This window comes from Glandiceps talaboti, chromosome 6 (assembly GCF_964340395.1).
Source record: "Glandiceps talaboti chromosome 6, keGlaTala1.1, whole genome shotgun sequence".
Taxonomy (NCBI): domain Eukaryota; kingdom Metazoa; phylum Hemichordata; class Enteropneusta; family Spengelidae; genus Glandiceps; species Glandiceps talaboti.
Window position 1 is genome coordinate 7,577,799 of NC_135554.1, and position 72,089 is coordinate 7,649,887.

General features: G+C 36.0%; 3 protein-coding genes across 4 annotated transcripts in view; all 3 read right to left on the bottom strand.

Moving 5' to 3' along the window:
* LOC144436673 (phosphatidylinositol phosphatase PTPRQ-like) overlaps window positions 1–118 on the bottom strand; it is a 5,876-nt gene extending 5,758 nt beyond the window's left edge. For both annotated transcript variants that reach the window (XM_078125517.1, XM_078125515.1), the window contains exon 1: window positions 1–118. This exon is cut by the window's left edge and continues 166 nt beyond it. In XM_078125517.1, coding sequence (XP_077981643.1) covers window positions 1–102 — 102 coding nt within the window. In that variant the 5' untranslated portion in view covers window positions 103–118.
* A 1,006-nt stretch (window positions 119–1,124) lies between these two features.
* Window positions 1,125–35,258, bottom strand: LOC144436784 (receptor-type tyrosine-protein phosphatase kappa-like). The gene is made up of 14 exons (XM_078125645.1): window positions 35,005–35,258; window positions 32,470–32,561; window positions 28,271–28,448; window positions 27,848–28,003; window positions 25,844–25,988; window positions 25,275–25,418; window positions 24,809–24,946; window positions 24,177–24,305; window positions 21,050–21,181; window positions 19,205–19,489; window positions 17,699–18,010; window positions 17,453–17,523; window positions 1,767–2,007; window positions 1,125–1,135 (listed from the first exon to the last, which is right to left on the bottom strand). The coding sequence occupies exons 5-14, from the start codon at window positions 25,932–25,934 to the stop codon at window positions 1,125–1,127; spliced, it is 1,554 nt and encodes a 517-aa protein (XP_077981771.1). The 5' UTR covers window positions 25,935–25,988; window positions 27,848–28,003; window positions 28,271–28,448; window positions 32,470–32,561; window positions 35,005–35,258.
* Window positions 35,259–38,501: 3,243 nt separating this feature from the next.
* Window positions 38,502–60,313, bottom strand: LOC144436785 (receptor-type tyrosine-protein phosphatase T-like). Its single transcript, XM_078125646.1, has 29 exons — window positions 60,241–60,313; window positions 59,626–59,766; window positions 57,497–57,625; window positions 55,879–56,073; window positions 54,515–54,805; window positions 53,316–53,630; window positions 52,991–53,061; window positions 52,374–52,617; window positions 51,021–51,326; window positions 50,399–50,649; window positions 50,173–50,236; window positions 49,639–49,753; window positions 48,783–48,868; window positions 48,327–48,607; window positions 46,968–47,055; window positions 46,447–46,523; window positions 46,191–46,227; window positions 45,184–45,281; window positions 44,871–44,996; window positions 44,302–44,456; window positions 43,763–43,898; window positions 43,345–43,494; window positions 42,759–42,858; window positions 42,419–42,498; window positions 41,771–41,905; window positions 41,272–41,400; window positions 40,584–40,747; window positions 39,375–39,510; window positions 38,502–38,576 (listed from the first exon to the last, which is right to left on the bottom strand). Exons 1-29 carry the CDS (start codon window positions 60,311–60,313, stop codon window positions 38,502–38,504), a joined length of 4,248 nt encoding a protein of 1,415 aa, XP_077981772.1.
* Between the last annotated feature and the right edge of the window lie 11,776 nt (window positions 60,314–72,089).

Here is a 72,089-nt window from a genome sequence, read left to right on the forward strand (position 1 = left end):
TTTATAATCAGATATCTGTTTGTATACCAATTCAAATCTTTCCACTTGACAATACACGTATGTAGGTTGAGACCATGACGAATGAATGGTAGATGGTGACATGGCTTTCGCCACAAGGTCTTTTACGATTTCAGTGGCTATAGTGCAAAAACAAACATACAAACTAACAAATAAGCAAGTAAACAAACAGACAGACAGGTAAATACGTAAAATACGAAGTTCGGATAAGGCTGCTGGTTGACGTAGTCGAAAGATTCATCATTGCTAACACTTATGTAGCTGGTGATTACATAAGCAGTTCTTCCAGTATACTGTAATACACTATTTGTACAGGTACAAGCTCTAAACGGAGTATTATTTTTATGGATCAGACAACCACCAATGTATTCACATTCACTCAAAATGGTAGAAATACCAAAGACAAGACACTGCGCATGTGTATAACCCTTAGAATGCGCGCTTATTGGAAGAGGGGAATATAGAGTACTCTCCCATTGTGGGGGATATATTATGCATATATCATGCCAAACGCTGTATGTCCCTTGTTTTGACAGTTCTTGTTCCAGTAACTGGTTGGGAACATACGCCCATCCTACATCAATAATACTGAATATTGTATAGCCCTGGTTTGAGTTGCAACATATATGCAAGGAAAGTAAACTACAGTGTCCAATTATACGTTTCAAGAGATGTGACTATGTGTAGCTAGGAATTTCAGTTTATGAACCTCAGTAGCTTGTATTTTGGAATTCTTTTGATTTCCGTAACCATTCACTTACTTCGTTTGCAGATTATCAAACATTTGTGTTATTAATTTATTGAATGTTTTTGTGAGCCAAATATGGTATGTAGATGAACTATAAATAAGACATTATTTTACGTTTTGAGTCTGATTCTGAATCAAGAGTACATCACAAATGTATTAACGCTGTATATATAATTAAAACATATCTTGCAGACTTAGTGTACTTAAAAAAATGTATATCGTATGAAAACTAATGATGTAATCGACGTGCAATATGATTATTTTTTTTTTTTAATTAAAGGGAGTCTAGAAATCAGTGTAAATATACACGTTTTACACGACTCAAAACCTAAAATATATTTTGCTATAACCTAAACCTTCATTTTTGGTCTGCAAAGTACAAATTCAAAAATGAAAAATCGTTGATTTACGTGCTTCTTTTCACTCCCAATTCAAATATCTAGTTTCAGTGTCATTTTGAAGGAAGCCATCTACAACCGGGCACTTCAACCATCATTAAACAGATACGGAGGACGATACAAACTTTCAGGCACCTATTATCCCTTATTAGGCTCACGTGTCCATGAGGTCATTTGTATTGAATAGTGGGTCAATCTGTTAACAAAGACTGAAAGTGTGCAATCGAAAATGTCAGGTAAAATTTTCAAGCTGTGCTTGGAACAAAAGTGAAATTGAAAACAATCAATACAATTGTATAGAGCCAAAATGCAACACGACGTAAAATTCTATGGTACTGAACAGAAACAGTAGTAGATCGGATATGTCAGTCTATTACTTTGAATACAAATGTCGTCTGAACACAGTTAATCCCCCCTCCCCCTCTTCACATATAGTAATTCACAATACTCCATTTTTCTCGTTAATATTGTTTTATTGAGTCGTCGTATTATTTTCTGACATGCCACTTCATGTATCATTCAACAAAATGCAAATTAAAGTATGGAAACGTGTTTGTAATTAGGGCAACTGTTAATCCATGTCAATAGAAGGATATACTTACGTGGTAATGTTTTGCTGATTACTAGGTTACTATAAGGACCACCTCCTGCTTCATTATTCATGGTAACTGTTACTTCATAGTTTGTGCAAGGATTGAGTTGTGTGATTATCTCACCTGTGACGTCAGAGTCAGCCTTTATAGTGTTGTACTCTTTATTACTTCCATTCACTCTGTAGTGGACTGTGTATGACATCACTCCACCACATCGGAGTCTGTGGGGTTCGAGATCAACCTCGTTTAACTGAATATAATATATAGCATATTACACTTCAGGTTTTGCGATTTTTTTTAGAAACAACAATAGAAAATTCCCAGCAATTAAACATAAAATGCACAATATATGCAATCATGACATACATGTAGGTACATTGTATTTGTACACACACAGACTTGTCATCACCCCAAAACCAATCACTTTCATTTGCAAATCGATTACCAATTTAAATTCATTTTGACTTGCATGTGCAAATCAATTTTTATTTAAAACTTACATTTGCATATCGATTTTCATCTTAAGTTCATTTTCATTGTCACTTGCATTTTTAAATCGATTCTCAATTTAAATTAATTTTCACTTGCATCTGCAAATCGATTTTGTTTTATTTCAAAGTCATTGTCAATTTTTAATTTCAAATTCATTTTCATTTTCACCTGCTTTGCAAATCGATTTCCAATGCAAGATTTAATTAAATCGGAAATGCTAAATGAAAATGATTTTAAGTGGGTAATTGTTTACAAATGCAAATTGATATCGACAAATTTTTTTTTCGTTTTCTTTTTTAATAAAAGAGTACATGAAATATACTTTTTTAAAAATCAAATTGACTTGTGATATCATGAGCCTTCTCGGTTGGCGTACTACAGTACACTAGTAGAAAAAATAGTACAGTTTACGACATTTTCCGTACTATAGTTCAGATTGAGTTCAATTCTGTACTTTTATGCTGATGAGGTGGACGTTTCTGTACTTTCCCATTATCGCCTGTCTAATCGGATTATACTCGATCTGAAAAATAGTTCAGATTGCGAGTCGGAAGTGATTTGAATACATTTGCATTTAGTTCAGAATATATTCATGAGTTCACCCCCATAACCGGGCAGTAAACAAATGAATATTCAAATCTATCTCGCCTGCATGTGATTCAAGGCGTGTACACTAATTGTTTGACCCACAGAAAACTAACAGTAACACTATTTAGTTAGTTAGTTGTCTGTGTTTGACCACATGAAGGCGGAGGGGGAGGGTGCAAAAGAAAAGGGTTACACACATGTACAGTGTATGATATGATGAGAGCTACATTTAATGTACATGTACATACGAACTGACATGTATACGTACATGTACAACTACGCTAGCATGTAAACGTTAGCAAAAACTCTTACTACTACCTCAGACCACTAAAATACTAGAGTGGTCTGAGCTACTACTACTTGCAAAAAGTATTTACAAGCATTTCCATGTAGGTCAATGAAATATCACCTATGTGGGTTATACTTCAATAGTCGGTCAAACAGCGTAAAGGTCTACATTCTACAATGACAGACATGATTGTTCAACTCGGTGCGATCTAAGATGAATTCACGGTGTATATTTGGTTACGTCGCCTTTGAATTGATGATGACGACTCGTCCGACCTAGACTGTTCTGGTCCAGTTTCAAGTGAAAGTCAGAATTATCACGGTGCCATTGATTATACTAACTGTGATGAAACTCGCCCACTCTAGTCTCTATGACTTCATTAGCCCCAAAATGCAAGAACTTAATAATGGTATTGTAAATCGAAGTTCATGCATGCTCTGACTGTCGCCTGTTTTTTGTTTTCTTACATTTTATACAATTTTGAATTGTTAGCTTTGTATTTCCTGCATTAATGTTGAAAACTGGTCTTTTTACTGTGCGTCTTCAATGCGCAGGTAAAATAGTGTGTTAATCTAGCATCGTGAGTACGCGCTCGCTTATGGTTTCGCATACCTTGGACTGCCTGTCATTCAGTATTGTTTTAGCCTATTTATTTCTAAAGAAAAATGGTCTGTAAAGGGACTGCTTTAGTTGTCACAGTGCCTTTGTGGATTTATAAATCGATTTATGACAAGTGAGTCTACCTATTTTTTTTCCGACCCACTCAGTCAAGGAGTGCGATACACCAATCACCGTGTATTTAGCTTTGTATACAGTGTATGGATAATAGCAAGTTTCGGGACTGAAAAATCATAAATTGTTTGTTAGACTTATTTTTTATTCAATGTAATCTGGGTTGATTGGGAATTTTCAGATATCAGGATTTAAACCTCGGATTTCAACTCAGAAAGGCTATATTTTTTGCCTCAGTCTGAATTATATTAGTAGAACTCTCACCAACGTTCCCAATGTGAAGTGATCTGAAAGTTGGTGAGAGGTCCTCACGTTGGATTGCAGCACTGCATGTTCTTGCCGAGAAGATAAAGAGGTGTAGTAATTATGGTTTAAAACTGACTTTTACAAACGCCAGTCGTGTAGGGTCTATGATTTTTTATGTTGTGGATGAATGCGGCACTTTGATCTGAACCTCAGACCACTATAATAGGAACAGACTAGAATCGCTTTTTGTTTTAGGTGTGAATGGGGCTCTAAACCCATCTTATCTGTCGTGCATGGTTACCCTTCAAACCTGCTTCAAGCCGAACGTTGTGCAAAACGATACTTCGTGTCTTTACGGTTTTTTTTTGCAATTGTGTTTTAGTGGCCTGAGTCTGAACAAGTGTTCATACAGTACAGCAAAGTCCCACCAACAAAATCCATAGCAATAGATGCAGGAAAACCTCAGTATGGGCGACGGTGAAATCATGGTGTTAATTCTAAAACTTTTGAAAGCAAGAACATATGTTTGTGCAACTTTTGTATTAAAAGCATACCATTCCAATTCAAGGACAACGATTTTGTTCAGAAATGGTGGTAGGACTATAATCCTTCCTACCTCCTTCCTTCCTACCTCCATAGTTCAAAACCGCTGATCGTAACTGCATGGTACAGCGCATCTACATTTATTTCTGAGTTCCGGAGGGCATTATTTGATAAGTACCCCATTCGTCCCTGTATTAGATCTTGTATAGTCATAACATTACAAAGATATGTGATTGTTGTGATCATTTCATTTGCTCATTATGTATTCAAGTGTAGTCAAATTTTCTTAGGTGTATGAGCAACTTTACTTCACCAATAAATTCTACTTTCTCACGAGTATTGTAAAATAACATGGCTATAATATGATACTACACAGCACGTTTTAGACGTATTTGCATATCAATGTCATCTTCAAATTTTCTTGAAGAATTCTTCATCCAGATACTCTAACATACCTGCACACCAAATGTCAGCCCATTCAATCGATTAGTTTTGCGGCTGTCATTCATTTTTACTTTGAATTCTTTTATTTACAAAACAAATGACAGTTTTTGACCCCAAAAATGACCAAAAACAGAAAATTGAAAATATCTTGCTGTCATAAACAAATATGAATAGACTTCTCGATAAAATTCCATTTACTCATTGGGAACATCGAACGTACAATGTCAAAAAGTCGCACTGGCGCAAAGTATCATGGGAAAACTTTCTTTGGCACACCTCACTTAGGAAATATAGCCGCAACAAAAAAGTTAATACTGGGATCATATCTTTTTAAATTTAGCCTTTACCTTATAGAATAGAAGTATCAAAAGTGTATGCACTAACAAGTATCTGTGGTTTGTGCAAACATGCCAAATCGCTGATGACTGTTAAACAACAAAACTTTGCATACCATTGTCATTAATAATTCTACGTTTTACTTCTGAATCAGTTCTAAACACTTACGATTGAAATGATCGTCAACGATACGCTGATTTGTAGTTGAGGGTAATTAAAAATATTTTACAATGACGATTTCGACCATTAGCCGATGGAGGTGACCCCAACCAAACCTGTCACAAGATGTAAACTTGCACACTTTTTTTGTGTCAATATGTCTGTTCTGGTCAGTCTGTTTTGGGAATTTATGGTACACTCACTGTCGCAGTTTTCAGCCAGGGTCACGTTATTCGACGATTACTATTTGGATAAACACTGCAAAAAAGTAACACCCGTCATTGTTGCTTAGACATTTTCCTAGGGTCTTTTTCAACATGATTTATAGTAAGAAGTAACTTTGTTGATGGTGTAGTCACTGAATTTATAACCCTACATCGATGACTTAGTAATTGAACACGCAAATGAATTATCATGAACACTGATCTACAACCGATCCGACCCTGGGATTCGATCACAATTCATGGCGTCGCTTGCCAGTCTATGTCTATGTCTTGGTCACGCAAACGTGAACACTCTGATATCTGAAACACTTCTTTGCTCCAGATACGCGCCTTTTTTTCATGGAAAATGTCATATAGTTTGAAGTAAGCTGGGAGAAAATATTAATGAGATATTTGTAGATTTAAATAAGAGTGAAATGATAGTCAAGTGATTTTGAACCATCTCCGTGTATTTTGCTTTAGCGAAAACACTGACAACTACTAGTATGTGATCGCCCGGTCGTCAAATTGCAAAGAACAATGAAGAACAGCTGAACACCTTCCTGTGGTCATCTGTTCCTTTCCGTACCGACTCTCAATTGTTTTGCTGCGTTTACTTGTATATCTTTAATAACAATAGTTTTTTAACTAACACCAATGTTCTTCCACTTTCTTTGCTTTCAAAATCAGTCACTTACTGTTGTAGCCAGTCAAAGACAGCCATCCTCAACTGGAAACACACCATGACAACAAAGATATACCAGAAAGTCATGACGTTTTGAATCATATCATTCGGCCCCCAACCCTGTTTTTGACAATTAAAAAATGCTCTACTACCCATCACAGCCAGTATCAATCAGACTTTTTCCATATATTATATTCCACCCTAACTTAACCCATATGACCGCCCCATTTATAACTCGTATGTCCGGACATGAACATGATTGGCTTTTCGCTGACCAAGGGGTATGAGACCATATGTGGAAGTGGGGGATAAGCTTATCAAATATGACCGTAGTTCCATGTAAATTAAAACTTATAGTTATGCTTATAGTCGTTACGTTTTCAGTTTATTGTGGTACCCGCTTGATGCTTTCTCTGAAGATGCCGACGGGATCAGTCTAAAATTCAGTTCTGGTGTATAAACTACAATGTATCACACATATCATGACTCTCACTATCCAATCCATCGGCTATACACTGGAGAACACAAGGACTATACTGACTGTTTTCTATCCAGCACGAAATAAATTGAGAATACGTGGAACTTATATGTACATGAACAGTAGCTCCGACAACTCTGACAAGTCTCTATATACCCCACCAGGCCTCTTTGCTGGAGTTCGCGGAGCGTGTGTTGTCAGTGCTAATCTCGTCTAGTTCCTATCACCGTGTTCCTAAACAGTATCGTTACCATTTACACCTCCACTCACTAAACTTGGTTTAGTCATAGAAAATAGAGAGGACCCTCTCTATTGTCTATGGTTTAGTTAGATACCAATTGGCATCTGGACTAGAGCTAATCACGAGTCCATCACAACGTGCATGCATCATTTTCTGATGTCCGCATTTTGGACATTGAAGTAAATGATTTTACATTTCTGAGTCTCATTCTGTATTTTTCCACTGTTCTATATGTGGTAGCTACTACTTTTGGCACAATTAAAAAAAAAGATGTTACGAAGACGAAAAAAAATATAATCGAGATGCACGATAAACATTTTTGGAAAAAAAGTCACATAAATGACTGCAGTATCCATATTTTTAATTGGCATGATTGAAGACTTTAAAAAATGAATGATGATAAAAGTGAGATTTTGCCTCAGTGATGGTTTTTCTATACAAGCGATAACATCACGATACCGGGTACTTCACAAACATTATCTCACTGACTTCAAAACCATAGTGACTAAATCGTTTCGTACAATTAGACGGCATGATGTTTTTTACGTCTCGCACACGCATATACAATGGTACACTTTACCAAATTGTAATAGACCATGTAAATATTACATTGACCGATGCAGATCTTGCTCGCGCAGGTTGGGTAGATTTATATGCTACGTTATGCCTTAGGCCTAAAAAATAACTGTTTGGTTTCTGTTACCCGACCCGACTAGTTTTTCACTGCCGACCCTTAACTTTTTTTTACGTGTTCTTGAAAAACTAACAAAATCGCAACAATTGTGAAGTCTCACGAGACATAGTGGATGCAGAAACTGACATCAACTTAAAAAGACAATATAAAACTGTTCCTCCAATCTGTAATGGTTGTACATCTAATGGAAAGAAGCCAATAACACAGAGATCATTTGGAAAAAATGGAAAACCAGAATTAGACACTCGCACATGAATAAAAATAAATCTACCTACCCCACCTATTTATTTATTTTGCCTAATCGGAACAACACAATTTTTTTAATAGGCCTATTTCCTAACTCAAGCTTAAATTATTGGACCCTTGTGAACCAAAAATGTGCGAAAATACAACGCCAAAATAGTAACGCTTTGCACGGTTTTCACACTGAGCAATACGATTAGATCATAGACAGTGAAGTTCTCCAGTGTCTCTGGTTAGACCGACAACAATGAAACCGTTAGCGGGATCTCAGAGTCATACTCATTCACATACAATTTTTAATGGCTGTTCACGTTGGTTAGCAACATCTCTGTCTTTGAGTTTGAATGAAATCGCTGCCATTCCCTACAGGAAACTGTTCTATGGAATTACATGCCAGGAGCGCTTTCAATATCATAGAATGTTTTGTTGATCTTTTTTTTTCTTTTTTTCTTTTCTTTTTTTTTTTTTTTTTTTTGGGGGGGGGGTCGACAACTTTTACCAAGACAACCATTATATTAATCATTATAGTAACTACCTAGCATGGCTAATAGCCATACTGAGGTAGAACTGTAGATTGCTAAAATGTTATGGGTTGCTGGTTGTACACAACCTCAGCATATGCCACTTGACTTTCAGGCATTAGTAGGTGGCAGAAATAGTCCGCACCAGGGCCGCTCTGTAGTCCGCATAAAAGGGTGACTAAGCCCAGACAATATTGTCCAGACCAGATTTGGAGGTGTGAACGCATTTAAAGCTGACTCGGTTCTAAATCTTGGTGCATATTCATGAGGTCGACACCTAGAAAATGAACCATGTGTACATTTCTTTTGTCTTTTGTTAGTTAATTTATGCGGGTAAACTGTGTCTTCACTAACATTTTCCACTAAAAGTTTCAAAATTGTCTTGTTTTTTGAAGGACTACTATAATAATATTTCACCGCCCTTGCTTTATTGTCATATCAGGAAAGTCAAGAACTTGACAAAAGCTATTCAAAACAAAGTAATCAAAGTTGCAAAACCAAAATGGTGCCGTGGAGAGTTGTGTCTGGTCATGTTCTGATCATGGAAGTATAACCCACGGTCTGATCTAGTAGCAGTATATCAACGACGAATCTACATTACAAACAAACAAACAAACAACACACACACACACACACACACACACGCACACACACACACACACACACACACACACACACACACACACACACACACACACACGGTGATATTAAAAAGCACGCAACACAAAGGTTGGTTCACATCCCTCGCATCAGTACCGGTACCCATTCTACTGAGTTATAAATATAAATCACATTCTCAGCTACAACATTGAACTTGTATGATACAAAAATCTTCAGAATGTGCGGGCCATATTTTCACTACCGGCATTGGCAGTCACCATCACTGCCTTTAAAAAAAATTAATACAGATAAATGGAAGCAAAAACAATCCTCTTGACGGTAGTTTAGTAGTCAGTTATGAATTATGTAACGTTAAATAACGCTATTCAAATATTTCCCTCTATGCCTCCCATATACCGATAGTAAATCTTCAAACATCCATACAGACATGCGGACTTTGCTCCCTACTAGATACATCCATGTTTTACGTTACTTTCGTATTGCAAATTTAGCTGATGATGTCATGTCAAAGCCACGTGGTCTAAAAACCTGAATCTCCGTACATACATTTCGATATGAAATTATTTATCCGTGATGTTTAGAATTTTGGTCGGTCAATATAGTTTCAATGACCAAGTGTGACCCCCACTGATGTCTAAAGTACTAATATCAGTACCTGACCGGCCATGGCCATGGCCTTGTTTTTGTTTTTGATTTTCTTCAATATTCAAATCTACGTAATGTCTGGTTTGTTAGGCCATAAATTCCAAGCATATTTACCATGATATCACAAATATAGACCAGTTACAGAAAGTAATAAGTGTCAGCAAAATACTGTAATATCGACACTGTTTCACGGATTTTAGGGACGCTGGTGCTTGGATTATTTTACGGTTGACATTACCTAGCCAGTAATATAAGGAGTAATACATGGGTATTTTATCCCTGGACTCTGTTTATATCGAAATGGAATAAGCTGAAACAGTTCTTCTTTGAGCAGGAAATATGTTGTGATTATGGATATTATATATATACATGTATATAATTGCCAACACATCGGCAACGAGAGTAATGACATTGACTATACGTAATATGTAAAGATGTAGTGTAAAATTGGAATACGGTCGTCAGGAACTAGATTAGGGTAGGGGGAGGCTCAGGAGAAAAATTGTTGTCACGGGAAAAAAACGAATTGGGACGTGCGTGAAAATTCGGATTGTCTGAAAGGGGCCCGGAGTCACGTACAAATATTTTGCTCATGAGTTGAACCAAATTTAACTCCAGGAGCAGACGTTTAACAAGCGTATTTTTAAAAGGGTGACTGGCAGAGAATGTGTGTCTCTTGAAGGGTAGACAATATACTCGCGATAGACTGTGGGTTTCAGGCCACTGTGTCAGACGTGGTCTTGGAGGAGTCAGTACAATTCCTCCAAGAGTGGTAAGAGGCCAAGCCTGAAATAGACGGGTTTGCAAGTAGAAGTTTACATGCCTTGTCTGTGGTTTACATTGTGCACGCAAAACATCTCACAAAACCGGCCATAACTAAAGCGGCATATCAGTAAATATGAAAAACGTGATCTTGGTAATTTGGATACCAGTTCTGAAAATATTCTCTGGGAAAATAGGTTAAAATGAACATCGAGATAGCTGCCTATTTCCCATTGTTTATAAATCGTCAAGAGGTTAAGCTATCCACTCAGATGAACCACTCTTTGTCACTTTATAATCTGGCATTATACATGGGATAAATTCCAAAATGTACATGTTTTATCGTTTCATTTTGGACTTTATAGAAGTTGATGACTAAAATTACCTTACCCTCGATGAAAGTTATGAATGCGACTAGGTTTTACCATAGACAGGGTGGAGGGTCTATGGTTTTACCTACTAGAATTAGTTGCGACAAGATTGTAAATGCACATGGGCGAGTTTTGCCAGATTGCTTTATTTCAAGTGATTTGAAAATTGTGAATGGCGGACTTGGCCGTGGTCCATCGAATTGTCGAGTACTACCGTGGTGGCACTAGTCGTTCCTCACTGGAACGGCAAGTGCCACCTTCCGGCGATATTTATTGTCTTTGAACCTTTCTCAACAAATAAATCACACATAACTCCCCAAACGCTTCCATTCTAGAAATCCGGTGCCGACCCTAAACCTTTTTAATAAAGAAGAAAAATCAGTAAAATCGAGAAAATTGTGAGTGAAGTCTTGCCAGAAATGGTCATCAACTTAAAAAAGACAATAAAAAAACGCGGTTCTTCCAATCTGGAATGCAGAGCAGATGTCTTTGAAATAGAATTATTTAGTTTGGTTTAAAATTTAGTTGAAGTGGGCACAAAACTTGATTTGGTTCTGACTGTTCTGAATTTAGGGACACGAAATCGTCTCCCTGATGGCAGGAGTTCAAAGTGTTGGGACATAATGTGGCCTTTGTCATTTACCATTTTCCCAGCTTTGTTTTGTACACGAGATGTAAACATTTCATTCAAATTAGTCTACTTTTCACTCAATACTTTACTAAACACATTTACAATTTTGTTCAAGACACTCTTGTAGCTAGTCCCTAGACTACCAAACCAGCACAAAAAAGAAAATGTTAAACCGACTCAAAACTCCGATAGAATGTCTGTAATACCTTGGCATTTACAAAATTTTAGGCCCCTCAATTGTTGTAGACAGTAAACTCTAGATTGACATTTCTTGTTAATGAAATCTGTGTTGGCCTTAACATTTGATTTATTATCCAAGACTGTTCCTATATATATATATATATATATATATATATATATATATATATATATATATATATATATATATATATATATATATATATATATATATATATATATATTTTATATTTAGTCACCTGTTCAACTTTAACATTGTCAATAAAAAGGTCGGGCACTACTTTAGGGTTCTTCCTAAAGTCGACCTTTCGTCCAAGTAGTTTTCTTTACACCAAGTAACAAACCTATCAACTTCATCGAAATAAGTACGGTCAGAATTTGACAGGTCAACTAATGCAGAGTTATCAGAATATTTGATAAGTGGATTTGTATCGGTACCTGATGAGCAGTCATTTGTGTAAAGTGTAAATAGTTTGTGTGAGAGTATCGTGCTCTGTGAGGCACCCCTAAATGTTGAATGGAAGGCTGAACGTGTTCAAAGTAAATTTCAGTGTTATATTTTGAGTCGTATATAAACATATATGTAGTCTTTGAGTATGGGAGCTACAAAAATGCTTGACAAGTGTTCATTACGGGAAGTAGGCTGAAATGTTTTGAGATTGCTGAACGAGAGCTGCAAAACTTTAACCTCAGACCACTTCTCCTCAGCCCTGGTTCAAATTCTTAGGTCATAGTGGTGTAAACTACATCTCAGACCACAATGTAGTGACCTGAGACTACATGTACATGTAGGCCCTACCTACTGGTATATTATGTAACTGCACTTGACGCCAGTGTGATTTCTAACTAAACTGTGTTATTGAAAGAACCGATGTGACGTCATCTGTTTTCTTTGTACCTGACACAATCCTAGCTGCTGTATTTTGGGCATGTTCAAGAGGGACAATGTTTTTAGCTGGCAGCCCATACAGAAGGGCCATTCAGTAGTCAGGTATCGATGATATAAGTGCATGACCAAGGTTCTGACAAACTCCGTTTGTAAGATACTGGCGTATGCGACCATAGACAGTGGAGGGGCCCCCTCCACTGTCAATGATGCGACCTATTGTTCGGGGGTGAAAAAGAACTGATCTACATGTCAACGAGATGTGCTTCTTGAGGTTATAACGGTCATCAATTGTTACACAAATGGTACATGCTGAATCCACTAACTGCACAGAAGACGATCCCATGTTGATGTGGTTCATGAGACGAGGAAGCCTGTTGAACTGAGACGTGATAAGGAGGACCTCGGTTTTGCCATCATTAAACTAGCTTATTTTGGGTCGTTTAATATCATGTGCAACAGTTTCCATCTTAGTTACTGTAGTTGACGTATGTGATTGGGGAAATATATTGGTAAATCTGGTTGTCGTCTGCATGTTGTTGCATATTGAGATTTTGATGTCGGATTAGCTTTCCAAGTGGTGATGTGTATAGACAGCATACGCGTGTAAGAGTGGACCAAGCACAGGGTTTTGTGACACTCCACACTGCAAATGTTTGGTTTCTGATATGCCTTGTACAGAAATGGACTGTTGTATATTTTTGAGGTATAAAGACTCTAGTCGAATGCCTGTAATACCGAGCTCGGAATAAACTTGAAATTATGCTGGAGTCAGAATTTACGGGGGGGGCATGAACAAAATTGAGGTTCAAAGGGAGGGGGGCATGACAATTGTGATGGTCTGAAAGGGCCCCCGAATATTCTGCTCATGATTCGAACCAAAATTAAACCTCAGGAGCAGTTGTTTACCAAGTAAATTTACATTTGTATAAGTGTATGCCTCTCTCTCTCTCTCTCTCTCTCTCTCTCTCTCTCTCTCTCTCTCTCTCTCTCTCTCTCTCTCTCTCTCTCTCGTCGCCGTATGTCTCCTTCTCTCTTGCTCTATCTCTCTGTGTGGAGACTTTGTTGAACATTCAAACCACAGGAGCAATCGTTTACCTTGTACTTTGCAAAATTGTTCACTTCATTTACCTACCACACATTTAATTATTAGGCAGCCAATGGGCAAACGAATGTGTGTGTCTGCCAAAATATCTATGTATTAGTTAAAGCGTAGGTAATACAGTTGTAAAATAATTTAATGAGAGTACAATTTGGGTATTGAAGACAATTTTCAAGTACTTTATGGCTTCCAATAATGTGTATGGTTTGAAATATTATGCCGCTAAATGGCCTCCTACATGTCCTTATTTTTCAAACAATTGCCTACTGTGGGAGGGGGACACACCCTCCCCACTAGTTATCGAAGGGGGGTGCCGTTTCTGTCAAGACATAGGATTCAAAAAGAAAACTCTGCTGGTTAAGTTTTTCCAAGTACAGGTTACAGCCCAATGAGCCCACATCCATTTGTAAAGAAATCTCTATGTCTGATATGTATGGACACTGAAGTTGATTTCCACTGTTAGCTTACAGTGTGTCATATAGTGTACCATACTGTACTTCTCTGACGTGTATGGGGAGGGGGTAATGTATAATTGCATATTAAAATATGTGCAGCCGGGGGGGGGGGGTATGGACGTCGCCATCTTTCAAGCGCTAAATTACCTGTTAATCGAGATTTGTTTCAAAACATTAGCATGGTTGATAATATATGTGAAAGGGGTAAACTAAGAATGGTTTCTGGGATCGCCTAAGTCAACACGACATATATTGTGGATGGTCTGAGATATTCGATTACGATTCACATCGTCCGATTTCCAATCGTCCCAATATCCATATTAACATTCTTTATCGTTTCAAAATCACAAAAATGCATATGTCGTGGTGGGGTGAGTACCGACTCTAGTTTGGTCTCCGCTCTCTCTCTCTCTCTCTCTCTCTCTCTCTCTCTCTCTCTCTCTCTCTCTCTCTCTCTCTCTCTCTCTCTCTCTCTCTCTCTCTCCCGTCTCCCCCTCTCTCTCGTCTCCGTATCGAAACTTATTCAGTCATAAAATCATCAGGTTTCTGACAATTTCCAATACCTGTTACAAGAAAGACTGCAGTACAAGAATATTTGGTTAGCTACATGTATTACATCTGATGCCTTATACGTGACACGCACGATAATTGTCCAGTTTGCATCAGAGGGTGTGCCTCGCCTTCTGTACATGTGCCGTACGTCTGGCTTGTCTGTCAGTGTCACATTTTGCTTCCCCTCTTCAGTTTTCTCAGATGTTTTAAGAATTTAAACATAGTCAGTGTCTGATCGACAAAAATTCTTTCCACTGAAGTTTAGAAAACATTTAGTGCAACTCTACGTAAACGTCATGTTGATGCATCATACATCATCATGAGACGTCACATTGACCTCACACTTCGCTTCGCGCTTCCTTCAACGTCCGGTCGTTATGAAACTAGTTCGAAGGCTTTCGCTAGCGATAGCGTGGCCAGTCTTGTTTTACTGCGTAATCGTCTAATGTTTTCCAAATAATTATGAATTAATTTATCTTTTTGTTTACACTTTGGGTATTTTACTTGCTATTAGAACTCCCGAGCAACTCATATTTAATTTTCCAACCTTAGAATTTGTTCAATGATCGTATGGTTTGAGTACTTTCCTAAGCCGGTCCCACAACTGTTATACTTATAAGTTATAGCTGGGCGTTGTGACCGGTAACCGGCTATTATCTACATCACTGCCTACTAGGTACGTCAAAAACACACCGTTCGCACATGTGAGCCTGATTTTAGGCAAAATATCGGGCTATTAGAGTGCATACAGGCCCCTTTGTTCGCTTGTATTGTTTGCATTTGGTATTTGGCATTTCGCACGTTGTTTATTTGCACCATTCACAGTGTCTTATCATGCTTTGTGTAACTTGTAAGCCAAATCGACAACTGAGCCAACGGTTTTACTAGACAAATTTGAAACAAATTTTGCGTCAGTTTGATGGTAAACCTGCTATATTGACTACCAAACTTAGTTAACCCCAGTTATTTTTACTCATGTTGCATCACCATATATTTAGAAAGAGTATATATGAAATATGAGAGCCATGTGAAACTTCTTCAGTGCAAAATGGGATGAAGATATGAGGGCAAAGTCAGTGCTCCTTATAGTCTCGCTGCCAGACTCGAGACTATCGTCCCTAATCTGTTTACCGAGCGGCGCAGCCGCGAGAAGAGCGGGACCAGTCCCCCTCTATTCTCGCGGCTGCGCCGCTCGGTAAACAGATTAGGGACGATAGTCTCGAGTCTGGCAGCGAGACTATGCTCCTTACAGCAGTTTGTTTTTCCCGCATATGCATACATTACCCATAATCCTTTTAAGTATTCTGCAGATATCTGTGCAATGTGCACTCATGACTCATGAAAATCTGGAATGCACTGATCGAAGCCAATTGTACAGTTATACTATAAAAACAGGAGTTATGAGTATACCACATTGAAATAAAACAAGAGAATAAGAGATGAGGGCCCTCAGAATCGTCACGTAGAGTGATATAACAGTTACATGGATGCCGGGCATGTACCCATAGGTACGGGCCCGGGGGGGGGGGTTCTGCATGCCGAACGTCATTAAGTATTTCCTTTACTTTGGTGCTCATGATCGTAATTTGGATGATGCCCAAGATATTTGAGGCGTGAATACCTGTTGTTCTTCTAAAGGCTTGTTTATTACTGTGAAGATCACACCCTAACACTTAATTGTTCTATAAACGACACATGGACAAGAATACTATTCCCATAGAGGTTAGTCTAGTTAATTCCTGATGGACCGTATTTCGTTCAGCGTTACGTTGTACATAACACGGTCAGTCAGAAACTATAGACGACATGGACGACATGGATGCCATATAATATTCCCAATAGTCACTCAATTTTACTTGGCTAGAAATAATGTCCACAGACTCAAATCTGTCAGCACGTCTCTACTGTGAGTTTGTTGACGCTATTGGCCGGTCAGGTTTGTTAAGAAGCTCCATACACTAGCAATATTTGTAGCCCAATTTTAAACTATTATTGGAAACGATTGTCATGTCATCTAAATCTGTATTACTATGCATCAAACGCGTAGAAATGTGAAACACGTTTAGTGGTGGCGGTATGTAGTGCATAATGAAAAGGCGTACTACGAACATTTATTTCAAAATGAGCCCTGTGATATTACAATCTACGTACGTCCTAACCATGTAGTTCATATCATAAGCCTGCTTATATACATGTACATACATATGTATCGAATACACTAGCTACACGTATAGCGTTTATGTACGTATTGATTGCAAGCACGGTAGATTTGAATATTCATTTGTTTACTGCCCGGTTATCGGGGTGAACTCATGAATATATTCTGAACTAAATGCAAATGTATTCAAATCACTTCCGACTCGCAATCTGAACTATTTTTCAGATCGAGTATAATCCGATTAGACAGGCGCTAATGGGAAAGTACAGAAACGTCCACCTCATCAGCATAAAAGTACAGAATTGAACTCAATCTGAACTATAGTACGGAAAATGTCGTAATCTGTACTATTTTTTCTACTAGTGAGTAGTATCAATCAACTTACAAATATAGTAAATTAAGAATATTAATACGTATTACCTCCCAAATAACGTGTATTTCCGATGAAATAGGTGTAGTAGCTTTAATGAGCGTTGGTGAACCTAATGGGTCTGTGAATTGAATAACAAAATATATGCTCAGACATTCACACAATTGTCATTGTCTCAACATCAGCTGCATGTGAAAATCTATATTATGACAATGCATTACAATATTTCAAAATTATAATCCAGCTATTTAAGTGGATAAGTCAGTCGTACTCAAAACATTCTTGGTAAAACTTACTGTCACATGATGTTTCCCCTGTTATATGTGGGCTTAAACTACCACCACCACCTACACCAGGTCTGTAGGCCTTTAAAGCAAACATGTAGTTCGAGTATGGTGTCAAACCATTCACCACTGAAGATGTCTGAGTTGGAAGGACATTTTGGTATTGAACAAAGTCGTTCTCACTGGTGTTCTTGTACCATACTTCGTACTTTTCTATCGGACCATCACCAATATCAATACTACTTTGCCAGGCATTCCAATTCACGGTCACTTGCGTTTTGTTGACATTGGTTATCCATGGTTCACTTGTTAATTGTGGTAGTACTGGAGGTAACGGAAATGGTTATGTTAGTGTATTTTTGCAAAAAATAAATATGATCGTCGGATATTTGGTTAGTGTTTAAGGATATGCGAGTTAGTTATTCCTACGATAATTTGATTTGATACACTAAACGAAAAGTCATATTTGACTATGTCTTTCCACCGGGGTAAATCTTTAGCAGAGGATGTGTAAATGTGGTGAGTATGAGACGAGGTGATATCTCCCGTGGGGGTTGTAGGCAGTCAAAAGTGTCACTTCGTCTCGTACTACCCCTTGACAGAGATGATAGTTAGGTGGGTCAAAAGTAGGGTAAAGGTGGGTAAATTTGATACTTTACATGAGATACAAATATTTGTTCATGGACAATTCAATCCCTGGCTCTTATCCTTGCTAACTGTAGTGAAAGAGGTATGTATTTGCTGATGAAAAGCTGGTATGTTTATAGGAATTATATAACAATATTGTATCTGTTGGTACTTCAGTATCAATTCAGCTATTCAATTGTTGCTTATTCTATTATATTATTACTGAAGTTATCCAATGGATAGACTAGGTTTGTGCATGTCCGATTTTTGGCCGTTCCAAGTATGTGTGGTAACTCTATCCTAGTTCTCAAGATAATGATTCGTTGCCAAAATCGTATTCAAGTGTACAATGTAAGAAACGTTCCATTCTAAATATCCCCTTTTCAGTACTAATGTATTACTCTGATGGCTCTTGTAAACTCAGAATGTAATGATTACTGCAGAAAAAGTCTTTATTATCCAATCCAAACTTACCATTTATAGACAGCACTTGTCTTTATTGTAGCTGGACAATTTTTTTTTACATAATTATTTGTAGATAAACTCCAACACAAAGAATATTTTCAAATCTTAACATTACGAGATATGATTACCATGACAAGTTGAATATACGACAGCTACAACAACAACATCATCGAAATAAGGCTATGGCTGTTGTAAGTTACGTCATTTTTGGACGAATTATATACTGCAGGTAATGGGTCATATATAATATAATATATATAAACACATAACACTCTCTATCTATCTATCTATCTATCTATCTATCTATCTATCTCTTTGTCTTTCTGTCTCTCTGTCTCTCTCTCACTCTCTCTCTTCTCTCTCTCTCTCTTTCTCTATCTATCTCTCTCGCTCTCGCTCTGTCTGTCTGTGATATTATAAACTTACCAAATGTCAACGCCTCAATTTCTTTAACATTTGATGTACCACCACTATATGTAGCGATGCATGTCACGTTTTCACCGTTAGTTACAGGCACTTCATTAAAAGTATATATGTGAACATAGTTAGGATGCACTCCGTCTATTGTTGATGTAGGTGAATATAAAGTTGATCCTGATTGTATGGTGACAGTTGTCTGTACATTGCCTTGTACTGAACATGTGAAATTAGTCGGTTGACCGGAATTGACTATCGCGTCTTGTGTTATGGTGGTTATAAATGGAAGACCATCTAACAGAAAAATACAATAATGATGAAGTAAATACAGCTGGATCGAGTCAACATGCCAAACTGGGCTACAAGACTTGATACAAATACAACTCAACTAAAGTTTCAGTAAAATGAATGTCCGATATACGATTTAATGCAATATACCACAACCAACTAAAATAACTTGAAATTTTGAAATGTTGATCGCTTGATACGAATTCGTAATTTGAAATTACATTTTAAAAAATCATCTCTGGATAGAGTAGGATTTTCCTTGGCCGTCGTTAGCCACTCACCGGAAGAAATATATTCAATCAAATTGATTTGTAGGTTCCTAGACTAAAGAAAAAATGACATTTAAATTTACTATACTACTTATAGATAAAATTGATCTCTAAATTCAGATGTACGCTAATTATTGGTACTCACCTATATTCAATGAATACATTGGTTTGAAAAAAATAATACCCTTTTTACAGCCAGTGCATATATTTAATGGACATTTATTTCTTAGTCGACGTCATGACTTTCGCGAAGCACACTATAATATATATCTAGCGTTCCGTAAAGGCAATTGTGGGAAAGTATAGGTTCAACTTTTATTTCACTATAACCATATTGTGAGATAAACTTGTAATTGCTTTAGGTACCAATACTGATCTAATTGAAAGGTTCCACTGCGTGCAAGCTTTCTTATGACAGATGTTAAATTGTAGAAATTGGTAATTGTCTACCAACGCATTAATATATATTTACTGGGCACATGTACACCCGATACAGGCATGCGTGTAATTACCAATTAATATACAACTACGACATTCGACGGACAAGTCGAGAAAAACGGTACACTAGTTTGATGTATACATACCAAACAAATACACACACGGTAAGTTATCAAAACCATAGCACAAAGCGAAATACATCCGAAATAAGCAAATTGCTATTCAATATTCATGAATCAGTATATAAACAAGTGAGAACAAAAAATGCAGCCTCTTCCCATGGCCACTAACCAAGAAGACGGGGTTGTCTTAGCGAAACAGTTGTATATACCAGAAACTGGAAGCAGTAACTATGCCACGGGAGCCACATCATTGCAGTTACACAAATCTTTTTCGTGAAATCCACAGTACAGTCATGCATAAAATGGACAGGTAGGCATTATACCTAATTGGGTTTCAAGACATGTTATTTCAATTAGGTGTGTGAAGTTGGCTCCCTTTTCCTAGGCCTGTTTCCTTATTCACTTCCTTATTCGCAATTTGGCTGTTGTGCCCATACTTCTCTACTGTGAAGTTGTTAGCTCACAAGACGTCGACAAATTCTGCAACAGCTCACACCAAACACGAGGGAGTGAAACCCTGGCACTTGATTCAGTTGTAAGGGGTGTTAACTTCGTAAAAACTAATACTTTTGTCCATTTCTCTCGATCTTTTGTTTACCATTCAACGCCATCTTGTATTCTAATCATGTTATTCTCGAGTCGGTCGGAAATTAAAAAAAAAAAATAAATTCTGATGTCGGAGCTGCAAATTCGGGTCGGTCGGGAGATGAGAAACAGAAAAAAAGGGCCGCCCTTACCTGATTGGCAGTTAAGTCCTATAAACCCGTCAACACACATCGTTGAACATTCACCAGTAGTCCTATCACACGGTTGCAAACAGTTACAATTGGTACATATACCATTCTGATTAAATGTACTGTAACCACAACCTTACAAAATACAGGAACATTAGTTGTAAGTTAAACGAAAATACCAATGACTTCAGTTAATGGTCGAATGGACAATTGGCTAATTTATGATCAACAAGCCTTCGTAGAAGCTTGAGCTCCCTAATGTAGTTTATTTGCGTGTAACTAAATGAACACCATTAAGTACATGTGATATGCAAGACATTAGCTGATTCTATTAAGTGACCCTGAAGGTCAATATTAAGGTCGAAGGTCAATGAATTAATAAAAAGCTCATATCTAATTATGTATGGGCAGGCATTTGAATGAAATCCCTATGTTTTAATTAAAAGTTCGAGTTTTGCATTAGCAAGAACATGGCCGTCAGTCAGTATAAATGGAATGAGCTCAAAGAATAACAATTGATCAAGTATCTTCCTGCCTATATTAATTGTACATGTGCACATGATTTAAAAGAAATTAAACACAAATGAACAACACTGATTACATGTGACGTTGAAGAAAATAATGGATGCTGACATTTGACCCTGAAGGTCAATTTCAACGTACGTATCAAAAGATATATTGTGTTTGATATTATTGGGATAGACACTTAAATCAAGTCTCAGTGTGCTATAATTTACATAGAAATTATTTATCGAGAAATCAAAACATGGCCGCTATTTGGTCAAATTTTCATATTTCACAAAACAAAGTAACAGTCCTTATATACAACATTATATAAAAGGTCACCGAAGTGCAAACACTCTGGTTGGGAAATTGGAGATTTCGTCGAGATACTCCGTTCGGGGTCAAATGGCCTATGTCACCAATCAAGATTGTGGGTGTATTTTTTTCATATGATACAGCTACAGCTTATAAACTGAATCTGGCTGCACCACTCAAGGGACTGTCAGATGTACTGCAATGCTGGACCAGTCGTAACCTTACCATTATGGGTAGAGTTCAGATAATTAAAAGTCTAGTCATTCCGAAATTGCTGTACATCCTTAATCTTATCAATGTCCATCAAAAAGATGTAAAACACATCAATTCGTTAATTTATTCGTTTTTATGGAAGGGACACGATAGAGTAGCACGTGACACAATGATTGGTGACATAGGCCAAGGGGGTTTAGGTATGCTAGACATTTGTGCAATGCAAAAGGCTTTCAAAGTAACGTGGGTTAAGTACTATCTGCTCCCATACTTCGACCCTTGGAAAGTTGTTTTAGACTACTATCTTAAACCAGTTGGTGGACAGCTTATCTTTAAATGTAATTTTTCTTTGAATGTACTTAATTTCGAGATTCCTCCTTTTTATCATGACATGTTAAGTGTTTGGAGCAACTATAGCCATGATAAGTCTACTTCATCTTCTTCTGAAATTATTTGGAATAACAAAAATATCCTCATTCAAGGGAAAAGTATTTTTCTTAAAACCTTTTATAATGTAGGAGTTCGATATGTCTCGGATATCTTCACTACTGATGGTAACATTAAAGGATGGGAGTATTTTCGTAATTTGGGGGTTAATCTAATAGATTTTCCGCAGTAGCAGGGATTGATATCGGCACTGCCTGTGAATTGGAGGAAAAACAAAGCTTTTTGTGTACGACCTGAAAACACCTTCCTCTTTCACAGTGAAGGTGGACTGATTGCATTGTTAAAGTCGGAACAAAAACAGCTACGTAAATTAATTTCAGGCAGTTACTTCATTAAACCAAAAAGTCAAATTTTCTTTAGTAACCTTTTTGAAGGTGATCTTGATTGGAACTTCATTTATAGTATGCCTTTTAAAGTTACAATCAGTAGTGTCGCTCGAGAATTTCAATGGAAAATAAGCCACAATATTCTGTATACTAATTCCATGTTATATAACATGCGTTCTCCGTTAGTGGATACAGATGCATGTACTTTTTGTCACAGAACATCTGAGACGTTAGTACACCTGTTTGTAGATTGCGAATATGTGAAAGCCATCTGGCAAGATATGTACACAACTTGGGGTGAGGCTTTGAATTGCCCTAGGTACCCGTCATCTCAACAGATTATTTTAGGCACCGTGATAAATGCTGGTCTAAATTACTGAATTATATTGTTCTCATGTATAAGAAAAATATCTACAGTTGTAAATTAAAAAAAACAGCTGCCAAGCTTTAATTTACTAAGAATAGAAGTTAAACATAATCAAAACTTAGAATTGTTTATTTCACGTCGTAAGGGTACATTGCCAATATTCCTAGAAAAATGGAAAGATTTCGAGGCATAGAAGCATAGAAGTATTCTAGTAGATGTAATGTATATATTTTCATCCTGACGGTAGTAATCTGTTTCTTTTCTTTTTTTTCAACAGTCATTATACAATTGTAGAATTTCTTTGATTTTGTAGTACATGACAAAGTGGGATATCATTTTTTTGCCTGCTTCTGTTTCTTGTTTTTGTTTTGTTCTGTACATGTACATCTTGTTTCTATGTCAATTCATCCTAAAAAGAAAACCTAATTCATGACAACATGCATATATTATTGTATACTGTATAATTTCAATGGGTTTTCAATAAAGAACATGAAAGATAAAAAAAAAACACGGTATGAATGAAATTGCATTTTACATGCCTGACCAATTACGTATTACACACACACGCACAGACGGATCCCACTATAGTAGTTTTATGGGGGGGGGGGGGGGGGCTAACAAAACAAAACTAGACAACAAACCATAAAAGTGCAATTCAGCAACAACAGACTGATCATGATGTTTGTATAGTACTTAACTAATTCAAAGTTCTCAATCTACTGAGAATAAGATTACACTGTGTGCAGACTATCCCACTTTATTTGATTTCATGGCCAAATTGTATCACTAATTGCTACGTCAAATCAAGATCCATTGCAAATAATACAACATTTATATAATGTACTGATATTTAACTATTTACCGTTAATATAAGCAATGTCATATATTAACTACCTTCTTTCTCAAAACCTAAAGCATACTTTGACAAACTACTAAACCGAACTACAACACTACTTACCATTAGCTTGGTAACAGTTTGGTATATTACTATCTGTACGATCATCAAAACAGCAACCTCTTGCTAGACAGTCATACATGTCATTTGATTCGCAACTTACGCGATCTGGAGGTGTTATGTCACACTCATCTTATTGACAGAGTAAATATGCAAAATTAATCAGTACGTATCTGTCGACATTATGTAAGATATAAATATCCTTCCTTCCCATGCAACACCTTGGGATAAACTGATAACTCGGAGTTTCACGCATTGCGCGATTATCTGTTGTCTGATGATCGCGCGATGCGTGAAACTCCGAGTTACAACGAAGAAAGAGTTCCAGTACTACCAAAAATATATATATACAGATTTGAGCAAGAATCACTCAAGTTATTTTTGTTGGAATTAGTTTCCGTTACATTGTCTGTACTTGTTTGGGCCGTACTGGAAAGTAACGTGGTATATTTCAGTTTTGTTAACTTATACTGTAATATCGTGGAGATATTTGGTATGTGTTGCTGAATTGTCGTTGTTTTTAAATAGGGAAAAGTCTCGAGCTATATATGTCACTTGGAAGTTAGCAAGCAAATAGTATATAGCCTACGACATGGAATGTTGAAAATATAGGAAAATAAATACTTTAAACCTACAAGGGAAAAAACAGTACCGCGTATTCCATGGACTTCTATGGAACCAACACAAACCCATGTCGAAACAGTCAATGGTCCATACTTTGGGGTTTGCAAGATTGTCACTATTTCGATCAGTCTCTTCAATCGAGCATCTCTCTGTATAAACAGTCAACACAACATAAACGTCAGAAAAAGCATAGACAAAAACAAATAAAAACATAATTAATATTACAACTGATCGGATATACATATGTTTTATGGTAAGCAACGTTTAAATTACAAACGACTGTTCTGTAAATTAAGCCTAATCTGATTAAAAGCAACATTGCCAGTTTCTCTTGAAGATCCTGAAATAATACACTAGCTCGTCAAACTTTAAAATAATTTTGGCAATAAATAGATCTGAGTAGTAAATTAGTGATAGGCAGGTGTCAAATTAAAGATATTTATTAACTATAAAACAATGGAATAAACATTTTCTTACTTGGAAAGCTGCAAGATGGTACACCACTGCCAACAGTGCTGTCATAACAACAGTTCATTTCCAGACAAGCCGCTCTTCCTGAATTTCCTTCCCCATAACAAGGAAGTCGATTTTCTGGTGGCTCTACTATGTCACAACTCTGTCCTATACATGTTCAAAGATTAAATATATATACCGGTTATTAAATTGTCACCCACCAGATTTCAATCTTCGTGCAGTGTATTTTATGGAAATATTGATGTCACAAATCGCATGTTGAATGATCCAGGTTCAGTCATGATATGCTTTGCATATTCCAAGTTATCTGTAAATCTTAAGTTACGAAAACGAAAAACGAGCTCTGTAAGCTCATTCTTCTGTATTTTACTTGTTAGGTATATATTGCATGGTCATGACTTCAGGTGTAGACGACGTGGGATTCGGTTTCACTAGACTATTGTCTGGATGGCTTCACAGTCGAGGCCTTACCGGTGGGAGTCTGGATAACCAACACAAACAAACAGAAAGACAGATAGATTACAATCATGTATATTAAGTGTTATCAAAGGGTGACATAGAAACAAACTTACCATTGGTAAACACATTTGAGACACCATGCAATGTTAACGAAAACAGGATAGCTGCATATACAGAGCCCGCCATTCTTATTAAATACGTCATGCTTCGCCGTATCTGTGATGTCACTGACGAGTTCTATTGTCGTTTATCCCAAAACTACCTACGTGATAAAAGTGTATTTTAAATTCTCTATCCTGCTAACTCTTCATTTTGTGGTTACGAAGCGTTCAGTATATACAAGGGGCGAGGGAAACTAGGCCAGATCTGATGGGTAAAATATGACCTCCTAAATGCCATCCTTTTGTCATTAGTCCTCCCAGAATGTCCGTCAAATTGTTATTATGTGAAAAGGGACACGAGTCCTAAAAATAATGTCAAGGCTTCAATCACAATGCTACACCAACCACCATGATATACAATTTTAAATACTGTGTGAGATCCTACCAGTACCAGGGGTATAGTAGGTAACAAATATTAGTCTAGAGCACGATCGATATAGTGACAAGTACAAATATAAAAGTTGCGGGAAAATTCTACATAGTACCTGGTACAAGTCGTTTAGTTACAAGTAAAGTCTATATTGCGACTAGCACAAAGTCCTGATTTTCCCACCGTCCATTGCGTATTCAACATGGCGGCAAGTAACATCGACAATCCTGATGGTAAGAATCAGTCGATTTCTACTACTAAAAATCGAAAATACGTATTCCTATAGCGTGCGTTCTGGGAAGAATTGGTTGGAGGAACAACAGGGAAAATTTCATTGATCGATTCCACCGTTTGTGGGAGGAGTTAGCGAAAAACTTTTTCTACCGACGGAAGTCCTATTCTAAACACACGTCCCTATACGAATGCATGTACATACGTATATTGAACCACTGATCTTCTATCAGCGTACTGTAGGGTTTGTTAGCTGGCTGGCTGTAAATATTGTATGCTTTACTTTTTGCATAGAATTTGCAGGCAACATATGGGTTTGTTATTCTGTCTACATAAAATATAGTACTACTGTCAATATTGTACATTCATTCCTATAGGGACGTGTGTTTAGAATAGGACATCCGTCGGTAGAAAAAGTTTTTCGCTAACTCCTCCCACAAACGGTGGAATCGATCAATGAAATTTTCCCTGTTGTTCCTCCAACCAATTCTTCCCAGAACGCACGCTTATAGGAATACGTATTTTCGATTTTTAGTAGTAGAAATTGACTGATTCTTACCATCAGGATTGTCGATGTTACTTGCCGCCATGTTGAATACGCAATGGACGGTGGGAAAATCAGGACTTTGTGCTCGTCGCAATATAGACTTTACTTGTAACTAAACGACTTGTACCAGGTACTATGTAGAATTTTCCCGCAACTTTTATATTTGTACTTGTCACTATATCGATCGTGCTCTAGACTAATATTTGTTACCTACCCCTGAGTACCCCTAGGGTAACTTTATGAAAAGCACTGCATTGAATATAATCCAGTGATTTTTTTTTTGTATTACATAGAGCTGAAGGCCAGAACTACAAAAAAAATATAAAAAAATAAAAAAAAATAAATAAATAAGAAAAAACTACATTAGCTCACTACACTCTTAACGTTGGGACCAAGTCAATATGCAAATTCCGCCACATACCCAATATCATATACACTGTTTCTCCTTCACTCGTCTCATCACATTACAATTAATCTTTCACTACATGGTTGCCAGAAGTGATATGACTGAAAGGGGGCAGCAATGGGATGCAAAATCGCTAATATAATACAAAGTACATTATGACCCCCCTGTAATTATATTTACTAAAATATAGTCATAGGTTTACAATCTACGACACCCCCTCGGGTAATTATTGAAAGCTATCCTAAAACTGTATAGCAATATTAGTGCACATAATAACAATTTATGAATGTACAAACCAAAATAAGCTTTGCGCACGCCACAAGCATTTGGTAGCAATGTCATTTTGTTAAAAAAAAACGTTTCGCAGACTGTATTGTCACGAATGGAGGTGGTAAAACTCACAGTGACGCTGACAGAAACAATTCAGCACTATTGCGGGTACACAGAGATGCAGAGCGCTAGCGTCTTCCAACGGTTCGTCATATGCGTCAAGCGAAAGGTACTAGGTCATCTACCTTCTCCTGAATAGCTGTCCCTCGCTTTGTCGCTTTTCAGCTGCTAGATTCATCGAATAAAATAAACCATTATTCGCTTTGTCGCTTTTCAGCTGCTAGATTCATCGAATAAAATAAACCATTATTAGGTAGAAGACATCATAAAATACTATTATCAACATTTTACCATTCGTTTTTTTTTAAATTCCCAATGTTTCACGACCCAGCCATCCCACAATTGCAAAAGGAGTGGAATTGTAACGTTCTACCATAATTATCTTCTATTAGAAATTGGCAAGATTTAAGCACATTTTCACTGTGAAGAACTTACCTTTAAATTATGAGAGCTTCAATTTTGATCTTAATATGTGACATCAGCTTGCTTCAATATTATTTCTGATATACGACAGTCCCTCTGCTCTTTGTATCCATAAGAATGAAGGAAGAGACTACTGGAGAATTGGTGTTGTAAGTCTAGAGTCAGGTCGAGCAGCCTGTCATATGGCTACCTAGACATAAATCAGAGTGTCATATCTTCGGAATATATCTTGTTAATTACCGCAATCACACTGTGATAATAAACAAAGTCGTAAATCCCATCATTGCCCCAATGAAGGGATATGCCAACTTTGCCAATATACCACCACCATCGACTTTGTTCATTTTAATATAGAATGTACATGAATTACAGAGTATATCAAGTATATTATATTATTGATAAACGGTTAGAAATTTAAAAGAAGTGGACACTTAGAGAGTATAATTTTGCCAATATCAATCACTAATGCTCCCTTCGTACTGCCCACACTGTGAATGCACTATTCCACTGAAATGGGTTATTTTTTATTTTGAATTAAAATGCCGTGGTAGAATAACCTATCAATCAGTGTAAAAATCGAAGACATTGAAACGCTAAATCTGACTAGATCTGCCAATGTGTTGTCAGAATAAATCCATATAATGCAAACACCTCCTAAAATACGACATTCGTCGCTGTGGTATTATCAAGCAGTGGTTTATTAGCTACACCAAATACTGCATGCGCGAAATATAAACTATATCCGCGTTTCAATGCACAAAGGAGGGCACTTATATATTTTGCTATGACTAAACTAAACTGTAGCTGAAGACCTATTTGAACAGTGCTCAAATTACTTGGTTTGTTGTTTAAAAACAGTTAGTTGACTTACACAAATATCGTTAGACCTTAAACTTGGCCAAGATTAATCAGATCTTCGTGTGATTTGTAACTATTTAGGAATACAAAAACAGAACAGTGTGTAGACTGTGAGTTTCATACTAATTTAAAAATCAATATTGACACTTGGTACATGGGGTTTGGTTTGTCCGTCTGTGTTGTCAATGTACACAATGGCCTCACGTCACACTTGGTGAAAGGTATATTTTTACTTTAATCAGTTCGTTCTGTTTACCAAAAACACACCCTGTATGTCCTTGAATAATACAGTTATGAATTCTGACGTCCGACGCTACGCACCTATTTAAAATAATAAACAATACGTAATATGCTGGGGTTATTCATAGTGTTATGCTATAAATAAACCAATGCAAATGAAAGAGAAATATGTATTTAGAGTATGTTTATACCAGGGATTGTATGCAATGTGGTGTATGGTAATTTATGTCCTTCCTAGATACGTCAGATAGAAAGAAAAATACTGATATTTTACATTTCTAGAAAAACATAGTTTGTGTAAGGTTAAACATTTGACGTTACATTTTTTCGATGGAAGATATTTCTCCCTTATTTGTGTATATTGAAACCAAATATATCGAACGCTTCTTTGGAACATTGTCATATAGTTAGTAGGCAGTTAGTCATGATCCACCTACTCAAAGCTTCGTGTGGGTTTGAACCACATGCCGTGACAGCAAAGAAGACCCTCGTGTTAGCGGAAGTGAACAATTCATCGCATCCACCATATTTCATATCAAAGTTGTTTGACTATAGGCTACATATTGATACATGAGTCATTCTCTTGACCTCATACGAGGCGTCAATTGTGTTAGTTTGATCTGGTTTCTAGAACACATGCATTCTGTGTACTTCTCTGAACACATACTCCATGTTCAAAAAGTGTTACAGTGTGCAGATGCGTCAATAACGTTCTATTTCACATGACTGTGAACATATGTTATGTGTTACTATATGTTCTAAATCTGAACACATGCGTTGTAGTTTTCTTTCTGAACACACACTTCATTCAAAAAGTGTTACAATTGAGTGTTCTACCATGTTTTCAATAACTGTACACATGACTTTAGAGTTTAGCTAGCTGTTTGGAACTACAGTTAAAATACGTTGTTTAGATAGTGTTAATCACTGACTGGTTTATTCTTATCTGATATTCTGTATTTGAAAACGTAAAGTAGAACATTGCAACTTGTGTCTTGCATCACATGTTCGTGTCATGTACGCAATATGAGGCTCCATCTGCAGTTTGTAAATTATGGCATATTTTCTGTATAATATTCCCCAATTTCATGAATTATATGGTGTTATGCTATAAATAAACCAAAGGAAATTAAAGGGAAATATTATTCAGAGTATTTGTATATGGAAGAGATTGCCATGAAAGCGGTATATGATAATGTGTGTATTTCCTCCGTCATACGGAAAGAGAAAAATACTGATATTTTACTTTGTAGAAATAAGAGATTGTGAAAAGTTATTTCGATGAAAGTCATTTATATCTTATTATAATTAGTGGATTTTGAAACCAAATGGATGTATCGGAAGCATCGACGGCGTCAGTACATTGTTTACCTCGGTAGTTAGCCACCCAATTAAAGCATGGTCTCGTTTTCATTCTCGCAAATAAAGGCTATTACTTCTTCGAACAGTATATAGGGGTCGGCGCGTTAAGAACAGTACCGTAAAACGGTCGTGGTTTGCGACGATGCTCACTTTGATCAAAATAGCATTACAACAAAGAAGATCGGGTGTAAACAGAAGTGAACAATTCATTGTATTTACCATATTTCATATGTACATGTTGTTAGTCCCCGCCAGACAAAGTCCGGGACGGGGACTTATGGATTGGGTTCCGTCTGTCCGTGCGTCCGTGCGTCTGTGCGTGCGTCCGGCCGTCCGTCCGCAGCCGTTTCTTGGAGATGCCTTGACCATTTTTTTCAAACTTGGTACAGGGGCAACATACAATAGCATACATATGCACGTCAATTTTTTAATGATACGGTCCAATATGGCCGCCTGGCAGCCATTTTGTTTGCAAATTTTCCCTGTCTAAAGCCATAACTGAGACATGCTTGAACAGATCTCATTCAAAGTTGGTATTAGGACAGTGTTCTATGACATACATGTGCATATCCATTTTCATTGTGATACGATCCAATATGCCTACCTGGCAGCCATTTTGTTTGCGAATTGTCCATGTCCAAAGCCATAACTCAGACATGCTTGAACAGATCTCATTCAAAGTTGGTATTAGGACAGTGTTCTATGACATACATGTGCATATCCATTTTCTTCGTGATACGATCCCCCACACCCGACCCATCCTTTATTATTGTAGGCATGTTCCATGTCCAACAAGCAGACACAACATATCTAAGTCTGTTTGATTTAGGTTCACAAATGTTGTAGCGTGATCAGAGTAGTGATAATTCCTTAAAACCCAATCATAGCGGGGATATGTCATTCACAATGACTTGTTTGACTGTGGGCTTTCTTTACGTACGAGATTTACCTTATTATAACATGGTACTGGATGATGGCTTGGACGTCATATTATATACAGAAGTGTGGAATGTACCTTTCTCTGAAGAAGCTCATATTTACAACTGTCATGTTACTGCACTTTGTACAACTGGTCGCTGTTCAGACAATGCATCAATGAAGTTAGGGATGTTATTATCGTTACCTCAGGGTATTGCAATTTTATTTACATACAAGTCTCGTCAAGACAGGCCTACCAGATCAAGAAAAACGTTGTGTTTACCTGCCTTCAATGAAGACAGGCGGATTTGTATAGTGTGTTATTTGTATACTTATCTTAAACACGTCAAGTGTTTACGCAAGTATCGCTCTTCACTTTTTGTTAGCTATTCTACGGGAAGACATTGTATTATCTACTACAATTGGTCATTGCATAAAGAATGTACTTCTACAAGTTGGTATTCGGAACAAGTTTACTGCAACGAACTGCCCATTCTATGCTCTTTCAAGCCTTTGTGTTTACTTCCTACTTAAAAAAGATGGTGTTACATGTGGAGTCCGCTTTGCAAATATATTAGGTAATACGTATTTTCAGGTCAAAGGTTACAGGTCAAGTTTGAATAGACCGCATTTATCTGAGGCCAAGGGAAACAGCTACTTTGGTTCATCAACAACGCTTTCTAAAATACTGGCTGCTCACTCGTATAACAAGCACTGTAATTTCGTTCTAATGAATTGGGTAGTTACTTAGGTTCTTACTGAATGCAAAGGGAGTGACATTGTGATGTTTTACCACTGTTATCTGCACGATTTAAGAATATTGAAGAACTTACCTTTAAAGGTTGTCAGCTTCACTTTTGTTGATCTAAATATATGACTTCAGATTCAATGGTGGTAAAGGGTAGTCCTTCTGCTGTTTGTATCCCTAGTTAGAATGAAGGGAAACACGAATAGAACGGAGATTTGACGTTGTAGAGTCAAGTCAAGCAGCCTGTCATGTGACTTCCTAGACATAAATCACTGTCATGTGTTAGGGCTATATTTTGTTCTCACCACAAGCACACCGTGGCACTTGTGAAACAAAAAAAACCCATACATTCCATCATTGCCCCGATGGCGGGATTTACCGACTTTGTCTGGCGCCACTTTTCTAATCACAGCATTAAATGAAACTGGTAATGAACGTAGTCGACGGAAAGACATTTTTTTCATGTGACTGTTATCCTGAAAATATCTGACCTGAAAATATAGCAACGCAGGGGAAAATACTGACCGTTACTTTTGATTTTAAATTGATATTTTTTGTCTAATGACAGTGCAACTGTCAAGTTTATACTGTATTAAATTTATGACACTTCCAACACATTAAATGCTTAATAGGCAAATCATTGTGAAAAGTCGATTACTGCTCCCATACATGTAATTGTAGCTTAGTTTAACCGTGTGCATCGACACGACATATAGGTACACGGTATTTATTACATGTATACCTATTTCAAACCACGACAAATCAGATACAAAATAGAACGTCTCTTCTTTGACTAATAAGTTTAAAGGTCAAATTATTAGACTGGATATTGTAGAATAAGACATTATGTAAAGTAGTGGTATATTCACAATATTAGACTTGATTGGTATTGTTTAGCTCTCAGCCATGATATTTTGTGGTGGTAAAATAACACCTTGGTAGCTAACTCAACTTTGAAATATTGTAGCTTGTGAACTAACATGTATTCTAATTCTGCCATTTTGATGGTTTCGAGCAATCAACAATATATATATATATATATATATATATATATATATATATATATATATATATATATATATATATATATATATATATATATACATGTATATATATATATATATATATATATATATATATATATTAAAAACAGACATACCTGACCGGACTTTACCTTTTTTAATGAAATAATTTAGATTTTTCACAGTTTTTGGATGCGCATATGGTTTATAGAATAAACAACAACATTTAATAAATTATTGAAAATACAGTATAAAATATGTGAATACAATACTCCTGCTGGTAACAGTTGCTATCGCTACTCTAAATATCATTTACATTTATTTACATATTATACAAACCAAATTATGCTGCAGTGACATGAAATCTCACTACTCGGTTCATATGTATGATTGTGACACACAATAATTAACGGGAATTATTTGACAGGGCATAAACATCAATTTGAATACTAGATTACATATTGTATGGACAAATCTGATCAATTGGATTTCATATGAACGTTTTTTTCCCTGAAGCCATGCTGTAACTGGTACAGATTTGAATAACTTCTGGCACAGTTAGCTACATCAAATACTAATATGACCAGTAAAGTAAAGGTTATAATCCATTCCATTATTATCAGACTTGGAACACGGTATCGTTAACTAATATGGATTATACTTTCAAGTGTACAGAGAAGTTCCTGAAAATACAAATAGAGTGAATGAACATAACCATTTAATGGCCACAGTTTCTATTTCAGGTCATCCATTTGTGTTATCATATCGGTGTCGTCATATGGTTCTCTCAGACTACAGAAAATGCCAATATAGTTTTAATTAGCTGTGATATATTCAATAATACATTCTCATACGCCAGTACTGTTGTCACACAAGTAAACATTCTAAAATTGCATAACTAAAGAAAACAATGCACTCTTTGAAAGATCATTTTCATAAGTCTTAGATTTAAATCTCGAAAATATTTCATTTAATAGTCAACGTACAGTTACAACTATTTTCGCGTATTTTTCATATGGAAATTATAAATTGTCTTAGACAGCTGTAGGACTCATTCATTTGTATTGAGATGTGTGGAGATAGTCCTCTGAATATAGATTACGTATACGTACACAACATGGACATTGCACAAAATGACGACGAGCAACTGTGTCAGGAATTCTACCTTTAACACATTTTTTAATGTTTATACATGAATGTAGTTGGAAGGATATCTGTCATCGTGACCGTATTTGTTTAGAAATACAGATACATGCTTCCTGTCTAACTCTTTACATAAACGAAACGGTCAGCCATTTTTGTTTGTGTATTTCCTGCTGTATGACGCAGGACACGTCTGGTCACACCAACCACGTAAACATATCTCTTGTTGATGACTTTTTAATTATAGATAATTTTCAAATATCGTATGTCAAAAAGAAAAGTTAGAAAATTACTTAGTTTAGAATAGGGAAAATTTGGTAACCACCGCGAATATTGGCGAATGGTTTGTTGAAGAACTGCAGACAATGTTACCAGCTTACATCCGTGTGGTAATCAACTGCCGCGGTTGACCTGCCATTAACAGTATATACTAATATAATAAATATAACACCTACCCGTAAGAGAATTTGATCCTGCCTCAAAACAAGCTCTGTTCGGTTGAATTTCAGCTTACCGAGTGTAACACAAAGAGAAAAAATGTAACCAGTGCACAGCATGCGTATGGAATGGCATGGGTGAGTGAGACGATGATCATGAGTAGGCGATAACTATATCATGTATATAGTCTAAATCGGTCAAGCGAGGTGACACAACATTTAGGTATAAATCACATTCACTGAATACAGCTACTGTGGAGATCATCCTCAGGCTTCTCGGTTCGATAAGTACAGTATATAAAGGTCGTCTTAGGTGAAGGTTGTACGACTGTGGACAAACAATGCCTTCTATTCAAATCGATCTCCTTTATTTACCTGCCACACATGATGTAGGATGGCTATTGGCGTTTAGACCTGTGTTGCTGTAAAAACAATAATTTGCCGTAGGTTGCGTCTACTGGGTTCGTTTTAACGACATGGTGGTAAGTTGGGTCATTAAACCTACCACAGTCCGTCCAAATTATCACAAATACCTGGGTCTAGGTGGAAAAACTAACGCTATCAATGAAAGTCATTTCATTTGGATTGAAAATATGACCACAATTTTGTTTAGTCCTAAACTGAGCATACAAATGCGATTTTCTCATGGCAGCTCAGGAATAAGTATAGACAGCCGAATTAAGCTATACCAAAAAATACAAGAATGGTTTTGTCTGTAGTAAGTTTACTGGGAGAAATAGTAGCTAGTACTATCAAACAAACAATTATTATAAGTTATTAAATAGTATAAGGTATTGTATACCAAATGAACAATGTGGACCCAGATTTTGACTTAGTCATCGGTAACAGACACGTGCGGAAGTTAGAGCTCGATGTGGTTTGGGTGTTAAAAAAACACACATGTGAAATGCAATTATAAAGTATTATTTAACAAATGAGTTCATTACTAGTGTTTATGCACATGACGGTATCGTTGTCAGGTACGTTTACAGAAATTGTAGTAACTCAACACAGATGGCGTACTCATATGCTTAACACACATACATACATTATTTGGTGAGCAATATAATATAAATCGGACGAGATCGGCTAAATAGTGGTGTGGGTATTATGCTTGAGCATTAATTACTTAATGTATGAGTTCATTAGTTGTGTTACACATACAAATAATGTTATGTGATGTATAGATATATTCCACATCAGCACACGTCTACATTCAGTAAACAGAAACTCACTCACATTATGTGTTAATATATTTTATTTGACAAATTAAAAAATTCACATAATACTGTATATATATAACAGCACCTCACATGAATCTATTTAAATTTGGTCACGTCGATGCTACTGGTAGTTGAATGGAAATGACATACGGGAAATGTTATGACAAGATTAATTTAACGCAAATAATTATATTGTGTAAGTAACGAATTCTTTCTCATTAGACAAAAATAGGCCAATAAAGCACAATTGTAACATTTAATTTAGCTGCAATACACAAGGCAATGCTAAACAAGCAAACCCATGCAAAATATCATGAAAACGTTAAAATGTAAAATCACGAATAACAATGAAGGCATTGAGACTAAGCAATGTTGGGACATTATCGTAAATATTGTGAAATGTTTTCAAATGTTTGCAAAGGCATATGTTTTGATTTCACCTTCTTGAGTATATGTCGTTGTTATGTCTGCGTTAAATCTATATAGCCAAATGAAGTAATGAGAGGCAATTTGATGTATTGCAATTTGCTGTGTTATTTAAGAGATATCATTGTTCTTTTAGTGTCACATAGCAAACCTCTGTCTTCATCCTTTGTATTCAGGATAATATAATACATCTTCTTGTTCACAGTGTAATGAGTAGAATGCAGAAAAAAAGTTACTTGTATGATAACTATTACAAAAACAATGTTTACAGTTTTCCATATAAATGATAACTGAGTCTCGAGTAAATAATATATATTTTTAACTATATGTAAATTGAGTGTCTAATCTAAATACTGAATTCCATGATGAGTTATCGGTGCATATCTGTTTCGAGTTGATTGTTTTAATACGATCCTAAATATGAATATTTTCTGAATATTACATCAAACATATCTGTTTGAATGGTATATTATAATACCTCACTTAATAAGCTATAATTGATATCATGACGTGCTTGCTCATAGCCAGACAATAACTCAGTAAACTATAAAAAAGTGACATGTTTGTCATTTTTGTCGTAGTTTTTGCCACAATATTTAGATGTTATTCCCCAATATTTTTTGTTTCTTCAGCCAATGAAAATACGAGTAATCTAATGGGGTATATGGTCACTACGAGTCGCTAGACTAAATGAAGAAAGATATTGTCGAGTAACATAACTATACCATCACCAGCAATATCAGAGAAAATTCGGGGAAAATAGTGGCAGTTTTGAACTTTTTGACTCTTATTTGAAACGCAGGAGAACCAGTGACGTAGACACTCGATGTCGTAACATAGACGCATGTTGTAGTGAACGACTAGAGTACATATTCCATATTTTTGTCTTATGCATGGTTTAATACACTATATACCTGGTTGACAATTTTGTTTAGTATACTCACGTTTCAATCTCTTCCAGAGGCTAAATAGCTTTGTTAATAAACAACACAGCTATATTATTTTTATATGGCCACATTAGCTGATACAATATGGGAGTAAATATGAACACACTCAAAGTGTCCTCAAAGTGGAATGAAAATGTACAATTTGTTAGAGTTCAATATCAAGATATATGAACGACTTAATTATATTTTAATGGATCATGAGTAGTGAATCAATCATAATGTCATACATAGTGTTGCACTTATCGAAATAGCTTTAATTTCTCAATTAGCTTGATATATCAGATCATCAGTGATGTATAAATAAACACCCTGGTTCTGCCTATTACATATTTATGTTGTGTTTGATATTTTCTGGTCGGTATTCACATTTAGATTTGTAAATTATGTAACGTCAATACTCAACCAGATATCTAATAAACGACCCCACCCCCACTTCTGACATCCACATTGATCTGCTACGGTGAGGTTGTATGTTAATTGTGTGCCAGATATCAGCATAATTGATCTATCTAACTTCCTCTCTGCTATATCGAGAGAGAGAGAGAGAGAGAGAGAGAGAGAGAGAGAGAGAGAGAGAGAGAGAGAGAGAGAGAGAGAGAGAGAGAGAGAGAGAGATTAATATTGGCACATTTAATTTTGGAACATGCAAGCCATACAATACAATACAATACAATACAATACAATACAATACAATACAATACAATACAATACAATACAATACAGTGCATTGCAATGCCGAACAATACAATACACAAGAACACAAATACAGAGCAGTCACTATAAAATAAAACAATACCATACCATACAATGTATTGCGTTATGATACTGTGACAAGTAATGTATTAAAATACATTTGAAAAGTGTGTAATACACACACCAAGTAAAACAAAGTGTCCTTACCTCGGTCGTACGTAGCTCGTTATTCAAAGTTTGCATATGTTGCAAACGAGTCCAGGTAGGCAAGAAGAGCGTCGTAGATATATTGATACTGGGCCTGTAAAGGAAACGTTTCCTTAGTGGCAGAGTTTCTGATAAAAGTCAAAGATCTCTCGTGTCAATTATAATCAATCATGTTAGACTACGTATTGCCTGACTATAAGACGTTATGTAACAGCTATTTCCGTGAAAAATAGCTGCTATTTACCATCACCAGAGATGTTGTGACATCTAATATCGTTCGAATAAGTAACCTCAGTTTGGATATAGGAGCACTATAGCTGGACTTGCGTTCTTATTCCCAAGGGCAAAATTAAAGAAGCAAACAAGTCATCCAAGCTTTGCTTCCTTTAAAAAATAAATAAATCATATATACCCTTGTGCTGTTATTTATCAACTAATCCGTTTGGCTTTCAAAATAAGGGCAATATAGTTACCACATAACACCCCCGTGGAAATTGGCATCTAGTAGACTAAGTGGCATCATAGTCATGTAATAAGTGTATAATAGCATATCACATTTTCATGATGTATTGTTGTCACATATAGGAGTCCAGCGGAACATTAATAGTGTCGTAGGAGAAGTGAATAGTGCACTTTTATGCAAATTGTGGTCATGGTGAGTCACTGGGTTATAATTTTATACCATGTCACACGATCTAATTAATGAATGTTTGCTGAAAACGATATGTTAACTGAATGAACACAATGGCTCATTTCCGTGTCTACCGTGAATGTGTATTTCATAATACTGTTAAGTAATTTAAATATTTAAAACTATGTTCATTAGGATATTTTGGTCAATCCATCAAACTTTGTTTCAACTGTGGGGAAAATGAAAATTTCGAAAACTTACTACAGTCTCCACCATTTGAGGTCTGTTTTCTCTTATTGTCTTGACTGCCTGGAATACATTCACGACTTGTTCCATCTTAACCTGTTCATAGACAGCGCAAAAAGCACAGAAGACACCACTGCGTCCAAGCCCATTTCTGTTGAAAATAAATACGAGTTTTAGAACTTGAATTTTCATCTCCTTGTCGATATCGTTGATATGTGTGACACTGAAGAAGTAAAGTTTTGAGTGGCTTGTTAGATGTATATTCTAATAAACACGCATGGAGATTTTTACACTCACAACATTTACAGTCACGTACATAGTATCCATGGATACAGCATATTCCAAAACAACACGAGATCATCTGGCCGTGCAACGATAGGGAGGTTGCCTTTGAAACGTTTTCAGCTTTGATGCCGAGACCTCCTCCTTTGAACAGCTACCCCAATTTAAGTTCGAGTATATTGATTATGAATATAGTCGGTGTAAACATTTCTGCTTATTTCGCTATCAATTATCTAATTACCTTTCTGTGATGAGTTATTGTATTCTTATACATTAGACCCACTACTTGTTTGTGAATGGTATCCAGAACCAACGTCTTATTTGCCTTCACGCCGCCATTTCTCTGACAAGATTATAATTCGGTCAAATTACAGAACGATTGGACGGAAATTGCAATGGAAATTCACTAATGTTATATCTTCTGCTAATAGTGGCATTTGTCCACCATAACTAGTTCTTACAATGCCCATTACACTTACAGGCACATGTATCCATGGTTACAGCATATTTCAACTTCAAAACAGCACGAGACTATCTGGCCGTGCAACAATGGACGTTGCTTTACCAACTTTTGAGCTTGGATACTGAGACCTACTTTGAAAAAGCTATCCCTACTTGAGTATTGTGAGTTTTAGTCAGTATAAACATTTCTACTTATTTCACTGTTAATTACCTAATTTTTAGCAGATTCAGTTATTGTATTCTTAAACTTTCGAATCACAGTTTTTTGTGAATGGCATGTAGAACCAACGTCTAGTTAGTCCTCACGCCGCTATGTGTCTGACAAGAATATAATGTGGTCAAATTACAGAACAATGGACGGAAATTGCCATGGATAATCCCTAATGAGATATCTTCCGCTAATATTGAAATTTGTTCACCATTGCTTATTATTCCAATGCCCATTACATGTTGACATATACGACGTAAATATACACGAACCTGCAGTGAACAGTTATACGGTTGTCACCTGTCTGTTGCTGAGCTTTCTCAACCAACGTCAACATTTCAGACAGAAAGGATGTAGAATAAGGTATTTCTCTGTTAGCTGGCCATGTCGTCAGTTGTAAATGTGTAATGGTACGTTTGACAGCAGCTTGATGTCGCTAGTAACAGGGAAGTTTGTATGAAACAAAATAGTGGACATTAAGTAACGGTATGTTATGTAACTGAAAGTTAATAGTCACAATATGTTTTGGCTCATATGTTTTGGAAAACACACATATTTAGCTCCTTATCGTCATTTCTGTTTACAAGTCAGTGACAGTTCCACAGAAAAAAAATATATGTGGTACACATGAGATAGCATCTGATAATATGAATATGTAGATGGAAGACAAAGGGAATGCATTTTAAAACATGATTGTTAACACTCGCAAGTAAAGTGATGTATATAGACATTAACATAAATCTACCTTGTTGAACAAATAAAATATGTTTGTTCAAATGATATCCATGGGACAATATTTAACTAATATGTTTGTATATATGTGTGTAAACAAATTTGACATCTGCAATGTATAATTACAACAGCATGCTAAGTTCAATCTCACCAGTTTCTCCATGTAACAGTATGTATTTTTTATAACATACACTTGTATGTGCAAATAAGACAGCCCTTAAAAATCACCTTGCTAGAATGGTTGGTCAAAGTAATACTTCTCTCAACGATGTCAGCATTATTTTGAATTTGTGTAACTTCTACTTCAAATGGACCATATCTCACACCTCCCTCGTCACACCAGTATTGTCCACTTCTCTATTCAGACAACGAAAATATATTTGAAGAATGGTTGATGTCATTAGTGTTTGAGATTATATCGACATAGCTGTCTTTATTTGTATGTATGTATGTATGTATGTATGTATGTATGTATGTATGTATGTATGTATGTATGTATGTATGTGTGTGTCTGTGTGTATGTATGTATGTGTGTGTGAGCGTGCATGTATGTATGTATGTATGTATGTATGTATGTATGTATGTGTCTGTCTGTCTGTCTGTCTGTCAGTCAGTCAGTCATCCTGCCTGTCTGCCTGAGTGACGTGTGTAGTGTAGGTACTTATCACATATCCAATGTCCATGTCATTTAATATAACAATGGTCTTTCTTTTACAATATAACTTACCATATCTTCACTATCCATATCATTTAGCATAACAATGGTATTTGTCTTATAATCGTACACCATTCTCCAGAAATCAACAACAGTATGTGACATCGGCATTTGTGTGGCCAGGAAAGCATCTTTACGTTTGTATGCCTATAATTGATAAATTCATTATAAGATAAATAAGTCCACGTTTAAACACAAGACGAAAATTATGTCATATACCTACTCATAGATTAGTTCAATTTTAGATATGATTATATAACTTTAACTGGTGTTCATAAAGTTCAAGCTAGTGATTAACATCATCCTTTGTATCTCTGAAGATAGAGGGCACTTTAATGTTCTTAACAGCGGTATGTACCTGTTGAGTTTGGAAATGACTTATTTATTTCATACCATAAAGTACTTTATCTATTAAAAAATGGTTACGGCTAACTGCATTAGCTTACTGTCGAAAATCTTTTTGCATAATCACAACAGTAATTGCCAGAACCTTAAGTTTCATAAAAATGTAATAAAATACAAACCGTGAGCGATACATATCTGATTCGTCAGTAAATAAATCAACAAATTGTTGACAAATTAATCTTGTAAGCATAATCTAACATGTAATTACAAGTTACTAAAGGATGCTCTTACTAATACAGTTACAAAATCACTTACGGTGAGAAAGCTGGCATTGATATAGTCAGTGGAACCGTCGATGTCTACGGGTGTTGTCAAGAGTGGTCTACATCGATCAACTGTGGGTAAAAAATTTAGATAAAAACGGTATAAACTGGATATCTAATGTCCTGCTTCACCCGATCTCAACTAATGCATTATTGCTCGTATTGTAATTGTCGTCCTTGTTCGTTCAAGTTAGTTTTGTCTAGGTTGAATATAAACAATACTCTGAGAGAAGCTGATAAATCAATATAAATTTCAATTTGCCTTCACGGTTAACATATTGCTCTATGTAATGTGCATACTCAAGTTATATTTTATGTGTGGGTATACTTACTTGGTATCACATCTGCGTATCTATTTTTACTCTTGTTTTTAGTTTCCCTCCCATCAGAACATTCACTGTCATTTGGTAGACAACATACCTCATTGAGTACCTTATTAAAGTGAGACGAAAACAGAGAATTATTCCAAGCATTGTTATATGTCTATTTATGTGACACTGTGTGTAACTATTAACGAGAGAGAGAGAGAGAGAGAGAGAGAGAGAGAGAGAGAGAGAGAGAGAGAGAGAGAGAGAGAGAGAGAGAGAGAGAGAGAGAGAGAGAGGGGGGACTGGCTGCATGATTACATACATACATACCTACCTACCTACCTACCTACACACACACACACACACACACATACATACATACATACATACATACATACATACATACATACACACATACATACATACATGCATACATACATACATACATACATACATACGAACATACATATATACAGACATATACATACACGTGTGTACATATATGTTACATAGAGAGCGGAGAGGGGCAGGCAGGCATGTAGGCAAGCACATAGACGTATTATTAAGCGAGGAACTACACGTGCTTTATTTATATACAGGATTTACTTACTCGGAATTCTTTATCTAATGGAGACAATTTTGTCCCTTTATTCTTTATCTTTAACACAGTTAGCTTCATTCTCAGATCTGCTGTCGGTATTTCCGTGTTTCCAAAAACAGTTGCCTCTAATACTGCAGTGTAGGTAAATTCATATTGGTCCTATATATGAACGATGAAGAGAAAACGGCTATATATGCATCTAATATTGACACAAGCAATTCAAGGGTAATCATAACGAAAATTCGTAGAGTATAAATAGTCAATTGGTATTTCTATTGTGTACTACCTTTGTTCAATTAATGTAAACGAGACTGTATAATCTTGTCCCATAAAAAATCCTTCTTTGATAAACCAGTTACTTCTGTCTATAAACAGACAGTTATTATAAAATGAACGTTACATTAAAAAAATGTACAATTTTACGTACAAGTGTCTGCACAAAATGCATCCGATCTTGTCTGGCTTGATATACGAAATTGAAAATGTCGACTTTGCCTTCTGCCTCAGCCATCTCTAACATGGAATCGATTGTGATAAATGTCCCAGTTCGCCCAACACCAGCACTAGGTAAATTAAATATGTGAAACCAGAATGCATTAGAATTATATTTAGCGAATATAGAATAATAAAATGTTAAAATCGCATTTTAACGTTACTAAGTAAACATTTTTTTTCAGAAGTTAATGATGTAATATAATCCGTATAAAAACCATGCTAACGAACATGTTTTGAAGGACATGTATACGCCTTGTCACTATCTATGTATTAATTCTTTATGCTGAATTTGGTAAATTCAGCAATGATAACTCATGTCTCTAGTATATCATGTTTATTGATGTAGTCTTTCACTTCCATGAGTCATATGTGTACTTTATTTCACCTAACAATATATTTTATATTTGCTTTGATTCATAAAGTAACATTGACAATAATAAATAACATTCCAGTATTGCAGTTAATACTAACCTGCAGTGGACTACTAATGGACCAGCATTAGATGGATTGTAGGCTCTGATACGACGAAGAAATGACAACACAGCAGATGGATATTGTGGAACACCCATGTCAGGCCATACGGTGAAATGAAATTGCTTTATTTCACGAACTTTCGTTTGGTCCACCTAAAGAAGCACATAGGTAATCTAAAATATGTATTTTAGTCATACATTGGAAACGCTGGGTGCATGATTAGAAATAAAGTCTCCTTTCATTTGCTAAGTCTGGGTGTTTTTTTGAATGCTAGGAACAGAAATACAGATAAAATTATGGTAGCTGTAAATCACTGCGTTGATTAATGAGATTAAAGTAAATACACAATTAGATACCATAACCAATAACACAAATTTTTTCTTGCCATTTCATAGACTAATTTTGACGTGTACCTAGAGGTTTGGCGATCACTATACACCAAATGTATCATTACTACTAATGATCGATGTGATAATAAATAATTAATTAATCTCTCCGATATGAATCAGTGTCGCCGTGCTATAGAGTAAACCATTTGACTCAGTCATATATAATTTACAGTTTACCTTTTTCACATGCAGTGTTCGGATCATGGAATCTACAAATACTTCTTCACGGACATTCTTTACTGATATATCACCATACAGTTGTTCACCTTCAGTTTGGTCTGGCCAGTACTTAACACATTTCTCCTGAAAGTAAACAAGTGTTTCTTTTCTACTAAGATAAGCCGAACTATATTCTAGCACATCCTCCTCCAAAAATACTTGTCAATGGGGTTTGGCTTTAGGCATGTAATGAACTACATTTACCTGAACATAAATGTAGATACTTTATTCGATTTTCATTCGCTATGATAATATTTCATTTCTACCTCACCTTGTTATTTTCCCTTAAGTTTGTAGCCATCAGTATGCAAGCACTCTTCTCCTGCCATACCATTCTCCAAAAATCAGCCACTGTCGATGTCTTCGGACCTACATTTCAAAAATACGAAAAAGCGCATACTGTTAAATTTGAGTTTGAATTTAATATTTACTATTACATTTATTTATTTATTTATTTATTTATTTATTTATTTACTTGTGTATTTACTTGTTTATGTTCTTCACTTTGACAAAGTGAGGAAGTCCAACACAGGTAACAGAAACGTAAACGCGTGGAACCCAAGAACAAATATATACATAGATATAAAAGACACCCGGCAACAAGTAGAAATACGAGATTAATGAAAATACCTAAATTAGAATATAGACGACACTTTGTACAACGACAAACTGACACTCAGATACATAGCACGGGTTGTTATGATATAACTCGTTCACGAGTAGCTCATAGTAATCGTTTTGAGTATTTAAATTCTTCAAATGCTTGTTTTTAATGACAAGTGAAATATCAAATGACGAGAAGTTCCAAATAGAATACATTCTGTTTAAAGAGGAATATCTAAAATTCTCAATTTTAAAATAAGCAACTTACATTGCTCATCACAGCTGAAATACGATTCAATATCATACATGGATAATAATAATAATAATAACAATAATGCAACGTCACTGTCATTTGCATAAAAATCCATCGGTAATTGGTTTTCAATGTGCACTCATAAGGCGAGGTGAACAAATTGAAAACAAAAAATTGAAAAGAAAACAAAAATGACTGAAATGTAGATTAGAAGATGCAAGCTGAGTAAATAATATTTTTTTAAGATATGTATCTCAACATATGTGCGACTTTAATTTGTTCGGCTTCCTTCTGTTGAAGAGTTCACCTTATAATCCAATCCTTGAATTTGACATAACATGAATATGATAGGAATTCATGCATGATGTAGGTTTTCTATACAATCAAGAAGGTTGTTCTTTAGTTACATGATAGATACTTACCCTGAGTAGCTATGTAAGCCTTCTTTTTCGTGAAGCCCTGTAAAATGTGTAAACGATAACTGTAAACATTATAGACAATATACGAAGACCACTGATAAACTACACCAAGTATATCATTGAACATAATTGGCCATAGATTAAAACAGCATTACAAATTAGAGGTTGCTATCAAACATGACCCCAAACAAGATAATTTACAAAATGGTATAAACAATTCATATATTACTAAGATTAAAAGATAAAGAGGATTGCCTACATTGATATACGATGCATTGATGTAGTCAGACGTCAGTTCTTCACTCTCATCTTCCAGTATAACCCTTGAATGGTCATCTGCAAAAAGAGATGCAGACATTCTAAAGTACATGCAGATAGTAACATACATCTTATAGCTAAACATGTCTTATATCACAAGCTGAGAAAGTAAATAACAATACTTGTTAAATATTCATTTATGAAATATCCAAATGACAATTTCATTATAGTTTAAGCACAAGTTTACTGTTATCAGATTAAGATCATGTTGCAGGTTTTTAACATGGCTATAATATAATCTGTACCAAATACTTACTAACTCTTTGTCAAATTAAGCAATTGTTTACATATTTGGTATTATTAGATTAGGACGAGACAATTTTAGAAATATGATACACTATGGGCTCTCGTTACATTTTCAAACCTGTCTTGTGTCGTAAGTGCATTTCACCAGTTATACTGAGACCCTCTACAAACGAACACAACTTAACAATCTGAAAAGTATATGGAAAGTCAACTTACATGCCATTATATTCCTGAAACGGTTCTTTGGTTTATTTACATCTGTCAACGCAAATGTATATGGCGCAATATCATCTGACGGCAACAACTTCGATTTTGAAATTAAAAATACAATATGCAAACCATGAACAAAATGTCTGTCAATATAGTGTTCGTAATTTTAAATTACCGTTTCGCTATGGGAATTATTAACTACTAGTACATTTTTAGGTGTAATTGCAATTGGAATGTGGCGTCTTTGCGTGAACATATGTCCCTCAAGTTTGGATATTTTTATGTTTTCCATTCTTAAAATCACACAAATGGCCTTATTTAAATCACATGCCTCTCAGGAACTTTATTATTATTTTGAAACTAATAAAATTTACTTTAAGGTCAAGTTCACGATCAAGTACGATGATACTTTAAGAAAAGTTAGGTATGTTGAAAGAAGGTCCCGTGTCTTGGCCCTTGTAAAAAGATGGATGATTTTGTATCCAAAATATGACTGCTATTGAATTAAAAAGTTATAAATGACTAAAATAAGTATATTTATATAACTTGCTTTGTAGTATAATTACAAAAGGTGTAAACGGAATTAATTGCTCACACCTAAATACCACAAAGTGAATGCAATATGCAGAAAATGGGACAATAGCGGTGATTGATCGCTAAGGGTATGTCCACCTGACAAAATGTTATTGGGTTAACAGACAGTTTGGCTTTGCAAATATATGAGTGGACACTAATGGGTAGGGTTGTGTAATCATTTTTTTAAAATTATGAAGCAAACAGATATTTATTTTCATAGTAAATTTTAATTTCATTCAGTCAAAGTTATTTCAACAGTATGGCTGCCATATTATTAAAGAGTGGTATGAACTATATAAATGGTGCAAAGTTATATCTTATATTATTTATATCATGTATGCACAATGTCCAAAGGGGAATTTAGCATGGCATCTCAAATATGACTATGACATAAATTATCGGCAATGTAGTTGTGACCATACAAAGGTCAAGGTTAACGCCAATGGCAAGATTTTTTTATGGATTTGCGAAAGCTTCCACATGGTAAAATCAAGATAGACATTTGAATGTAGTATTGTACTTTTTGAGTTATTGTATTTAATATTGATGTTTTGCCACACATGTTGCCGACATTCGGTTAAATTTGATATTGATTTGAATTACAATGCCATATCCGGCAGGCGAGTTTGAATGAAATCGGTTTTTGGATGTTAGACATTTGTTTGTACAAAGACGATAGCATAACTGGATGGATATCTATAGAAGACCGAAGCTTCAGGTGGCTGTAATATCCACAAGATGTGTCTGAAAAAGGGGAGGGGTTCAACATTTACTGGAACCATTATTTACCTCATATTCTGCTTTAAATCCGCCAGTATCACCCGCTTTCTTTCTTTTTATGTAGGCTACTAGATCTTGTATCTTGATTGGTTTTATACACAGACTCTGTGCTGCAACACCTGCAGTATTATCTATGACTTTAGTATCCGGTTTTGGTGGTAGTACAGGTTTAGGCTTAAGTGTTGGTTTTACCAGCTGCACTACTTCTACCTCTTCATGCGTTACAACCTCTTGTTCAACTGTTCGTACATTCGCATATGGATTCTCGAAAGGAACAATTGGCATGCAATCTGTAAAACACAGTTAACTGCTTATGACTGAAGGTGGAGGTATTCTTGGTTATATGAGCAGTGTCATATAACCCATTTATCAAACAATGTGAGAAGAACATAAGGAGTATTGTGTCTCCTTTCCAGGTTAAACCAACATCATTTAAAAGATTGAAATGAATATAATATGAATTACCTTGTGTGTCCTGTGTTACAGTAGTAGATTCGCCATTCTCTGTTCTTTTTTTCGATATGAAAACATCACTCAATGACTTACCAGTTCTAAAAAGAATACAGAGATTGTCAAAGATTTCTTGACCTAGTATAAAACTTTCGTTTGAACTATTACGATAACAATATGTTACATTTAATCCCCGATACTAGACTATATTTTTACATACATATCCTCAGTTATACAAACAGTGCTAAAATGTGTTAAGTCTATAAGATCTATAAATACACCCAATCAATTACTCAGCGATGAAGCCTCTCGTTCAATAAGCCATTTATTCATTCATATATACATTACAACATCCACCTCACTCATAAATTCACTACAAATGCACAGTTCCCGCTTGCAAGCTCACTCACTCACTCACTCACTCACTCACTCACTCACTCACTCACTCACTCACTCACCCACCCACCCACTCACTCACTCACTCACCCACCCAACCACTCACCCACTCACTCACTCACTCACTCACTCACTCACTCACTCACTCACTCACTCATGCATTCATTCACGCACCCACCCACCCACCTACTCACTCACTCACTCACTCACTCACTCACTCACTCACTCACTCACTCACTCACTCACTCACTCACTCACAAACCTTTTCACTGGTTGACGAACTTAAACATTCAATGTCATAACTGGGGCAACATATGCTTAGTTACTTTAAAAAATGAACAGAATAGAAATAAGTAAAAAAATCGCCGTCATAATATTTCAACATTAATGTCGTATTCAATTCACGTTTGACATATTATTTCCAGTTAAAGCAATTTTGTGTTTGGATATCGAAGTGAAATATAAATTATTTTACCGTCTTAAGTAGAGAAACCCAAGTAATACCAACAACAGGATGAAGACGACCAATCCACCTACAACCCCAGATACCATCATTGCAACAGGTGAACTTGTAGGAGGACTTAATATGGCTGAAAAAATATCAGTTAAAAAAAAAAATTTGTATACTGTTGGTTACAAATTGTAGTATTGTTAAGAGCAGTCTTAATGTCTGGCAGTCCATAATTTCATAGTACGAAATTGTTGGTTCTCGAACTGTTCCAAACATCGAGATTTCCATGGCGTTGGTGTAATTTATGAGGTGTTCTTGTCCACAGGTATTTTTGCTAACGTCACATCAAACGAATTTAAGACTATGGGTATGATTATGCTGCTAAAAACAAATTAAAATCGAATATATATAACTGTTAATTAAAATGTTATGCATCCACATTTGTGTTGGATAAAGGTATTTCCTCTTGGATAGCAGGGTAATTTAGATCTCTAAGCATTACAATCACTCTATATACAGAAAGGTGTACTAGAATGTTACCATACAATATTCACTTACGTTTTGTACCGGCTGTTGCTGCATCACTTCTGTTGCCGCTACAACAACTGTTTTCAGCAGTAACCTAACATATAAACATAATTCAGACGGCAATATGTTTACGTGGTTATCAAATGTAGGTTATTTTTAATGCATTCATCTAAAATTCAAAATGACCCAAAATAATTCAGCGAACGTGATGAAGAGCAAGAATCTAGAATGTGTGAAAATATATGACTGATTATACCTGTACTGTGTAATTAGTTCCAGGATTCAGGCCATCAATCACATCTGACATAACTTTACTCCCTTCACTCTCGATACCGAAATCCACATTATATCTCCGCTGTTTAGCAGAAGTTTTGTCCTTGAGAGTTTCCCAATAAAATAACATGTATGTCTTTATAATGCCATTTGGACACTGTGGGGGATACCATGTTGCTAGTACTTCCGTGTCTGATACACCAATTGTTTGAAGGTTTAATGGCTGAGAAGGAACTGCAATATAAAATACATGGTGCATTAAACAGTCCGTTATTGGATTACATAAGCATATCACCACTAAACCTTTATATTGATTTAGGCATAAACCAATTCACATACAAACATGCATCAACCAACGAAATAATGATATGGAATTTTTTAATACAATGATACAATTATAATTGCAAATGTGTTTAGCCATAAACTAACCATGTACAATCAATGACAAATCGCATATTTTTCATATCATAAATCAAACACATGTATCAACTGCAATTCTATGTAGACCTCTTAGTAGTTCCATAAGCAACGCATAACATTATATTCAAATATTAGTGTGTGTGTATATGGCGAGGAGTATTGCTATATCAGGATTACAAACTCACTCGCTTCACTGGTTGTTTCTGTAGCCACACTGGTTGTTCCTATAACACTGCTAATAAATGCTGTGACTCTAACAGAATATTCAGTGTTGGCATAGAGGCCGTTAACATTGTGTTCATAGGTGTCGGGGTTGAGAACATGGGAGGTAAACTTCTTCGTCGGGCCACAATTATACTCTGATATCTGTTCATATACCACTTCATATCCTTCCAATGGACAATCCGGATTAGTGTTTTCGCGATGAGACCATGTCGATTGAATAATAGACGATGACACAACATTTGCTGTAAGGTCTTTAACTTTTGGTGCTGTTGTAAACAATCGAGATACAACAATTAAAGAAAAAGGGGAAAAGGGTAGATTAGCTTAGCTCAATTGTGTGCTAATGTTCCACTTTTAACATCTGATAATAAAAAAGAAATATTTAAAAAAATCAAATTCTGTATAAGATTATGGTTAAGGGTTTAAATGGCATCATGTAGGTCTGAGACTGGTCACGCGCTGTTCCACCTAATAAAATGCAATGTGGCAGAACCCATACGACGCGCAAGTACAAGGGTAGCGTACTCGGGTTATTTGGACGAGTGCGCGCTTACAGTACCCAGTCTAGTTCCTACACAGCATCTTTACCATTTACACCTGTACACACAGCATTGTCAAAGTCGTTACTCTAGATGTCCTGAGATGCATCAGATGAAATTTAAAATTCATCCACAGCCACCCACACAGTTATTAACATCATGTCTTTGTTTATAATCTATCACAAAATGCTAACCAATAACACAGTCCCTCATAAAGTTAGTGTTAACTGAGGCGTTTTGTAATGTCCAAATATGGTTTCATAGCTCAGAATGCTACTCGCACTCTATTTATGTCACTGTAACAGTTGGGGTTGACTGGTTAGATGAACAGTGTCTTGTGTTGATTAAGGGACTTTGACCAGACGTGGTTTAGTTAGAAACCACACTGGCATCCAGGCTGCAGAGATCACTGCAAGCACGAGTGCAAATACCACTCAGTACCCACACTTGCACTCACGCAGCAGCATGGGGTTCTATTTATCCGAAGCAGCAAATTTCAGTAAAAATGATACTATGCCTCAAGCGACCACGTGTTCATCTGCTTATCATTTCCATGCAGGTATATTTATGGTGTTTTCGGTATTGCACTGCAGTGCCTATGCCATTAGTATTCGAGCACAATATTCTCGTCGTTAGTATTGTTTAAGTGAGCATTTGTTTCCCGATATACCATTTCATTAATTAACAATAAGAGAAATTAAGGCCTGGGCAAAGACAATGTATGTAATGGTAACTGTTGGTCCATGTCAAGAGATAAAAGACTGATATACTTACGTGAAGGCAATGTTTTGTTGATTACTGGGTTACTGTAAGGACCACCTCCTGCTTCATTATTCATGGTAACTGTTACTTCATAAGTTGTGCACGGATTGAGTTTTGTGAGTATCTCACTTGTGACGTCAGAGTCAGCTGTTATAGATTTATACTCTGTATTACTTCCATTCAGTCGGTAGTGTACTGTGTATGACGTCACTTCATCACATTTAAGTCTGTGGGGTTCCAGATCAGCCTCGTTTAACTGCAAACAGAGGATAGCATATTACACGTCAAATATTGCCCTAAAACAGGTTTTGTGATTTGTCATAAGAATGCACTAAATGTTCACAAATTAAACATAAACATGCACCATATTTACAATACATACCTCCGGTGATATATGTGCAATGTACAGTGATTATATTGAACGTTTAATAACAAACTCAATTTTATGCCTGTAAGAAAGAATACTTGTATTCATAACAACAGGTAAACCCGTCTGTAAGTATGGAATATCAAAACAAGATTTTTCCATTATAGTATGATAGATGGATATTATACACTTAACTTCCATTTAATCACAACTAGTTTCAATCAACTTACAAAAATAGTAGATTAAGAATATAAATACTTACCTCCCAGATAACTTCCATCTCTGACGATGTGGGTGTATTAGCTTCAAGGAGAACTGGTGAACCTAGTGGGTCTGTGTATTAGATACCAAACACTTGTTTGTCATTCAACATCAGGTGTTTAAATAACATCAGTTAATGTTTTCGTTTTTTTACACAAAAAGGTTGCTTTACATGAAATACCATATGTCAATTGCTTGGAAGGAAAGTTTGTCAGTTGCCTGTGAAAACCTATATTATCATAATGCACTGCTACATTTGCAAAGTAGAATTCAGTGATTTAATTGGATAAGTCGTCTCTATTTAGCCAATTTATGGTGAAACTTACTACCACATGGTGTTCTCCCTGTTGTATATGGACCTAAATCACCGCCACCTCCTACACCAGGCCTGTAGGTCTTAACAGCAAACATGTAGTTGGTGTAGGGTAATAAACTGTCGACTACTAAAGAGGTTTGATTTGGATTGACATCTTGAGGATATAAAGTAAAGCTGTCCTGACTGGTGTTCTTATACCATACTTCGTACTTTTCGATTATACCATCACCAATATCAAAACCACTTTGCCAGGTATTCCAATTCACGATCATTTGCGTTTTGTTGACATAAGTTATCCATGGTACGGTTTTTAATTGTGGTTGTACTGGAGGGGTAACGAAAAGTCATCTCAGTGTATTTTATCAAGGTAAATAAATAAATAGTATAGTTAAGTTGGATATTAATTGATTTGATTTGAAATTTTATGTGAAATAACAATATTTTTCCTGAACAATTAAACCCCTGGCTCTTATCCTAGCTAACTGTAGTAAAAGGGATATGTAGTGGCTGTTGACAAAACTTTATATTTCAATTTAGATATTCAATTGTTGGTTATGCAATTAAATTATTTCTGACGTTATCCAATGGCTGGTGTAGGTTTGTGCATTTTCGATTTTTGGTCGTTCCAAATATCGATTGTACTCGATCGAGGCTATGGTATCACTATACTATTTCTAAAGACGTCTTTTAAAAAAATCACACTATAAAATGTTAAATCTAAGAAAAGTTCCATTCTATGTAGCCTGTTTTCGATGTTGACGTAATGCTCTGAGGGCTCTCGTATACAGCATGTAATGATTACTCCATAACAAGTCGTCATTGTTCAATTCAAACCGATCAGTTATAGACAACACTTGGACTTATTATAGCTGGACAAAGTTGTTTACATAATTACTGTTGGATAAACTCCCATCTTTGACGAGTCAGATCACTCAGCTAACATTTTCAAATCAGAACCATCATAAATTGAATATACGACAGCTACCACAACATTATTGAAATCAGGCTATGCCTGTTGGAAGTTAGGTCATTTCTGGATGAAGTATCTAAATTATATATATATATATATATATATGTGTGTGTGTATATATATATATATATATATATATATATATATATATATATATATATATATATATATATATATATATATATATATAAACACACAAACAAACACACACACAATAGTCTTGAATTTTATAAACTCACCAAATGCCATGGCCTCAAGTACTTTTATCTTTGGTGTTCCACCACTATATGTAGCAGTGCATGTCACGTGTTCACCTTTAGTTACAGACACGTTATTAAAAGTATATGTATGAACATATTTTGGATGTACACCGTTTGTAGTTGATGTAGGAGTATTTGAATGTGATTCTGTTGCTACAGTGACATGTATAGTTGGCTGTACATTGGCTTGTACTGAACATGTGAAATTAGTCGGTTGACCGGAATTGACTGTAACGTTTTGGGTTATGGTGGTTATAAAGGGAAGACCATCTACAAGAAATGTACAACAATAAGTAAGTAAATGCAATTTGATTGAGTCAACATACACAGCCAGGCGAAAACACTTTATATCAGAATATAATTGATACCGTGAATGTAATTTTATTATATACGCGCGCGTTATAAAATTACAGATGCACTTGCTGTTTTGAATTTTTTAAGATGTTTTGTTGTTATAAATAATAATATCAATACATCCTCTGCACAGCATTGGCACATATAAATACATATATTTGTGTAGTAGAACACTTGGTGGTGAAATGGTGTGTTACTAACGATGGCCAAGTGAAATCCTATAACCTATGTGGAGATGAAATGATTCGTTTTCTAATGTAATTTTGAATTAGGAATTCGTATCAAGCATTCAACGTTTGGTGTGATTTCGAAAGTTAGTTTTGGAATGTTGATGTCGAATTTCGAACATTCGGGTTTTTTGAATCTGTAATCGAACACCAAACTACGAACAGCGTTTCACTGTACCGACAAGGTTAGATATTGGGGATGAAAAGTGTGTGTGTGTGTGTGTGTGTGTGTGTGTGTGTGTGTGTGTGTGTGTGTGTGTGTGTGTGTGTGTGTGTGTGTGTGTGTGACGATTGCCTCATAAACAGCTGGTTCAATTCCAACGAAATTTCGTGAACGTATTAGGTAGGGTAATAGCAAGAATTAGTTAGGTTTTGGTAAACATCCCACCATTATTTAAGAGCTATTCACATAGTTAATAATTTTCGGTAATTAGGCTGTATCTTAAGAATGCGTAGCTATTTGGTAGTATGACGCTACCACCGTTTGTCTTAGTTAGTGATTTTGGATTGTCATGTGATGTGTTTAGTTGTTGTTAACGAATGACGGAAAATGAATTGCATCTGAGCGTGCATACTCATCTAAATCTCATGGATCCGATAATTTATCGTTAACGAAGAGACTGAATAGTGTTCCTGCTACTGAATTTAGGATTAAAAAAGCTGATGTTCGAAGGTTAAAAAGAATGGTAAATGTTATCTAGGATATAATCACTATCTTGTATGACCAGTTTATTTAAGCTATATACCTGGTACAAGACATACCGCCGTTGATTTCTACTTCGGATATAATACAGATGTCATGTAGAAATATAACTCTGATCTTACCCGTTTGGCAGTTCTGTCCAATATACCCAGCAACACACATCGATGAGCAATCACCAGAAGACCTATCACACGGTTGTTGACAATTACAATTGATACATGCCCCATCCTTTTCAAATGCATTACGATCACAAACTTAAAAAAACAAACAAATAAACAAACAAACGAGAGGTTCAGTTTGTGAATGAAAACAACATTGTAACCCAAACAGTCAAATAGGGGTATGGAGATGGCATACTTATTACGATTAAACAGACACTTTACAAATAAGCCAAGCCCGGGCCCTTCGGGATAGGATTTTAAACGGTATTCCCCAGTGAACGAAATATATGCACGAGCGACAGACAGTCGGGGCAGTCAACCACATTCAGGTGGTGTCTATTTTGCATACATGTGTAGATCGATTAATTCATTCATAAAACATGTTTAGATGTTTGTAACACAAAAACACCCAGATAACTGGACAAAAAGTATAACATCATCATTATTGTAGATTTAGTAATATCTGTATAGTTATGACACTTAACATGCATCAAACAAAATCTAACGTTACGAACATCTAACGTTATGAAATTCGTCACAATCAACTTTCTAAAATATTCTGTATGGATATATAAATAAATAAATATATATATATATATATATATATATATATATATATATATATATATATATACCTAGTGATAATGCTGTGTCATGATTCGCTAGAATCAGTCACGTGATAGGAAAATAGAATGACTATTTCCCTAGGGAAATAGTTCCATCAAATATTACATGGCCACATGACCACCGCGAGTTCACAGCAGGTCAAAATGGCAGCTTCTGACGATGTCGTCTGCCACCGCGAGTTCACAGCATGAGGTATATTATAAAACACATATTGCATGGCATATATTCGGGCTATAGCACTCGTTCATTACCCCCTCGTGACTGTGAGTTACCAGAATTACATGCTATTTCCCGAGGCCGAATAATAAACGGGTACTATAGCCCTCATGGCCAGGCAATATGTGTTCAATATAACTCGGTGAGTATCAATCTGCTAAGACAGTGCCCTATACCGCAGTGGCAGACCGTAATAGTCATAACTATGCAGATATTACTAAAAACTATTACGCTCTGCCACTGCGGTATAGGGCACTGTCTTAGCAGATTGATACTCACCGAGTTACATACGCTCCTCCTCCAAGTCGAGCACTCTACTCAACCAGCTACCAGACCCAGAATGGAACAGCCACGAAAGGCAAAACTATATATATATATATATATATATATATATATATATATATATATATATATATATATATGTGTGTGTGTGTGTGTGTGTGTGTGTGTGTGTGTGTGTGTGTGTGTATGTGTGTGTCTCTGTGTGTATGTGTCTCTATGTGTATGTGTCTCTGTGTGTGTAACGTTTGCCTCATAAACAGCTGGTGAACGTATTATGTAGTGTAATGGCAAGAACTAGTTAGGTTTTTGTAAACACACACACACACACACACACACACACACACCCTAACGTTAAATAATACGTACATAGCTAGTAACTGACATAACTTACAATTAGCCCGGTAACAGTTCGGTATAGAGTCATTTGTGCGATCATCAAAACAGCAACCATTTGATAGACAGTTTTCCATGGCTTGTTCTCCACAACTTACTCGATGTACAGGTGTTAGATCACACTCGTCTTTTACGAAAATAAAACAAAAAGGTCTTCTGCACATGAAAGTTTTTTTATCAGGATCTTTGTGTGTGTATTCTTCGCTAACTTTTTTATCTTCTGTGAGGGAACTATAGTACGTTACTTTCCAGCACGGTCCCAAACTAATCCAGTCAATGTAATGAAAACTATATCCATCAAAAAATATTTTAATGCATCTTGCTTAAATATGTATGCAGCACAACTTATCAAAAGTCAGCGAAAATGGAAGTGCTTGATCAGGCCTAAAATGAGTTTTTTATATAATTAGCCTAATTAGGCTGTGTCTTTGCCTGTCCGTGTATATGTGTGTGTGTGTGTCTGTCTTTATGTGTGCCTGTATATATCTATACATGTGTGTTTGCGACTGTGAATTAGTACCTCAAGAAAAACGGTTAAGTCAATTCAAACGAAACATATTTGGTGCAAATATTCTATATGGTAATGGCTATAAATAACTAGGTTTCGTTAGACATTCCATGAATGTTAACATTGTCACAATTAATGATTTTCAGTAATTGGGATATATCTTAAGAATAATTGCTTTTAATTCAAAGCTATTTGGTACATACTTCAAACGTAACAAAACGTACATGTATTATACATGCAATGTTATCAAAATGTCGTACAAACCAGATTATAAACAAATGTTATATAATTATAACATGTATGTTGATTATAATATTACAACAATATTATAACCAATAACAATTCACTGACCACTATCATGTTACATCAGCGTTCCTAGATGCTAGATGTTTCCTAAGTGTTGTGCATTGAAAATTGTTTGTACGTTATATTCTTTATATAACGTAGGGAAAAACCGTACCGTTTCATTAGTCGACAATACTGTGTTCTCACGATTATCTGTATTTTGAAATATTATATATATATATATATATATATATATATATATATATATATATATATACATGTATATATATATATATATATATATATATATATATATATATATATATATATATATATATATATATATATATATATATATATATATATATATATATATATATATACTCATGATATACTCATGAACGAGTGTGTGACCGCGCTGGAATGTAACTTAATATATTTCAGGTTGATTAACTTAAAACTTTAATATTGAGGAGATAGTAGGTATGTGTTGCCGAATTATTGTTGTTTTAAATAGGGAATAGTCTTTTGAACTATATGTCACTTAGTTTAGACGTTTTAAGTAGTAGTCAAATAGTATATAGCCTATGACTTGCAATGTTGAACTTTTTGGAAAATAAATAAGTTATACCTACAAGGGAAATAGCAGTACCGCGTATTCCATGAACTTCTATGGAACCAACACAAACCCATGGCTAGACAGTCTTCCAGCCAAATTTTGGGGTCTGCAATAAGACTTTCACTATTTCGATCAGTTTCTTCAATCGAGCATCTCTCTTTTTAAAAAAGTCAACATAATATAAACATTAGAACACACAGACACAAACAATTAAACATATAATTAGTACCGCAACGGATCGGATATATACACATTCACCAATACACAAATAAAGCATTGTGTATTTCTTAATATTATAATCTCGGCATGCATATCACGAGGAACGAAATATTAAGATAAACCTTGCATTGGTTGCAATACTGTTACCTTATTCATTCAACAGCTACATGTATTACTTTTCGCCATGTTGAGTTTTGAGATAAAGACAATGATCACAACACATTTTGAAAACTACTCAGTGTACGTTTGACTTAAATTCACACGTTTGGCGTTTATGGTAAACCACGTTTTAATTACAAAGAATGTTCTGTAAATTATGCAAAATTTAATTAAAAGCAACATTGCCAGTTTGTCTTGAAGATCCTGAAATGATATATTAGATCGTCAAACTTTAAAATAATGTTGGCAATACATAGATCTAAGATAGGCAGGCGTCAAATTAAAGATATTTATTAAATATAAACAATGAAATACGCATTTGGTCACATTTTCTTACTTGGAAAGCTGCAAGATGGAACACCACTGCCAGCATTGCTTTCATAACAACATTTCATATCAAGACACCCTCCTTCTGAGTTATCTGTTCCATAACAAAGAAGTCGATTTTCTGGTGGTTCTACTATGTCACAAATCTGTCCTATACACGTTCAAAAGATTAAATATATACCGTTTATGAAATTGTCGTGGGGGCTCTAATACGAGACAACTCTCCTCTACTTCTCCGTGCAGTATTCTATGGAAATATTGACGTTAAAAATTGCATGTTGAATGATCCAGGTTCAGTCATGATAGGTTTGCATATACCAAGCAATCTGTAAATCTTAAGTTACGAAAAAGAAAACGTAACCATGTAAACCCATTCTTCTGTATTTTACTTGGTAGGGATATAGTGCATGATTATGACTTCAGGTGTGGACGACATGAGATTCGGTTACCCCATACTCTCGTCTGGATGCTCTCGCAGTCGAGCCCTCACTGTTTGGAGTACATACATACATACATACATACATACATACATACATACAGACAGACAGACAGACAGACAGACAGACAGACATATAATACAATCCTGTATAGTTGTGTTATCAAAAGGAGACAGAAATAGACTTACCATTGATGAACACGTTTGAAACACCATTCAATGTTAACGAAAACAGGATAGCTGCACATACAGAACTCGCCATTCCTATTAAATACGTCAGGCTTCACCGTATCTGTGATGTCACTGGTCTATTGTCGTTTATCCCCAAACTACCTACGTGATAAAAGTGTACATTAATTTCTCTATCCTGCTAACTCTCCATTTTGTGGTTACGGAGCCTTCAGTAGATACAATGGATCGAGGGAAACCAGGCCAGGTCTGATGGGTAAAATATGACCTCCTAAATGCCAGCCCTCCCAAAATGTCTGTCAATTTCCTTTTCCAAAACTATGACTCTCGCCCCACCCCACCTATTATTTCTTTAATTGTTTAAATTGCAATTACAGCGTGTCTTGTCCGGTCCGTTGTCGCTTAACAGCAGTGCTTTTTGTGGGAGCCTTTGTTCACGGAGATGGCGTTTAACTGATGGGACGAAATTGTTGTGGAACCAATTCGCGAAGAGATCACCACTCATCCAGGCATTTCTCTGTGCTAAATAGCGGACTAGTAGGTTTTCCTTGTTGACATGTTTGAAACAGCATGGGTTGACTACCATTGGAAGTCAGTGTGAACCGGTGGCGTTGGCACGTCCCATGATCGTTATGGGGTCTTTGCTGACTTTACAGCCGGGTGCAGATTTTTCATACGAAGCAGCCAGTGTCTTTCTCTGTAACAGCTTCCAGTATAGACTTGATTCATCAGCGTTGTAAAGTTGTTCAGTGGCGTAGTTCTCTTTGTCGATGATTTCTTGGAAAGTTTTCAGGAACGGTTCGACTGCTGGTTGATTTGATGACAACTTCTCACCCTGGATGGATATCTGACGTATACGGTGACGCTGCTGGAAATGCTTCAGCCAACCGGTGCTTGCTTTGAAAGAGGACTGGTCTCCATTTAACTGTGTGTCAAACCACTTTGCCTTCTCCATGACGATCAGACCAGACACTGGTGTACCGTTACTTCGCTCCTGTGTAAACCATGTGAAAACGGCTTTCTCCAGAGACTGGTCATCAGCTGTCCTCATAATCTTCCTTTCCAGGCCTGCACCAGACTCCATCTTACTCGCATACTCAAGCAACATAGATTTTGCTTTTTTGATGTCCGTGATCGTTGATTTACCAACGCCATATTCAGTAGCCAGCTTAGTTGCAGGTTCACCACGGTCTAATCTGTTGATGATGGTTATCTTTGAATCGAGGTCAAGGACGGTGCGTTTTCTTTTCAGTGACGTGGACTTTGTAGACATGATGTTCAGTTTATGTTAGCAGTCGATGTAAATTCTATCTACGACACCCCATTTAGTAATTATTGAAATCTATCCTAAAATTGTATGCCACTTAGTGCACATAATAACAATATATGAATGCACTGTGTTATGTTATAAATAAACCAATATAAATGAAAGGGAAATGGGTATTCAGAGTATTGTGTGCAAGGGGCTGTAGTGCAATGTAGTCATTGTGTTGTGCCTTGATTAACGACTTACCTTCGGCATTCAGAAAAGAGGAACCGTAACACAGATAACATAACTCACATCGGTATAAAATAGGGCGTGTGAAAACTCCAAAAATCTTATATTAAGTGTTTGATGGTTGATATTAGTCTCTAATTTCAAATTAGTTGAATGTAGAAACCAGAAATATCGGAGACTTTGATCGGATTTAGCACGACAGTTTACCTCGGCAGTTGTCGCGAACATCAAAGGTCACTTCAAGAATGTTCTCATAAATATCAGCAATACTTTACATACAGATATCGTACATATCAATCGAAACCTTATTAATTTATTGTATTAATCTCTCTAACTTTTAGTTAATTATCCTTTGCAAATAAAGCCATTCCGTTTTTTAGCAACTCTCTCTCTCTCTCTCTCTCTCTCTCTCTCTCTCTCTCTCTCTCTCTCTCTCTCTCTCTCTCTCTCTCTCTCTCTCTCTCTCTCTCTCTCTCTCTCTCTCTCTCTCTCTCTCTCTCTCTCTCTCTCTCTCTCTCTCAACCCCATCCGGTGTTTGAAAATTATGCAATATTTTTTTTATAATACTTCCCTAATGTCATGAAATATGACAAAATGTTGATATTATTTTTCTGAAAGATTGATATCACAGAGGTAGGTTAACTATTGACATAAGTCAATACACTGCAGCTGTTTTGGTTCCAATGTTAATAAACAAGAAAAGGGTCAGATAACGATTGTCTACATGTAAGTCATAAATCATAAATCTTAGCCAAATTAATGATTTACAACCCACTCGAAATGTTTACAACTTATATTTCGGTCGTAGTACATGGGGAGTGGTAAGACGTCAGGGATTATAAGGAACACAAGAACGGTAAAATTAGACCAACGTGAAATTACTTTTTGACGTATGTTGAATATCGATGTGCATTAGTCTCCGTGTATTCGTTTATTTTAACACTTTTCATACATTTATCATGAACATGTACACGTACTTTGGTGTCACCTTAAACTCATAATTAAGTCACCAAAAACCTAACAAAAACATAACTTTGTTTTTCAAGCAACGTTCCAATATAGGAGTATAATGCCCGTTAACTGTATATTGATGTGAATACCCTTAAATACATACATACCTTTAAACTTAAATAAAGAATATTTCCTTATAATATTATAAATAAACGGGACATAACGAGAAATTCATAGTTTTGTACCACACATCCTAAAAACTTAAAGACATTCAATGTTTGTCAGTGAACCAATTTTTGACGCTAAACCAACAGCTTTCCAGAAGTGAACCCACTTAAAAAAAAATTGAAATACTTGTGGTATAAAAGACAAAACGACGTGCCTCGGGCTTCGATCATCCATAATTTCTAGTAGAGCTACAATATTTCCTTGGCTTTTCATATAGTGACGTGCAGAGTCAAAGGTCTTCGTTTGAATACGTGTGTGTGACGTTCAACTGACCACATGCGCTAGTTCGCCTGGCCCAGGTCCCAGCATGCATGTAGTTTGTTTTAGGTCAAGTACTGATAATGTTTGCTAAATAAAGAGAGACACCTAGAAAAGAATCGTTTTTAGTTGCCGTCTGGTGTATCGTATTAGCGCATTTCTTGATCTCGCTAATGATGCTTTCAAAAATACTGGGTCCGCATTCGTATTGATTATAATGAGCTCTGTAATTTCTTGCTAATGGAGTGTATTGGGTAGTTACTAGGTTCTTGAAGATTGCAAAGGGAGTGGCGTTGTAACGTTTTACTATTGTCTTCTAGTAGAAATTGGCAGGATTTAAGAACATATTCACTCTGAAAAAAACTTACCTGTCAAATAAATGAGCTTCACTATTATGACCTAAATATGTAACATCAGATTACTTCAATGTTAATGCTGATGAACGACAGTCCCTCTGCTGTTTGTTTCCCTAAGAATGAAGGGAGAGACGAACGGTGAGTTAACGTTGTAGGTCTAGAGCCAGGCCAAGCAACCTGTCGTATGGCTGCCTAGACATAAATCACTGTGTCATGTGTGCGGAATATATTTTGTTATTACCGCAATAACACTGTGACACTTAACAAAAAGTCATACACTCCACCATTGCCCCAATGGAGGTATTTACCGACTTTTTTGACCCCGCTTTTGTAATCAGGACGTTCCATTAAACTGGTGATGAATGTAGTCGGAAGGATATGATTGATATCATTGAATATCTGGTGTTGACAAATCAGTCTAAAGCTGACAAAAAACAGGAGTTAACGTTGTTTCTGGTTCAGTCACTTGTCATGAGATCACTTGTATGTTTGGCTGTGTTTCAGATTAAGGAAATACCGACGAAAGGGAAGTACTTGCCGTTACTTCAAGTGTTAAATTAATAGTCCAATGACAGTAAATCTGTCTATTTTATACTGTATTTTATGTCACGTCCAACACATTAAATGCTTAATAGTTGAGTTATTGTTAAAAGTAGGTTACTGCTGCCATAACTGCAGTTCAATTTAAACTGCCCAATTATCAGCTTGTGGATAGACACGAAAAACCGTATAAAAACACGGTATTTATTACATCTGTCAGGTTTAACTATTTCAAACCATGATAAGTCAGATACAACGTAGATAGTCTCTTCTGGGACATATATTCCAGAAATATACATTATGTAAATTAATGATAGGTATTCACAACGGTAGATGCCATTGGTATTTTTTATCACTCAGCCATATCCGGGGGTTGCAATTCGGGATATGACCCCGAAGAATAGCTGGGGTGCATACTCACAGGGACACTGCAGATGAAAAACGCATGTACACTTTGTACTTACTGGGTGTTTCGTAATGTGTAGAAGGACATTTATTTCTGACTTTGGTACACCTGTATCGATTACAGCTATCGACTTATACATATGTAGTAAAATCTTTGAATTGTTGTACCTCGTGCACTTTCAAACATGTATACTGCCATTTCGAAGATGTCAAGCAATAAGCAATACAGGAATAAAATCAGACATATATACGCACGACAGGACTTTTAATGAAATAATTTAGATTTTATTTTTTGATCTGCATCTTACATAAAATACTATACTATATACAAGGATATCGCAAGTACAACAACATACATACATTTTTTGAAAATAACATTTTGAATGTAATACTCCCTATTTCTACTGTGTACATTGATGCCCAGTCAGAAATAAAACCGGTATTTTCAGTGCTGGCTATGCAAATGAGACAAAATAGACCCCAAAGCAAAATCAATTCCTGGTGAAAATAAGCAAATAAATGTTGGGTAAAGGTGGGTAAATTGGACTTTTCGTATTGTACAGATTTGACTCAGCTGTCTCCGAACCGGACGCGAAGGCCACCACATAGTCCTGCTTACAGACAGTGCACGGGTCTATATTACTGACACAACCCTAAACACCGTCCTGCAAAGAGCAACGTACGCGGCCTATTACGAGACCACAAGCAAAATGTATATGCACCAATTGCAAAAGAATTGCCTACCCAACAATCAAATATTACCAATGGATCGAATATCTATGCCTTTTCCATTCCTCTGACGGTAGTATTCCCTGCTCAGATCACAAAAAGCGTCGAAATCGGACCTTTTCAAGTTTGAACTGTAACATTCAAATAACCCTCATTAACACCACCATATTTGATATCGTGATCGAGTGGGACGAATAATTACCCAGAGACACTAGCGCTGACGTACGTAAGAGCTGTGATTCAATTTACGGTAGAACTTGAAAAGTTCAGATTTCGAGAGTTTTGGTAACCCGCAATGGGACTTTTGCAGTCAAGAGGTGTTAAACCGACTGACTAATAGATCTATTGTTGATATTTGACCACTGGGCGATTTTATTCCTTAGTTACTGGTATTTTTGGTAAGCCTGTGTTTGTCGACTGCCTCTTTGCAGGACGGAGAATGGAGGGACAATTGTCAGAATCGCGTCTCGGAGTAATCCGTATGCAAGCAGGGGTAGTCACCGGTACATTGATAGTGATTGCAACTAAAGGACATAAATAATGGAAATATTAGTTCTACTAGACTAGTAAACGTACATCGCAGTCGAGTTTTATAGGATCTGGAGAGTTAATTAAAAAAATATGCCTGTTATTCATCGACGGACTTACTACTTTTTACAACATAAATTGTACATTTGCATAACAATAGGACACGGTGTAAAAGGTTACAGCTGGTGTTCATGACCTAAATCATTACACAGTGATGTTCGTCCTTTTTCTGAATTATTACGTTTAGTGTACATATGTAATAATAATAACGTTAACAGAACTCCACGGCCTCACAATGGACGGTAGGGCATACAAAAGTTATCGCTATTGCTCGTGAAATAAGGCGGCAGAATAAACCGAAAATAACTTCTGCATGTCCAACATCCAGCTGTGGGGTTCGGTCATACTACAGTTGCTATCGCTACTCTCAATATTTTCCTGTTTAAATCTATTTATACAATATGAAAACAAAATTATGTTGCAGTGACATCTTACTTCCCTGGTTAAAAAATGAAAGTATTTAATGGGACATATGAGTTGGTATATATTATATTCCCTGAATGGTCCAGTATAGCTTAATTTTAATATATATTAGATAACTTATTTTTAGTGGGCATCAGTTTTTCACCAATGTTTATTTTGTTCACTTTGAAGTTTTGACTGTATAGGAATGAAATGTTCAGTATATACGATGGTTTCTTTTCATGACACCATGGAGGGCCTTATTCCCCCTAACTGCATTCACCAATTATTCATACCTTGCATATGCATTAGTGTAAGCAATGCTTTAATGTAGAATAAATGGTTGTTATGCACTAGCTTTTCTGTCATTTTGCCAAGGATGGAGTCAAACTTTATATTTGCAAATAAAAAATCAATGTCCCCATGTGTCGTAAAATTAACTACTGGTAGATTACGCTTTTGTATCGGATTTCTAGATTTAAACTAAATACATCCGGTAAGAACAACACCACAATTTTTTTTATCCTACACACATTGATGGTATGCAAAATTTTGAACTATAGCTATTACACACGTTGTACCACTTAATTGGAAAATTAATCATTTAAAACTGTAAGAAATTTGAAGCCTGCATAGTGAACATATTATCTAATTATCAAAACAATAATTATTTATGCACATTAACCATTCATTAAGATTTAAAGTTACATCAAGCTTTAAAGGATACATGTTATTTTTCATCAATGGATGTACTATCTTATCTGAGGTTTAAAGCTTATATTCTAAAGATATTGACTATCAAAATTACAATTTCTTCAAATTACATATTGCAATCAAAAAACTCTTTAAATCTAGTTATATGTTTATTTTAGAGAGGCTGTATAATCCAACGTTGGTAAGCTTAGATCTTAGATCCCTAAAAATACAGTAATATAGCCAACATAACAACAGCATCGACTTAGTTCATCTTGAACGTAGAATCTAATGTACGTAATTACAGTGCATTTCAAGTATGTTGTATTAGAATAAAAAGGAAGTCTAGATATGTGAATAAATGTTTAAAAAATATTTAGAGTATTGATATTTTTAAACATTTATTTACATAATGTACAAACTAAATTATGCTGTAGTGATATGACACCTTACTTCCCGGTTCAAAGGTTATAGATGTAATTAGCTTGTGTGGGTCACTTTTGAAATTATAGAACATTATATTTCAATTATTGAATATCAAAACCAAGAGATAGAAAATTACTTATAATTAAGAATAGGGAGGATTAGTTAACTATTGTGAATATCGGCACATGGGTGGTTGAAGAAGTACAGGCAATGTGACCAGCTTACAGCTGTTTTATGGTCCACTGCCAAACAATGAAAATAACACCTACCTAATAGACTTTGATCCTGCCTCAAAAAAAGCTCTGTTCAGTTGGATTTCACCTTGCCGAGTGTAATGCACACAAAGAAAAGAAAATGAAGTTGTCATTACCAGTGCACAGCACACATACGGAAGGGCTCGTTACCAGTGCACAGCATACATACAGAGGGGCATGAGTGGGTGAGACGATGATCACGCATTGGCGGTAACTATAGTCTAAGTCTGTCGATCAAGCGACGATACACGACATTTGAGTATAATTCAAATTCACTGATGAATATAATTATTGTGGAGACCATCCCCATTCGTCCCAGTTCGATAAGGACAATATTACATAATTATTTTTTTTGTGCATAAAAAGGGTACTATTCATTTTCTATTTTCCCTACGACACTATTGATGTAGGGCTGGATTCCTACATGTGATTAGCTTTAACTATGGCAATAATGTAATGTGCTATTATACACTTATTAACTGGCTACGGGGACACTCAGTCCACTAGATGCCAATTTCCATGAGGGATGTTATGTCGTAACTATTGCCCTTGTGTGGAAAGCCAATTTCCATGAGGGGTGTTATGTCGTTACTATATGTGGAAAGCCAAGTGGATTAGTTGATATTGTAACATTACAAGTGTATATACGATTTCTATTAGTGACCAAATAAGGCCATGTAATGAATGGTTTTTACAACGCATATCATTTCTATCTCTCTAGGACTGTAATTTTTTTCTAATTAACTGTATATAGGTAGTTATACCTAGATTAAAGAATGCAAAGGGAGTGGCATTATAAAGTAATACCATGTCACCTAATAGAAATTGGTAAAATTTAAGAACATCTTCCCTGAGAAGAACTTACCTTTAAATTATCAGAGCTTCACTTTTGTTGATATAAATATATGACTTCCGATTGTTTCAATGGTAGCGGACAGTATTCCCTATTTGACTTTTTTCCCCTAATGATATTTGTAGGGAGGGAGAAACGAACGGTGACGTTACAAATTTCAAGTCAAGTAATCTGTCATGTGACTACCTAGACATAAATCACTGTCATGTGTGAGGACTAGATTTTGTTCTCACCACGAACACACTGTGGCATTTGTTAAACAAACAGTCATCAATTTCATCGATCATTGCCCCAATGAAGGGATTTGTCAACTTTGTTTTGCTCCTGAAATATATGTCCACCACTATCTTTGACAAATTAGTCCAAAGCTGACAAACTACCTAAGATAACGATGTAACTGTGTTTAATCATTTATTTGAGATCACTTGTATGTTTGGCTGTCTTTCAGGTACGGGAATGTTTACAGTTACTTCAAGTGTTAAATTTTTGTTTTGTCCAGTATAATGATACCAAAACTGTATGCATTACATGTTACAAACATATCTATGTCAAACCCCGACAAGTCAGATACAACGTAAACCGTCTCTTCAGTTATTTGACTGGATATTCAAGAAGTAGACATAATGGAAATTAATGGTATATTCACATCAGTAGAATTGATTGGTATTGTTTATCACATAGGCATATCCGGGGATTGTAATTCGGGATATAAGCGCATGTGCACTTTATACTGACTGGGTGTTTTGCAATGTCTACTGTGGACGGACATTTATTGTTGACTTTGGTACACCTGCATTGATTACCGCTACCAAATTAAAAACAATAACTTTGGGTAGTAAAATACCACCTTGCCAACTTACTCTACTTTGAAACATTGCAGTGCACTGTCTAACATGTATTCTGCCATTTTAAAGATTTCAAGCAATAAACAAGACAGATATTACAAGTACAGCCAAATGTTAGAGCTTTTTCACAAAGCCCAGATATATTGTAAATAAATCCCATTGTTATGGATGGACGCTGAAGTTTATTTCAAATTCCACTGTTAGTTTAATGTGTTGTTATGCCCCCCCATTCAACCTGAGGGCAGGCCCCTCCTCCTCCCACCCGGGGCATGACATTTTATGAGAGCACGAAAGGGGGAGATGGGCAAAATTTGTTTTGACCAAAACAACCCCCCCCCTGCCGTAAATTTTGACTTAAGCCTTATGTTACTCTTCGGGAAGACCAGTATTACGTGTGACTATTGGTCGTTTGATAAAGCATATACTTCTAAGGGGTAGACCATTTGATATCTTGGGAGGGGGCTTGGTAGATTGGTGGAGAGTAATTATTTTTCCCCACCTGCTTGCCTGTGAATATTTTTTTTCTCCTTCGCCTATGCTGGCAACTTTTTTTTTCTTTCCTCCTTTGAGATATTCGGATTTTTTACGCCTATGTTGAACACCTACATTTATTGCCACAAGTTTCTGTTTGGTGTATGTACAGAGTAATAAAGATGAGTAAAAAGATGCTGTTTTATCACACACAGATTATACTACATATTTCAATACATATTTGATTTTCAATTAAATAAACATAATTGACAGTTTGTATGCCATGGTATGATGACACACTGAAAATGCAAATCGGAAACTTGATTGTGAGCCCAAACATTCAGACAGACCGGTCAGTTTCTCCAGCCTGGGGATAGGGGTATAGGGTGGTCAGTGTTTTTCCATTGGGCCAACAAAAAGTCACTGTCCACAGTGAATAAGTTTAATAAATAACTCGAAATGTTTACGACTTGTATTTGTGTCATAGCAGGGAGTGGTAAAAAGTCAAGGGTCATAAACAGCATAAGAACAGAACGGAAATGTCATAATTAGACTAACATGAGTATCGATGTGCATTCGTTTCCGTGTATAATGCCCATTTTCTGTATGTTGGTGTGAGTTCTACTGAATGTATGCATACATTTCAACTTTCCCAATATAAAACTTATTTTTACAATATTATAAAGGCAACAAAAGCCTACGAAACGAGACAATAACGACAAATATATTTGTACTGCGCGCTGTCAAACTTACAGCCATCCAATTTTCATCAGTGAACCGCTTTTTGAGGTGAAACCAGACAGTTTCTAGTATTGAGAATAGTGTTTCACCCTAAAAATTAACATTTGAAATGCTTGTGGTACAACAGATACAACATCATGATCCGTGCTTCGCTCGTCTGAAATATCTAGTAGAGCTACAATATTCCTTTGTAGACTATTAATAGGCTAGGCATATAATGACATGTACAATAAACGGTCTTCTTTTGAATACAATCAAGTATGGTTGAGTTGACCACATACTCTATAGCTCGCCTAGCCGTAGTCTAGTTCCTGATGACTGTGTTCCGAGTTTACACTACGTTATCTTGACACATTACATCTACTAAACAACGTTACACTTGCACATAATTCTGTGGTTCTCCCCCTCCCCTACAGCGTTCATATCAAGTGACCATGTCGCACATTCATATGATTTCAGTTTCAGCAGACTGGGGGTGAAGTTCGTTTTTTTACGTGTTTATTTTTACGGTTCACAGTAAACTGTTGATCATACTATCGGTGCCAAGATCACTTGACTACTTTGTTCCCAGTGTATATCATTCCAACTGTTTTGATTAACTAAACAAATTAACTAAACAAAACTACAACTAAAACAATGCCAGATCAAGGGGAACAAAAGAGAGTGGTATACACTGATGTTGCACATGGTTGGAAAACAACAAAAACAACAACCAGCAACTCATCACATTTTAGCGATCAACAGTTTACAGTTTTTTTGTCTACCTAAGTACGGCTATTACTATAATGGAATGATCAGTTGGTAAAAGTTGTTTTCCCCTCCAAGATCAACAAAACCAAACATTCTGTGATGATGAGAGCACTTCTAGCACATTATCCCAGTGCAAACATGAATCACAATTTGTTATTACATGCTAAATTCCCATGATAGTCAAAGCTGCAGTACCAATTAATGAATATAATCAGCGATAACGACAGCCTGTCAATTTGTAATGGACTACTACTGACATGCGCCACCAGCACTTCACACAGCATGGGGTTTAACCACATTTAATGCTAAGTCAGAGTAAGGACACAGATTGAAGGAAATGTGTGAGGATAGGGTAGTGTAAAATCGGAATACGATCGTCAGGAACAAGACTATCCTAGCCTAATCCCAGCAGTATGTTTTAGGTAAAGTGCTGATAATGTTTGCTGAATAAACAGAACGAGAACAAGTCGTTTATCGCTGCCGTCTAGTTTATCGTATTAAAGCTCTACTTGAGCTGGCCCATGACCCTTTCTAAAATAATGGGTGCTCACCCGTATAAGCACGGTAATTTCTTTGTAGTGAACTGTATTGGGTAGTTACGTTGAGGTTCTTAAAGAATGCAAAGGGCGTGGCATTGTAATGTTTACCACTGTCATCGAGTAGAAAGTGGCACGATTTAAGAACATTCTCACTCCGAAGAACTTACCTTTGATTTTTTAGAGCTTCACTTTCGTTGATCTAAATATATTACTTTAGATTGCTTCAATGGTGGTGAACGACAGTCTCTATAGAGCTGCTGTGTACCTAAGAATGAAGGGAGACACGAACGGAGAGTTGACGTTGTAGAGTCAAGCCAAGCAA

Excerpts from the sequence above, each read along its gene's own strand:
- LOC144436784 (XM_078125645.1), bottom strand. The coding sequence starts at position 25,934 with ATGACGTATTTAATAAGAATGGCGGGCTCTGTATATGCAGCTATCCTG. Across the intron at positions 25,419-25,843 it reads CTCAAATGTGTTTACCAATG|GACAGAGTTGTGACATAGTA; the intron begins GTAAGTTTGTTT and ends GAACATGTATAG. Across the intron at positions 21,182-24,176 it reads AAACTGTTACCAAGCTAATG|GTTGTGGTTACAGTACATTT; the intron begins GTAAGTAGTGTT and ends GTATTTTGTAAG.
- LOC144436785 (XM_078125646.1), bottom strand. The coding sequence starts at position 60,313 with ATGGCGAGTTCTGTATGTGCAGCTATCCTGTTTTCGTTAACATTGAAT. Across the intron at positions 57,626-59,625 it reads TCCATCTTGCAGCTTTCCAA|ACGAGTGTGATCTAACACCT; the intron begins GTAAGAAAATGT and ends TTTTCGTAAAAG. Across the intron at positions 56,074-57,496 it reads GAACTGTTACCGGGCTAATT|TTTGTGATCGTAATGCATTT; the intron begins GTAAGTTATGTC and ends TGTTTTTTTAAG.